At 46.8% G+C, this 72,089-nt stretch overlaps 1 protein-coding gene across 1 annotated transcript; it reads right to left on the bottom strand.

Annotated features, from left to right (window-relative positions):
- Positions 1–1,321: 1,321 nt before the first annotated feature.
- Positions 1,322–58,396, bottom strand: NSG2 (neuronal vesicle trafficking associated 2). The gene is made up of 5 exons (XM_069484178.1): positions 58,260–58,396; positions 57,230–57,380; positions 41,205–41,288; positions 5,229–5,339; positions 1,322–3,161 (listed from the first exon to the last, which is right to left on the bottom strand). Exons 2-5 carry the CDS (start codon positions 57,356–57,358, stop codon positions 2,970–2,972), a joined length of 516 nt encoding a protein of 171 aa, XP_069340279.1. The 5' UTR covers positions 57,359–57,380; positions 58,260–58,396; the 3' UTR covers positions 1,322–2,969.
- Between the last annotated feature and the right edge of the window lie 13,693 nt (positions 58,397–72,089).

The following is a 72,089-nucleotide window of genomic DNA, read 5'->3' on the forward strand; positions in this document are numbered from 1 at the left end:
TTGAAAACAATATTGGACGTTTCCGTGATGGCCATAGGATCGGCCAGCCTTCGTGAATGGGCTGCCAGCTCAGAGCCCTGTGCTCTCCAGCTCACTGTCCCCTAAGGTCAGCCTGGAAGTGCAAGGCTGTGTGGCTGTGCGTAGTGTTGTCCAGTGCCCTCTGGGAACCCTCCTCTCCCCTGCCCGCCACACATGCTTGGCCACAGCTCCCGGCACAGCCACCTGCTTGGGGCCTTTGCTTCCAACTCCCCCATAATCCTGGTCTCTTCCTCAGATGGCCTGCCAACAGGTTAGGGAAGATGTGTAAACACAAACTATAAGCTACAAAGCGAGACGCAGAGGTGTGGGCACTGCTGAACAGCAGGTGGTTAAGACACTGCTACCAAAAGGGGTAGGTTGAAATCACAGCTCTGCCACTTTTTGGGCGCATGACCTTGAGCAAGCCGCCCCCCTGCTCTCAGCCTCCATTTCTTCATCTTTAAACGGGGATGGTGATGACGACGCGGACAGCAGTGGTGGGCAAGGCGGGGGCACCCGCCTCACAGAGTGGGTGGGAGGCCGTGTGAACTAAGACACGTGAAGCACTTAGAACTTGGCATGGAGCAAGGGGCATGGACGCGTTTGCTGTTCTTAACGTTAACCATCAGTACTGAATAAGCTGGTTCGTGGTTATGATGACTTCGATTTGACCTTCTGAGGCATGAACTATAACCTTGACAGTTCTGCTGTCTGTGGGATCACAGGAGTCCCACAAACCCGGGTCTGGATCCCCGCTCCTCGGCTATGGCCCTGAGGAGTCTCTCCAACCTCCGGGCCCCGGTCTGTCCATCTGTCTGATGGGTCAGTAACCCCTCCCTGCCAAGGTCATAACAAGCCTTAAAGGGGCTGATTGCAAAGACCCCACTCGTGGCTTGTCACCCCCCTCTGTGGCGGCTGGCTAAACCCCAGCTTCCCTGTGTCAAGGGCGTCACCAGACCCTTCTTTCGCTGCTGCCTATTTCCACATCCGACTCCGTCTCCAGACTTGAGAGCGGTGACTCGGAGTCCTGCGTGGCTGTAGGTCCCGCGCCCGGCACAGCCTGGCGCTCAGAAGGTGCCCAGGAGATGCCCACAGGAAGACGGGTATCGGGCTGCAAGACAAGTAGCCAGGAGGATCTCTTGGTCCTTACTCGGGACCCCGGTGTCCTTACAGGCCCCAGCTGAGGACGCGGGTCCCTCGCAGCCCGACTCCAGCTCCGGCCCGCGGGCGCCCTGCCCGCTGTGTCCCTCCCCTTAGGCTCACGGAGCAGAAGGTTTCACAAGTTGTGAAGGACAGTCAAGACTCTCGGACACATCTACCTTTATTTGTTTCCTGTCAGAAAATTGCAAGAATTACACCAAAAAATACTTCAGCCTCTGCTACCTACTGACAAAAATACACCACGAAATTATAAAGCGCTCAGCAGTTTTGCGAGGGACAATTTGTTATTCCGCTTTGGATGACAAATGAATTTACAGGTGACTCAAGGTGAGGGGAGGGTGGAGGCGAGGGAGGAAACACCAGATGAGAGCGTTTGGCAGGAGGGTTGAGCTACGCTAGTCCTATCACCCAGCTGTTGTGCATGATGACGGCAGCAATGGAGCAAGCCACAAAAAGTCCCCTCTACACGGCCTGCCGGAGACTCGGGGGGAACGAACGGCAGCGTGTCTCAAATAACCAACTCCCACCGCTGGCTCCAGCCCTCTCGGACCTGGGGCGGCCACCCTGCGAAACCGGCCTCCCTGAAGCATTCTGGGGGAGGCAGGGGAGGGACTGCTGCGGTCCAGGGCAGGGGGAGGCCTGGTCAAGTCTGGATGCTGCCTCCTTGTCAGGAGCTTCTAGAACCCAGTTGGGGAGTTTGGACGAAAGTCCCCTGTCAACACAACGGAGTGGGCAAAAGACAGTCACATTTCTCAGCTTCCTTCAGAAATGATCTGGCATTGTTGCAGCCCCAACCTCAAAGTCTCTTCCCAGCTGTCACTTGAGGTTCCTGGTTACAATCCTATTGTTGTTGCTGTTGTGATTAGCACTTCGGGAAACAACAAACAAACAAAAATTTAAAAACTGGGAGGCTGTGCTTATCGCCTGGCCAAGTGTCACATGTCTATCCTGCACCTTCCTTCTCGTCAAAGCCTCTCCTTCCTTCTTCCCCTCTCTGCCCCTGCCGTCTGTCTCATGAACATGGGCAGGATCCAGGCAAGACTAGAAAAACAAAAAAAAAAGACAAAGAAAATCTGCCCACTCCTCCACGTTCGCTGATGCAAAACCCGTCACCGCAGGGTGAGCTTGCAGAGCCCGGCCGCGTGGGTCTGCCCGGGCCGAGCACGGAGCCTGGAAAGTCTGTGTTCATCTCGCAAAATGTACCAGAGGTCAGTGTGTGCCACTGTGCACTCTGGGCTTGGCAATGCCAAAATCAGTCCTTCTCTCCGACTTGGCTGTCCCTAACTTCCCAGGTTCCTATCCTGTAGACCAGACAGCCCCGTCTGCCACTCACGTGTCCTGTACCCTCCCACCCCCGCTGGAGCTGCAGTGTCTCGTCTCATCCAAGAAGCCCACAGACTCTGCACTCTTTCCCTTCAACATCTTCCCGACGGAGCCAGTTTGATGCTTTTTGTTCATTTTCTTTGTTTCTTTCCTGTTCTGTGTTTACATTTTCCTAACAAAGAATAAGCAGTGGCTTCGAAAATATCTTACATGGGGACAATCAACACGAAACATGCCTTTGTACATGAGCCTGACTCGGGGACAAATCAACAATACCAAGGGACAAAAAGAAATATTGATTCAGACAACTCCAGTGCACAATATTTTCCGTGAGTTCCTCCCCCACCCCACCCCGTCCCGCCCCCACCCCCAAATCCCAGGAGTACAGTGTTGTCTTGTAACTGGAGCTTGGCTTAGCCCATGGGGTCCCCCCTCCACCCCACCCCCATCCTGGCTGGGGGAGGCCTCTAATGGCCCTGGGTCTTGGGCGGCTTGGGCTCATGGATGACAGCGGCAGCCGACAGCCATGGCCCGATGGCCCGGGCGGTGCTCTGCTTGGCCACGCTGTAGTGGCTGATGACTGTGTAGAAGCGGCTTCTGGAGCTGGGGTCCTGGGATGAGTAGTAAGCATCCAGGGAGGCCGGGATACAGCGCTTGTGCTGCGGAAGAAAGAGACAGAGTCAGGGGTCGTTCAGGAAGCTGCTTCCAGCCCACCCAGAGACACAGCCGCCCCGTCTGGGAGCCACTGCTGCATCAGGCTCTCAGCCAGAGAGCAGGTGACAGCTTCCCACCTGAGCCAGGCACACAGAGGGCCTGCCCAGCACCATCACCACCATCACCAAAACTGCTTCTCAAATGAAGCTGGAAGACCTGAACTTGACCTTGTTATTGATTCAAGGTCAGCCTCCTCCACTTACAGACTGTGCAGCTATGGTGAACCCCGTAGGTACCCACCCCACCCCGGCCCCTCTACCTGGCTGATTCATCTGTCCTCTGGTCGCCTCTCTGGGCCGTTGCTCACAGCCACTGACTGTTTATTTCCTTGATGTTTTATTTGTATCTCTTTTCTCTTATATCAAAAGTCTTAGCTCCTAACAACATTAATGGAATTGTCACAAAATAACAGTCACAAAATAACACCAATGTCATTACTAAGACTTAGACCACTGAATAAACTTGGGGATTTCTCTGCAGCTCTGTGTGTCCTTAGAATGTATTCCACTAAGGGGGTAAAGTCAATATACTACACTCTATGGTCATTAGAAATATTTGTTTTCTTTGCAAGTTTCTGTCCTCAACATGATATAGAATTAGGTTCTTTGTTTACCATGTGTTCTCTTATTTATTTATTTTTTAAATATGTCACACATTTACGTATTTCAAGGGCAAATATATAGCAAGACCTATCCAGAGAAGCCTCACTTCCATCCCTGTCATTCTGTCCCTCCACTCTGCTCCCTCCCTTCCTTCTGAGAAACGATTTTTATTAATTTTTTAAATTTATTCTTCCAGAGTTTCTTTCTGAAAAAAAAAAAAGCAAATATCTTTACCTCCCCTTTTCTCACACAAAGATAGAACCTTTCTTCCTTCATTTGTCCTATTATCTCAGGGGATACTCTATGTCCATGGATAGAGGTTTCCTCAATTATTTTCGCAATGTGTGCAATTGCATTGTGTGGATATATCACAGTCTATTCCACTGTCCCCTGGTGTTGGGTGTTTCCAATCTCTCAGGACCTCAGCTGCTGACCGCTAAGACTGTGTAGTCCTAGGTAGTCACAAGCGGAAACCAAGACATGTGTTTTCAAATTGGAACTTTTCCCATTTGACCCCCGCCCCCCACTGAAACGTAATAGCTGTGATGTCTTGGAGAACCCTTTTAACTAAACACATTTAACATCAACTTCCTCATATGCAAAATGGGAGCAATAAAACCTATTTTGCAGAAAGGTTGTACAACCCAACTGTGACAGTGTTTATGAAAATGGCTAGCCAAGGGCCTGACATAGGATAGGCACTCAGTAAACGTTAACTATAAATATTAATATTGTCACCTGTTTTAGCTCTAAAACAGATTCTGTCTTTATTGCAACTGACATTTGTTGAAAGCCCATTATCTAGCAGGTCCTTTGTTAATGGATTTTACTTAAATTGTCTCCTTAAGAATCCTGTGGGCAGGCATTATCAGCCCCCGGCCTGCAGGCAGGGAAACTGAGGCTCAGAGGGGCCAGGAGACTCCCTAAAGTCCTGAGCTGGTGCAGTTCGTTAAGGAAGGAGTGCAATCAGAGGGAGAGTTGGGGAAAGGCACCAGCTGTAAACTTGGGGACAGAACCTCAGAAGCAGCAGCTTGCTGTCGTCACACTTCTGCAGGGCCACTGTGGAGGGAAGCAACCGGCCCTCAAGCCAGGGAGACCCGCACCAAGTGGAGGTTTCCGAAGATGGAGCAGTCAACACGAAGGGGTAGTGGGTCCCCACCGCTGACGTGCAGCCCAAAGCTGGACCACCTCCCGGCCCTAGAGAGCACCATCTTGGGGGAGGAATTCTACTGCCTACTGGAGACCGAGAAAACTTGAGAACTCCTTGCCAGACACAGATTACATTTTACACAGTTGGTAGGGAGGTTGCCACGTCCAGAATTTGGGCACCAATGAAGAGAAGACATTCATAAACCCTTTAACTGAACCTGACAGTGACCTGCGCCTACCCACCTGCCATGAGCCCCTTACCTTGTAGACAAATCCCTCTGGGCAGCTGTGGTCATAGGTGAAGGCTTTGTAAACCACCAGGAACACGATGCAAGCGAGGAAAGCGAGGGCCAGGCTGACGAGGATGGTGACCTGCAGGAAGACAAAATTGAGAGTCACCCAGCCACGGCTTCCCCACCTTCAGCCACGTGTGCAAACCCTAGAACTGGCAGGCAGAGTGGTATGTTAGAAGGAGTAGGGGGCCCAGGGCCCAAGGAACCCCCTCTATCCTGGCTTTGTCACTAACTTGTAGCCTTAGGCAAACTACCTGCATGCTCTGGGACTCAGTTTCCCCATTCTGTAGGGTAATCTCTTTTTTGACCTAACATGTGACTTTCCCCTCATTTTACTTGTCCTGCCGACTGTGTAGGGAGTGGGGGTTGGTCATTAAGCCGTCACTTCTGGTGTTTCCTGCCACCCCCCACCACCACCCCAGCACCACCACTGAACTCCAACCTTTCCCCTGCGCGTGGACATCTGATGCGTACCTGAAATGCACCCCCAAACAGAACTCCTGCTCTCCTCCACCCAGACCTGCTCCACCCGCACTCTTCCTCACCTCGGGAAGCGTCAGCTGCACTTGGCAGTCCCTCAGGCCAAACCTCCTGAAGTCACCCTTGACTCTCTTTTTCTCACGCTCCACATCCAGTCTGCCACCAGGAGCCATCGCTCCTGCCTTGAAACACATCCACAATCTGACCTCTTCTTTCCACCTCAGTCACGTCGACCCTGGCCCAAGCCATCATCACCTGTCACCTGAGCATCTAACAGCCTTCGGGCCAGTGCCGTTCTCGCCCTCTGGCGTGTGCAATGCGCGGCACCCAGAGAGCCTCACAAAGCCTGGGCAAGCCACGGCCCTCTTCTGCTCAAAACACGCACAGTCTCCAACTCATTCGGGGTACAAACCCACCTCTTATCCATGATCAGCAAGCACCTTTAACCAAATGACACAACACCAAACAAACTGGGACTGCCATCGGGATCTATCAGAAAGGAGTCATTGGCTAATTCCAGAGGCACCTCCAGGCCTGCACTGGCCCCTCTCACTGCCTGTGTGCAAAGGCGGGGTAGCCCCGAGACACTGGGGCTTCTAGTATTATCAGCAGACTTTTGTGGGTGTTATTTTTAAAAGCTAGTGGCCCTTTGAGTCAGTTGGCCTAGAAATATGGCAGAGTTCCTCTCATGGAGAGAAGGCTCTTTTTGATTCAGAAGAAAAACAAAATCAAGGTTGGGGGTGCCCGTCCCAACCCCTTCCCACCCAGGGCATGTTTATAAGGACGGGAGGAGATGGGAGTCCACGTGGCTCCAAACGAATGGAGCTGTCTCTTGGCAGCTTTAGTACTGGATGGGAGGAATTTGAAAAGGAAAAGAGAAAGGTGGATGTGAGGGGAAGTCTGTCTATGGGAAATTCCTCACGCGTGTGCGTGTTTGAAGTATGAGGACGGTGATGTGCAAAATTCAGTTTTAAACTGTTGTTGACACAGTGTCCACCCCTCCATCACCCCAGGCCCACAGTAGGAGCCTCCTGCCCAGGATTGGGGCGATAACGGTGTGGGGTGCAGGAAGCACCAGGCAAGGTGTGGGGCTGAGACAGAGAAGTCAGTGGGGGCTGGACCTGGAGTGAGAGATACGGGAGACATATTCACCCCCATCCCCAGGAAGCCCCAACGATAGCATTTGAATAGTAAGGGAAAGGGGGCTGCCCAAGACCACCACCTGCCCGTGCTGGGGACCTAGAAACACCCAGTCAGTAGATGTTTGGGGGACAGCTGTAAAGAAATCGTAAATGCCCAGATTACCCAATAGCCAAAAGGTAGAAACAGCTCAAATGCTCATCAACTGATGAATGGATAAACAAACGGTGTCTATCGACACATTGGAATCCATCCATAAATGGGGATGAAGGACATGCTCAAGCCCGGATGGACCTCCAAAACATTATGCTAAATGAAGGAAGCCAGACCCCAAAGGTCACGCACTATGTGATTCTATTAACACGAAGTGCCCAGAACAGGTAAAGCCACAGAGGCAGGTGCAGACAGGTGGTTGCCACGGCCAGGGCAGGGGATGCAAGTTAACTGCTCGTGGATGTGGGGTCTCCTCTGGGGATGACGGAAATGTTTTGGAACTAAACAGAGATGATGGCTGCACCACGTTGTCAAGGTGCTAAATGCCACTGAATTGTTCACTTTAAAGTGGTTAATTTTATGTTATGTGAGTTTTACCACAATTTTTTAAAATAAATGCCAAAGCCCAGGCAGCAGCCTGGCACCATAGCTCTGTCCCAGGGACAGGGAACCATTTTCCTAAGTGGGGACTACTTCTGTCAAAAGGACCTTAAAGTCCTGCTAGCATCTCCTCGCCTCACAGAAAACGGTGCCTAGGCCCAGCCAAGAGAGCTGCCTAGGACTCTGGGACACTGGGGACACAGCTGGTCCCAGGCATAGCTGGTCCATGGACAGCAATGCACAGGAGAGAGCAGAGAGCTGCAGCCCTGCGTGCCACCGCTGTCAGCCTGATACAGGGTCTGGGGGAGCCCCCAGCAAGCCTCCCATCCCAATAACCACGTGCCACGCCAGCCCGATGGGCAAAGCCCCAGGCCTCTTGGCAGACCCGGGAGCAGGACAAGGTCTCCCAATACGGGCATGAGCATTCCCAGACAGGGCTGGATGCCTCCCCTGCTCAGCAGCAGGTTAGTGAGAGGCACTGGGAGCTGGCGCAGGGCCCAGCGTGCCCGTCCCTGGGACAGGCTCCCCTTGCGGGTTGGGCTTTTCCACTCCAAACAGTCCCTGCATTAACAACCCCCACCTAGGAGAAGCAGGGTCTGAGTCACCAAAGCATCACCAGAGCTTGAAGCACAAGCAGAGTAGGCCTTCAGCAAGTGTTTCTGGAAACAGAAAAGGGAGGGAGGAGGGGAGGGGGGAGGGTAGTCCCCCCCATACGGTGGTTTCAACTCCCGCTTCACATCAGAAGCGGCTGAGGAGCTTTTAAGTGCTGGTGCCTGGGTTACCGCCACCCCCGTGGATTCTAATTCAATGAGTGCTGGACGGGGCTGTCCGCATGACTGCAACGTGCAACCAGTGCGACTGCGTGTGAGTGGCTCTCCAGCTGGCCACACGCCATTAGAGCCACCTGGGTGTGTGTGAAACACTCCTGACGCTCTGGCCCCAGCCCAGAGCCATTACATCAGAATCTCTGGGGGCAGAGTCCCCGTGTGCAAACACTGGACTGGGGGGCCCTCCGTGGCTGTGAGGGCCAAGGGTCTAAGTGGAGGCCAGGGGTGCAGCCTGTGCCACGGGAACCTGCCTAAGCAAAGGTCGCTCCTGTCAGGCTGCACCGTGGGCCATAACCCAAGAATTTGGCTGGATAGTGGTTGCTTTAGCTGAAAAAGACTTGGCCCCTATGTCCTGACCTTCGGTAAGTTCTGCAACCCAAGGCCAACCACTGCCTAAGAGTCTAGGAGGTCAGACAGTACCTGCTGGTGAATCGGGCACAGGCCCCCCAGACCTCACCGTCCACAGGGGGACGGGGAGATGGACCGATGGACACAGGCACTTGCAACACAGAGGTGACACCCTGACAGAGGCCCTTAGCACAGGGGGCTGCCGGACGTGACCAGCCTGGGGCAGGGGGTCGGGGATGAGACACGAGAAGTGACTTCAGGGAACACTAGGATGGGAGAAGAAGGCTGTAAGCAGAGGGAATGGCAGCTGCCGGGGAACAGACGCTGGAGAAAACACGCTGTTCTGGAAGCATCACAGTTAGGTATGGCAGCCCAGAGGCTGCAGGTGAGGGAGCAGCCTGAGGGGCTGGGTAGGTGGGAAGAAAACAGACTGAACTTGGACTGTACCTCGAGGGTGACAGGGAGTCCCTGAAGATCTAAGCAGGGAAGGGACAGGATCAGAATTCTGTTTTGGAAACATGACTCTAGGGCAACAGAAGGCGGTTTGCAGGGGCGAGGCTGGAGGTGGGGGGGGGGGGGGGCCGGTGCGGAGGCTGATGCATCAGGGTCCCCCCGCAAGTGCTGGGACAGACCTGGGTGGTGGGGTGGAGAGTTGGTGGCCCCGGAAGGTCTAGGAGGTGAGCTCAGTGCAGGGAGATGGGGGAGGCAGCCAGCTCAGGGGAGGAGGCCGGACTGAGTCAGCATGGGTTGCTGGGGTGGGGGAAGCGGCAGAGTTTGGACTGGGTTCCAGGGTGAGATCTCCTGCAGGTGGATTTCGATGCGGCAGCCCTAAGCCAGCCTCTCCCTTTCTGGAAGATCATGGAATTCAGAGGCCCCAGGTGCTCGATCCTTGCCAGGGAGAGAAACTCACTTCCCCACAAAGCACCTCTGAACATGAAAGCCCGACGCCACATCAATATTTATTGAGTTGGCTTATATAACCTCGTTCCTCAGAGATGTTCTAAAGCCCTTGGTTTCACCTCTTGAGTTTAACAAGCCGGGCCTAGCAATAAACAGCTCGTTAGCTCTCTGGTGGGATCCTCACCATGTGACAGTCCTCCCGTCCCCCACCTGCCCCTGTGTGTTAAAGGGCCTACTGTGAGCCAGAGCTGTCAGGAGGAGCTGACAGGAGGGAGGGAGTCTGACATCAAAAGAGCGAACAACCAAGCGAAGAATTTCAAAACATGAGCCAAGCAGGATCCAGAACAGAGCACAGGGAGGGAGCTTTGACGGTGGTCGGGGCAGGGAGAAGGGGCCAGGTCCGAGGTGGCCAGAGCACCAGCGCGTCCCAGGCGCACCCAGAGACCCCACAAAGGGGAGGAGCTCACAGCCCCAGAGGGCCTGGAAGGAGCAGTGTGGCTGTGACAGAGGGGACAAGGAGAGGACAAGGAGGAGACAGTGCTGCAGTGAGGCTGGGAGGGGGCAGGGACCAGCCCTGCAGGGCTTAGGAGGCCAACATCACCCTCGTCCTCACCAAGGGAGGCGCTTACCCCAGCGTCCCCTGTGCTGTCAGGACGACATCTCCACTCAGCCTGGCCCCTCGGCTCCAGCCTCACGTGCCTCAGCTCTGGCTCACACTTCCCCCCACAGCCCCCCAGCCCGTGGAGAGTCCTGGTTATGCTTCTCTGGGTCTCATGTTCTTCCTCATCTGGAGAACCTCTCCTCAGCCTCCGGGGCCAGCCCGGACCCCCGACCCGCTCCCGCTCCGTAGCCGGGGCCTGCTCCACTGGCCTCCGAGGAGAGCACATGGCGCCACCATCACCCCCTCGCCCTCTGAGCCTTGCTCCTGCTGGGAAGCCTTGGGCAGAGAGAAATCTCACCTTTTCTCTGTGCGGCATAGTGACTCATGCAAAGTGGGGCCCAGAAACATCTCCTGAGCTGCAATGTTGAACTGAGTGAATACCCACCCCCCCCAACATGCGTACCCAAGCAGACAGACGTGCAAACCACACCGTGTGAGCTGGGATGGAGCCATGAAATATCTGCATGTCGCCTTCTGTCCTCTTCCATCCCCTCTGCCACCAATCCTACACACGTGCTCAAACAGAAGCACCTTAACCTTGGAAGAAATCAGCATTTGGGTCAGCATCCACTAAGACACCCCCAAGATTTCCCTTTACGGTTTGAGGTCAGAGAGAGGACAGAGGAAGAACTTAAAGTATGGAGATGGCAACTCCGGCGAAGATGTGCTGACACTGGAGGCACAGTGAGCGCCTCCCCAGGTCCCACCCCACCACGGAGTAACAGTGACACTCTGAGTAGTAGCAGTAACAGCAGTAACAACAATAACAGATGCTCAGAGTTACTGGAACTTATCATATACTGTCATGACGATCACATATAATAAGTAGAATTATTACCCCCATTTTGCTGGTAGGGAAACTGAGGCTCTGAGAGATTACGTGACTGCCTAAGGTCCCCCAGTTGGTAAAGGTAAGTCCAGACAAGGCACCGAGGTATCTCATAGGCACCTTGACACCAGCATGCCCACAGCCAGCCTTGTGTCTCCCCCTGAGTCACAGTGGAGGCAACACTGCCCACCACGTCCAGGGCCTGGCTCTGCAGCCACCTCTGCCTCCGCTTCTCCCCCAGAGCTGTTCCCAGTCTGCCACGAGCCCCGGCAGCTTCCGCTTACTCAGCTCTCCCTGCTGTCTTTGTCACAAGCCCCCAGCCAGACCACCATGGCCTCACCCCTGGGTGCAAGAGCCTCCTCACTGCGCCCTGGCCTCTGGCCTCTCCGCTTCCAGGCTGCCCTAGACTTTCCAACAAGCCAGCCTGGTCATGCTGCTTCCCTGACGAAGGAGTTGCCACACCCACGGGACCAAGTCTGACCTCCTCAACCCCTTCCCTCCAGGCTCCAGGCACCCTAGTTTTCCCCAGCCCCACGCACATGTTGCTGCCGGTCCCGCTGACTAGAATGCCAGCTTCCACCCCCAGCTTGAGTCCCTGCTCATCCTAGGCGCAGCCCAACTATCTTTTCCTCCCGGAAGTCTTCCCCAAAGTTCTCAGGCAATATTTAGCCACTGCCCTGTCTGCTTACAGCTCTCTGAGACACTTCTCCCAGTAACTGCCCTCACCTGTCTGCCTGCCCTGGAGAGGCAGTGTGGGGCCATACTGCCCACGTCCATTTAGTAAGCACTGATTACCGGCCAGGCGCTGTTCTCAGCGTTGTACACAGATTCACTCTTGTAAACCTCACAGTGGCCCTATGAGGTAGGTAATACCGTGTCTTCATTTTTCAGATGAGATGGCTAAGGCACAGAGAGGTTGTATAACTTTTTCAAGGTCACACAGCTCGTTAAGTAATACAGTCAGTAATACTCCATGAGCTGTGGCCTGGGCTCTTAGCCTGTGCTATGCTCCTCGTAAAGCATGGGCTGAGATGTTTAGTTACTCACCAAGTATTAACTGAGCACCACAGTGTCAGAGATCACACACACCACGCATACAGGGCTACAGAGGACGGGGCGGCCCTGATCTCATAAAGTCGACATTTAATCCTCTTCAGCAGCGCTGCTCGCTGTCAAAGGGGAGGAATGTATCTGCCTCTCAGAGTTCTGAGGATTAAATCAGATAATGCACGTGAGGGTGGTCCCCAAATGTATGTCCCTACCCTACTGTCCCAAACCTGTGAATGTGACCACATCTGGGAAGGAGGTCTCCGCAGATGTAACAAAGCCGGGGATCTTGGGATGACATCATCCGGGCTTATGGGCTATGCAGGTGAGCATAACACATAATCTAAATCCAAGAAGCATCCTTCTCGGAGACATACAGCGGGAGACAGACCCGCAGGGAGAAGGGGAGAAGCCATCTGAAGGAGGAGGCAGAGGTCGGAGGGCGGCATCTACAAACCAAGGAACACCGGAGTCACCGGAAGCTGAAAAGACGAGGAAATCTCCTTCCCTGGGACTTCAGAGGGAGCGTGACCCTACCAGCACCTTGATTTTGGGTTTCTGTCCTTCTGAACTATGAGAGAATAAGGTTCTGTTGCGTTCAGTACATGGTTTACGGTAATTTGTTACGGCCGCTCCAGGTATACGTGCTGCCAACACGCCAGGCTCCTCTGCACGTACTGCAGAAGCTCCAGCCTCTCAGAAAGACTGCTGCATTTGCAGCATGTGTTGCTCCACATACCTTTTCAGCCCCTTTCCACTTGGTGAACTCCTATCATGCTTAAAAACCCAACTCACCGCAGGTCACCTCCTCCAGGAAGCCTTCCCTTGCCTATTTGTGCCCCCACTACATTTTGTGCATCCCTCCACCACTCGGCCCTCAGCCCCCTGTTTCACAGTTGTCCATGGTGTATGTTGTGTGGGCCGGGACCATAACTTGTTTGTCTCTGCAGTCCCAGCGTCCAGCTCACGACCTAGCACAGGGTATGGGAGAGGCGAGTGCGTACCCCACACTCCCTGGCCCACACCCCTGCCCTGCTCTTTGGCACAAAGCACTGCCTGCGGCAATGCCCAGGACCCTGCTGAAACCGTTCCGCAGCCTGGCAGGGCACCGAGGCAGAGGAAGAGCCCAGCTGGAAACCATCACTGCATGAGGTTGTCTGAAGTACAGTTTGTTTGATGCGGGAAGATTTATTAGTCCCCCCTGAAATGACCCCCTTGTCTGCCTGCCGTGCCCCTGAAAGGCGAGAAGCTCCTCTCTGATGGCTAGGACAGCTGGACCCTCCATTCTGGAGAATGTCCGTGTGGTTCTCTGCAGCTCTGGCTGCATCCCTACGGGTTCCCATCTCATTTCTGCCTCTGATGAGCTGTGGGACCTTGGGCAACAGGCTTCATCTCTCTGAGCCCCTGTTTCCTCATCTGTTAAATGGGGACAAAACAATCCCACCCTACAGGATGAGTGTGAAGAACAAATGAGAGGAAGCCTATGAACTGCATAGCGTTGTCCGTCCCTATGGGTTTAACTAATGACAGCGACCGCTTACTGACTGGGAACTGTGGCAAGTGATTTTTATGTATTATTCCTTCAAACTGCATGGTAGGCCTATAGCTCGATCATTACCTCCATTTTACAGCTGTGGAAACTGAGGCACAGAGGGGTTTAGTAGTTTTTCTGAGGTGACATAGTTATTAAAGGAATAAGGCTGGGCGTGGTGACTCATGCCTGTCATCCTAGCACTCTGGGAGGTCAAGACAGGAGGATCGCTTGAGCTCTGGAGTTCAAGACCAGCCTGAGCAAGAGCAAGACCCCGTCTCTGCTACAAATAGAAAAATTAACCAGGAATGGTGGCATGTTCCTGTAGTCCCAGCTACGCAGGAGGCTGAGGCAGGAGGATTGCTTGAGCCCAGGAGTTTGAGGTTGCAGTGAGCTGTGATGATGCCACTGCACTCTACCCAGGGCAACAGAGCGAGATTCTGTCTCAGTAAATAAATTAATTTAATTTAAAATTTAAAATAAAGGAGTAAAGCCTGATTGGGACTCTGGAACATCTAATTCTGAAGCCCTCAACCTCAACCACTGTGTTAACTAACTGGCCTTCAGGTAACTATTTCTCTGTCCCGCAGCTGCACTGGCTTGCAGTCGTGCAATGAAGCAAGGTGTTGTGCACGATGCATACTGTAAACTGATTCTAGAAGGCTAAGTCACCACAGATGTGGAAACCCCAGGAGTCAGGAAGACAGTGGAGAAAAAACAAAAACCCTCCCACTGTCAAGCCAGGATGCTGATCTAGGGCCTTGATTACACCAGGAAACATGATCTTCATTAGCATTCAGGTACTGCAGCACCTCGGCACTGCAATGTACAGTAAACTGCCCTTTTTTATGAAGAACACAAACCCTGGAACCCTCAAAGCAATAGAACCGCTCACATCAGGGAAATTAAACTTTGTTGAGAGATAAAAACAGAGCTGCCCGACAGACATTCATCTTCTGCAATGGCGGCTGGAACCTCCAGAGACAAAATTAGACCTTTGGGCGCCAAAGATCCATACAATAGGGCTTCCTGGAAAGTGCAGGGGGATGGCAGTTTCGTAAATTCCCCCCAAATGACACCTGGTGCTGGGGGACGGGAACTGCCCGTCCGCTGGCACCAAGTAGTAAATGGAGCGGAGCCTTTGAAGCCCGAGGTCCAGACTGAAAGCCCAGCTCCATGGCTTGCTCACAGCGTGACCTGGGCAAGCTGTTTACCCTGGGAGTCCTGACTCACTTCTCTGTGAGACGGAGGTGGTGCTGACTGCTGCCTCGCACTGGCTGTTGTAAGGCTGCACGTGGTAGCACACGACAGCCTTCAGGATAGGCCCAGCTCCACCTGTCCCGGGAATGACCTTAGCTCGCACCCGTGGAGTGTACACGTGCGTCACAACAGTTCGTGTCCTTGCAACTCTAGGAGGTAGCACCACCACTGTGCCACTGTGCAGACGTTGTGTCAGAGGCAGATGGAATCACGTTACAGACGTAAGGGGCAGAGTGAGGATTTGAACTTAGATCTGTCTGACTTAGAAGTCCAGCCCGCTAGCCGCATGTTAGACTGCCTATAAACTTACGACCACATTAGACTCTATGTTTATTTAAAATGTACAATTATTATAAGAACAATATTGAAAAACCAAGAGGAAAACACCCATTATAATCCCACTGCCGTCCCCCGTCCATTTTTCCATGCTTACTTCCTGCTCCTGTCCACACGCTTTCCAGCATAAGCCTTGATTCCTCCTGTCCCACCCCACGTTACACACTTGCAGCCCCTCCAACTTTCTACAGTCACATACCAAGTCTGGGCCACCCCTGAACCAAGATAGATCTCAATTTCACCATCTATAAAATGGTTCTAAGTCATTACATGAATCTACACAGAACTGTCACGAGGCACAACCCACATGAATAGTGCAAAAGGAAAGAGAGCCACGTAAATGCTAACGTGACAAACTGATGCTTCTTGTTGCCATCGTTGTCACTGTCAGAATGATGCATCATTAGGGCTGAATTTGGTTCAGTTACCTCCTTAGCATGAGGGCCCCTGGGTGTCACACTGTGCGGCCATCACCTGTGATCTGTCCTCCACAACCAATGGACAGCCCTGGAGGCGGGACCACGCCCTCTGTCTCTGGGCTTCCCAGAGCCTGAGAGTCCGGCCCTGTCAAAGGTTTGCTAGTGACCCATGTTGGTGGGGCAGAAACGCACTCTGGGGAGGACGGCTCCCCTCTGGTCCCTGCTGCCTCCCTCACCCTGTCCGTCCTCCCTCCCACCAAAAGGACTTCCTAAATTACTCTTCTGAACATTGCAGGGCGTTCAGGGAGTAAATCTCCCCTGACTTCTCGTCTCCTGGCATGCGAGTCTCCGGCTCTACCGAGCATCAGATCCGCCTAAGGAGACTGACATGATGCAGAGTCCTGAGCCTGCACCCGCAGCTCCTGATTGCCTTGTCCTTGCCATGACACTCAGAAATCGGCATTTCCCACACAAGTCCTGGAGGTTTGGATGCAGGCAACCTGGAGCCTGTCACTAGATCAAAACCCTGTGTCTGGAGTCCAAAGAGAGGAGGGCAAGGATCTCAATCCTTTAATTGTTGGCTACTCAGCACTTGACATACATCATCTCACTAGATCCTACCCAGGACTCTGAAAAGAGTGTACTGTTGGTATTCCTGGTTTTCAAACGGCGAAACTGAGGATTGGAGAGGTTGGGTGAATTGTTAGGATTATCCAGCCCAGTAGTAATGGAGAAAGACCTCAAACCCAGATCTTTCTGGATCCAAAACACACGTTCTTTCCTCAGCACTGTGCTGTTGCCATCATCTGGCCCTTGCTTACCTGTCCCATGTCACCAACTGCTACTGTCTCAGGAACCCTCACACACACAAAGATACACACACACACACACTCTACAGTCCTTGTTCCTGAAAGTTCTAGGCTGTCTGCTCCTGGAATGCCTTCACAACCTTCCCCTTATAGAGTGTCCCACACATGAGGAAGCCTTCCCAGGCCATTCCCCCGGGCTCCCATGGCCATCAGTCCTGGCCGCAGTCACATATCACTCTGTGTCGTCATGGCCCCTTGGCACGTCGGCCTGCCCCACCAGCCCAAGAGCTTCTCGAGAGCAGGGACTGTGCCTCAGTGACCTCCTGCCTGCTCTTGGCTGGGTCTGCACAAAGAGCACATGAGTGAACTTCGAAGGACTCCCATCCAGTGGCTTCAGCCAACCCAAAGAGGCAGGCCCCAGGGCAGGGCCAGGCCACCTCCTCTGCCCAGAGGGCTGTCAGTGTGAATCCCAGTCCGGCAGAGGCACACACTGCCTCACTGCCTCCCAGGGCACCCTCTAGTCTAGACATATAGCCTGCCCTGCCGTCTCCACGGAGACACGAGCCCTGCAGCCCAAATAGCTCATTCTATTAAGCTCCTTTCATTCCTCAATCCTCTTTCTTGGCAGAAGAATTGATAAGAAGGAAAAAAAAGAAATAGAAAGAATCAGGTCAGCAAAGTTGGTTTGGAAAATTAGAAACCGTCTCCAAATTCCAATGTGTGGCACTGCTAGGCACGCCAGTGAAGGTTCCGTGCCAGATAAACTACTGCACATCTCTTTATACTTCCTGCCAGGGGAAGAAACAACGCCTGCCAATATGATAATCCAGTACTCGTGGCAGCGTCTCCTCTGGATGCAAGTCAGCCATGTTGGGGGCGGTGGCATTTCTGTCCCTGTACACAGTTTGCTACCTTTGCCTGTGAAGAGGAAGGAATCTCTGTTTAATCTTCTACCTCCTCATCCCCCCTACCCTAGACAAATACACACAGACACACTCCACCTGGGACGGGTCTTGGAGGACAAACGCAGAAAAGACTTCACACAGCAGGCCTGAGATCGCTGCCCTTGGAAAGGCCAGCTTGCAAGGCTGGTCGTGGGCTGGGGTCCGGGAACGTGGATTTTCGGAGGTTTCCCGCCATTCCCAGAACTGATACCAGTGGCTCCCTGTGCCTACCCTGCACCAACAGCATGGCCTGTGCCGCAAACCTGCCTTCCCGCCGGAGTCTGGAACTCGGGTAGGCACTAAGCAGACGGGGCCCATGCGACCAGCCCCCAGTGAAAGCCCTGGGCCCTGAGTCTCTAACAGGCGCCCCTGGCGGACACTTCACAAGTGTTAAAACTCGTTGCTGGCACAACTATTGTTCACTATGGTCAACAATAAGTGAGGGTTGCTTTAAAATAACTAAAAGAGTAGAATTGGAATGTTCCTAACACGAAGAAATGATAAATGCCTTGAGGTGATGGATACCCCAATTATCCTGATTTGATTATTATATACTGTATGCCTGTATCAAAACATCATGTATACCCTATAAATATATACAGCTATTATATAAATTATACGTTCATATAATTAAAATTTTTAAATTAAAAAAAACTCATTGCTGGGGAAATTAAGCACTCCTGGGGAACTCCACTGGGAGAGGCCTCTCACAAGCTCGTGCCTGGTTTCCTCTGGACTCTGCCGCATGCACCTTTTCTTTGCTGAGTTGGCTGTGTCTACTGTGCCCTGAAAAATCACAGCCATGCCTACAGCCATGTGCTGAGGCCTGCGAGTCCTCCTGAAGGCTCACCGAACCTGGAGTAGGTCTTGGCTGTCTTTGTGTCCCCTCCTGGTCCCCTGCAGGAGAAGGCGTCCTGTCCGTACCTTATCTGTCAGAGCCCAGCATGCAATGAGCCAAGCTTCACTAGGACCCCGTGCCTTAAAGGCAGGCAGCAGTTCCAGCCCTGTGCCTTCTGCTTTCTGCCTCCCGGAACCCAGGCCCCACCAACATCTCTTCCACTCCTTCTTACCTCACCAGGCAGGACAAGCGTGACAGAGCAGCCTAGGCCATCTCTTTCTGCATCTGATCCCCTGTGGCATCCTGACCTAGGTTATCTTTCTGTGAGCCTGACACTTAGAAATTGGGAACAAACACACTCTCCTACCTTCTACCTCAAGTTTTTTCCCCTCTGGGAGTGGTGAGTTTGCTCTGTGCTGCCTTCTCACATTGCAGGATGAGATCCGCCCCCCGGGGCAACGGAGGGCACAATAGGACAGGAGGCTAGAGATTCCCTCAGGGCTCCCTTCCTGAGCCTCGTGCCCCAGCTTTGCTCACAGGAGAAGCTGTCCCTTGGGATTCTCAGATACTTACCAGGTGAACAGAGTAGTTCTTTGCCTGCCATTTGGGGTCTGTCCTTATACACAGACCTCCTTGGCAGGGAACCACGGAAGGATAGAGTGGTAGCACTCTAGCACCCACAGCCTCTTCCCAATCACTATCGGTCCACAGATGTGGGTAAGGAATTGCTGACATCCACTTGGCCCAGTCGAGGTGCTCACCAATTTCACCTTTAACTGACTCCTAGATGCTGAGTCTGCCCTCAAAGCCCAAATGCACCCAGGTTGCTGTGTATGTTTCACTGTGACTTAAGGTGGAACAACTTTCCATCAGTCTGTTTTGTCCCAATAAAGAGAAAAAATCAGGGCAGTGACCAGAGACTTGGCATTGAAACCAAAAACATCTGTGCTTGCATTTTAACTCCATCCCTTCAGGGTTCTCTTATTACATTTCCTGGGTCTCACCTGTCTCATCTGGAAACTGGAATCATAATAACTACCCTGAAGCACCAGCATAAGGGGGAAATGAGATCGCAGTGTGGAAATGCACAGCACCTGGCACAGAGCAGGTGCCTGGAGATCAAGGATCTGGGAAGAACGAACACACCTTAGGATCTAAAATCTTGTTCCCTCTTCCTGTCCCATGGTTCCTATGTTTTGAATAATTTTTCATGTCACACAGACTGCATTCAATACTACTGAATTCATTCTCCTATTTTGGATTCATCAGACTCACTCACATATCTGTGAATAGGAGACAGCCAGAGGAACCACGATGTTTCTGTTGATCTGTTTGGCCTAGTCAGAAAAAAAGAAATAGTTTCCTTTGGGTTGTATGAAATACTGGTATGAGGCTGAACTTGACCTTTGCTACTGGCCAGAACCAGTCTGAAGCCCCTGCAGACTCTGGGAACAGACTCACTGTCCACTTGCACCTTCCCTCCTCTATCATCTGTGCAACTTCATACATGCTTTGTGACATTGCTAAGCCTCAGTTTCTCCATTCATAAAATGGGAATTATAATGCTCTCTCACATCCAAAAACACTGAAAGGTAGAATAGGATCATAGAGATCACCTGTCTGGCTTTGGTATAAAACAATGTGTGTTTGGTAAATGGCATCTAAGTGAATACATCAGAGCAATTTCTGCAAAGGTCCCCTCTTGGGTAGGAATGCAAACCCTAAAGTGGCAAGACAGGTCTGGGAGGGAGCAACCGTCAATGGCCTCATCTACTGCCATTATTCCATCTAATTCCTTGGTCAGGGTCAATCCCTAAAGAGGGCGTTGGCTTTGTCTATAGGCAGTGTGGTTGTGTCCGACATGATGTCACTGGAAAGACTTAAGATGAACATTAGGGTTTATTAAACATGATGTAGCTTCTTTAACTTTATTTCTCATTAATAATTTTTCAAAACAACCCTATAAGGTAGGTCCTATCATTTTTCCTATTTTATAAATGAAGAAAGTGAAACCCAGAGACATTTAAGTCACTTGCCTAGGGAAACTCAAATGAGGAATGACACAGCCAGGATTTGGATTCAGGTGGGCCCGAAGGCTGTGTGCACCTTCTGCTCACTCCACGGCCTCTGGAGCAGCTGCTAGTGATGTGGTTGCCTGGAATACACAGGTCTCTCCACCCCCAAACCAAAAAGATTGCATTACCATAATGTTTGGCCAGCTCCCTGTGGAAGCCCCCAAAACCCATTAAAGAATCCCGTTCTCTAGGGCTCCAATGAATCCTGGTAAGTAAATTGCCTTTTGAAAGTAAAAGGAAAAATGAAACATCTGTGGCCTCAAACTTTATAGGAGCAATAATTCAAGAGTCTCTTTCAGAACCCAGAGAGGAAAATGCCCCATGGGAAGGAGGAACAGTACAGAAGTGTGATCCCTGGGTGGAGAGCCAGGAGCTCATTAATGTTAGTGGAATCCTTGAGAGAGAAAAAGCACAATTTGAATTGGAACGTTCCAAAGCAATAACTCATTTCCCAAATTAATGTGCTATTGGCATAATCATTAGAAAGAAGAGCAAGGTCCAGGGGCTCTGCTCATGTCGGAGATAAATCTCTGGGCTCCTGAAGCATTTTTCATTTTAAAAGTTCAAACTATCCTTCAATTGGGGCCAGAGGATGTTAAGACCTTTGACAGTGAGTCTCTCACAGGTTGGAGAAGCTGAGGCCTTAATTCGCACGGTTGGGCCTTTACAAGGTGACAAAGCAAAGCCAAATGCAAAGTAGATCTGAACCTGTCTCCCTAGACCTAACCAACCTATGGAGAGGGAAGGAGCCGACCTTCCCTGCTCACCTTCTCTGTGTGAGCGTGGAGCAGGCAGGCAGCACAGGTGAGCGAAGAGGGCAGGGTGAGGCAGCGGGCATGTGGGGACGGACAGGACCGGGAGGGAATATGCCCCAGCCACAGGGGACAGCAGCTGCACAGCTCCAGACAATTGTCGTCCAGGACGGGAATGAGGTTCTAAAACGTCTGAGCTTCTGATTCGTCACGAAAAGACAGAGATAATGACCTGGATGTGATATATCCCAATTTTTAAATTGGGGATGGTGGATCCCAAAAGATGCTTTCGTGACTTTCTTCCATTACTCATTTTAAGCCTTTAGACAACTCTGCTAAGTCAAGCTTTTGTCCCTACTTTGTAGGAAATAAGGTTCCAAAAAGTGGTTGGTCCAGGGTCAGATAGCCAGTGCTTACCCACAATCTGTTCAACAAGGTCCAGGGTGAGGCAGGACAGCCAGCTCCCTGGTGGCCCCGTGGGCACCTGTGGCCAGTTACTGTGCAGGGTAGGGTGGGAGTTAAAGGGGCTGGAGTGTGTGTCCACAAAACCTCTCCAAACAGGGGCAGGCCCACTGCCTTCTGCCACAGTGGAGGGACTTGGAGATGTGGAGAAGAAGGATCTAACGTTTATTAAGTGTCTACTACAAGCCAGGCTCTGGGCTTTCCACACTTTGCTCTAGTTTAAGTCCTCAGCAACGATGCTTGGGTGAAGATGTCATTAGCCTCCATCTTACTGTGGCAAGGGGAGAGGGCTTCCCGGGATCACACAGCCGGGCCGGGCAAGCCTCTGCTTGCTGACCTTTGCTCAGTACTCCTGGGCCTTCCTCTTGCCTGGACTGCTGAGCTTTCGCCGCAATCTTGTCGATCACCAGCATCTGGGGAAAATGGTCCAGGCAAGAAAGTGATCACAAGTCTGGCCGGGGTCCTTGTGCACAAAGCGAAACTCAGCGAATGAAGATACCGCACCGCCTTGCCGTGGTCACAGGTCACGATGTTTGCTGCAGATCTGCCCCAACACGCAGGCACATGGGCTTTGAGCATTGAGGTCGTGAAGTTTATTTACTGCTGCCATGGTGACGATTTTAATTCATTATTAAGAAAATGAAAGACCACCCAAGGTCCAGGGTACGGTTCAGTTTAGGATCTTCAGAGGCTGGGATGCAGCAGTTTAACAGGCAAGCAGTGTGGGTGGGAGGCGCAGCCAGGCCCCAGCATCAGACTGACCTGGGGTCCCCAGTCTCTGTTCCACCATTTATTGGCTGTGTGACTTTAAGTAAATGATGCCACCTCTCTGAGTCTCAGTCTCCTTATCTGCAAAAATGGTATCAATCATAACACCCTCCCACCAGGTACCTTGACAGGACTTCCAGAGACACTGACTGTAAAGCTCCCATAAATCCCATAAATCTCCAGTAATGTTTAAAAATTATTTAAATACACACATTAAGCAGGCACCAATAGAGCCAACTGCTTAACTTCCTGCCACTAAAATAGCCGGATGCCCGGCTGGACTGCTTAATTTCATCAAGATGGTCTGGTGAGTCACAGCCCTAATTACCTTGTTCCTGGTTTTATTAGGGCAGAAATCAGACCTTGCTTTCGCCCACTATTCCTGGCTCCCAGTGATGGAAGCACGTGTCCTTACACACCGTTCCGACTCTACAGAGACAGGAAATCATCCAGCAGACACAGGATCGCACGCACGGCCAGCCCGCAGGGCGCAGAGAGACGTCACAGCGAGCGCCTGGGATGAAATGGCCTTTCCTCAGCCGAGTTCCCTACAGCAGCTGCAGTTGGGGTCCCCAGTTTGTGGGCTTTTCAACCATGAGCCCCGCAGCCCAGGCAGGGAGAGCAGGGCATCAGAGCCTGGAGAGGAGGGTGGCATTGGCGCCTTTTCCTTCATGCACAGCTCCGCTCCCTCCTCTCCGCAGGCCCGCGGACCAACGGCAGGGTTGGAGGTGAGGTCCAGATCTGGGCCGCTTCCTGGGCACAGAGAAGAGAGCGGGACGGGCGCTGTGGGGGGAACCACAGCAAGCAGGCTGCGAAAGCCGGTTGACCCCTGCCTTTGCAGACCTGGGTCCTGGCTGGACCGTTTGCTCCGTGAGAGCCCAGGCCTCGAGGACTCGTCTCAGCGGCCCTGCTTCTGGCCAGGGCTTGGCTGTGGCAGGTGCTCCATAACCTGTGCTAAGTAAATAAATGCCACCCAACTCATGTCATTCATCTTTTATTACATCCCCATCTTCTTCCAGGAAAGATTTAAGGCAACTTACAGGCTGCGCGACCTAGTGCCCACGTCACCCACACTCACTGAGTGCTCACAGCACACCAGGTCCGCCCTGGGCACTTGGCGGCGTTTCTCCGCGGTGGCTTGGCGCAGTCCTGAGCGGTAGGTTGTATTGGCATTATCCCCATTTCACAGACGAGGAAAACAGTCATGAAGTAAACGGAGGGAACGGGATGGGCACACGTGGGAGGCAGGTGTGGTGACAGTGCCCCTACTTGCAGCAGGTGGGCAATCCATTGGCTCAAGGTTTCTGGAAACCTGAGAAGGATAGGAACCTGAGCGGTTCATAACGCTCACAGAGTCCAGAAGATAAAACGAACTGATTGCTCAGAAGATGCACAAACGGCTCCTGTCTAACCTGTGTGGCCGTGAGCAAGTCACTTCTCTCTCACCCTCTGTCTCACCCTCTGTGCAGAGGGAGTAACTGCGTGACGACCCCATCCCGGGACAGCTACGCCGGTCAAGGGAACGGCGAACGCGGGCTCCGTGCCTGGAACAGAGATGCTCCATCAGTCCCCACCCTCTGCCGCACTTCTGGCCTTCTGTTCCCCCTCCACTTACTGAAGGCGGCATCTTGGAGCGTGGGTGTTTGACTGTAAAATTGTTGGCAAGGCTGCCCAACCAGCTCATTATTACCTAAAAAGAAGACAGGACCGTGCAAGCAGGCTCCGCGCCTTGCCAGCGTGCCTGCTCCTGAATTCCGTGAGCGGAGGGCAGCTGAATGGCAAGGTCTAGCCTGGGTCCCCTTGAAATTTATGTTAGAATGAAAGATGCCTCCAGCCCCTCGGTGTAGTATGGTGCCCTGCGATGCTCGGGACAGTCACGCTGCTCCATCATCTCCTGAAGCCAAGAAATGCAATCGGTTTTCCTGGCCTCTTTTCTGTGCTTTAAAGAACAATTTCCCCAGGATGCCCAGAGAATTAAAATGGAGAAAATCTCATTCATATTTTACCATGTAACGCAAAGCCTAATCATTCACTGGAGAACAGGTACAGGCTGAACACCTAGTCCATAGCTGGCCTGGGGCCAGGCACGTGGGATGCAGGGACGACATACACGTCATCTCTGCTCTCAGGAGAGACCTTTGGAAGGCAAGGTGAGAAGCAATGTGATGAGGTGGCACTGAGGAGGGGGGCTCCTGAGCCAGCCCGGAAGGAGGGGAGGGCGGAGTGGTCCAGGCAGAGAGAACAGCCTGCGCCAAGGTGTGCAGTGGGTCACACATGGCGGCGGAAGATGAGGCTTGAACGGGGTGCAGAGGAGGCCTGGGGAGGCAGCGTCGGCACCAGCCTAAGGAGTCTGTCGGGAGTACTGGAGAGCTAACAGCCCTTTAACACCCGGTGTCCATTCATGTGCTTCCGTTTGAGATTTAAAATTACTTTGGTAGTTTGGACAGAAATTGAATTGGAAGGAGTGCATTTGGGAGGAAGAAAGAACAGTCAAGGGCTCTAAGCAATAATCTGGACCTAAGCAAGTATCCCCTCGCCCACAATACCAATAGCCCAGGACTGAGCGAGGTCTTTTGGGAGATACCAAAACTAGGAGGTGAACTTACATTTTCTGGGTACCAACTGATTTTGATGCTTTACATATGTTATCTAAGTATCACAAAATAAGATCAGCATCTCCATCTTGCAGACAAAAGGCCTACAGCTCAGGGAGGTAACCAGAAGTGAGTCACACTGGAAGCCAGTGGCAGGTCTGGTGGGTTCCACTCCACAGACCAGTGTGGCTCCACTGTGCAGGCCCGCACCAGGAGCCAAAGCCAGACGCAAACACGAAAGGAAAGGCAATTTGTTGCATCAGCATGTATAGCCTGGAGTGAGAGATTGCACCCTAGATCCCAAGATGACTGACACAAGCCTAAGGGGTGATCTGTAAATACTCAGCCCCGAGCTCTATTAATATTCAATGATAAATGATACTGCTTTACAATCAAATTCACATAAATGGAAGTTGCAGCTGTATGTCAGCATCCTGGGAACATTAAATCGTGGGTAGTGTCTTCTACTGCCATGAATCACCGCCACCACCTACCCCAAGGCTTGGGATGGCAGCTACTCTGTAAATACTTATTGACTGAATGGGGCCACTCCGAGAAAAATTGCTGAAGGGAGTTACAATTAAGAGAATGACAATGGGTGCCTTTCTAAATGTAATATTTCAAAGCTTTAGAGAAGTGGCCGGGTACAAATGGAATTTATCTGTATATTATTTCTTCACATATTTACTGAAAATACTCACATCCTCCCAATAATAAGTCAGATGATTTTATGGGTTAATTCTGTTTTTCAAAAAAACTTAAAGAAACAGATTATTTCTCTATTCTTTCAAATTTTCTAGGGCATGGAGAAATAAAAAGGCATGTACATTTTTTTTTTTTTTACAGAGGCAGCATAACACTAATACCTGACCTGACAAAGATAGCATAAAAAAAGAAAACCCAACACAACCCCAATATTGTTAAAGCAAAAATTTTAAATACAGTAATATATTAGCAAACAGAACTCCATGGTACACGATGACCAAATGAGGACACGGAAGAATAGCTTAATATTTGAAAATCTATTAGTATAATTTATCGTAATGCTGAATTAAAGAAGAAAAACCATATCATCATCTTCATGAATGCAGAAAGGGCATTTGGGGGAGGGGAATCCATCAACATTGAAATGAAACAATAGAAACAGCAGATCCAAAGGTACTGACCAAGGCAATTAGACAGGAAAATGACATTAGGAATTGGGAAGAGGAAATAACATAGGAAAACAAATGTCAGAAAAGGAGAAGCAGTATTAGCATTATGGGCAGGCGAAACAATTACATATCTAGAAAATCCAAAGAATCAAATTTTTAAACAAATTATTAGAAACAACAAGAAAAGTCAATAACTGCCTGGTGGGAAAGAAATATACAAAATTCAAAAGTATACATAATAACTAGTTAGAAAATATAATGGAAGAAAAGGTCCCTTTTATAAATGTCAACAAATAGATAAAATACTTCAGAATAAATATAACAAGAACTGTGAAGATGATTTTAAAGCTTAACTGAGAGTCATAAAAATCTTCAACAAATGCAAAGTTAAACCTTGTTTCTAGATAGAAAATCTCAATATTTTAAAGATGTAGTTTCTGCTCAAATTAATCTATAAATTCATGTAGTCCAAATTAAAAAGTAACAGTAGTCTTTTGGAACCTAAAAAATATATATACATTTACATATACATATATATTTATCCAAAGAAGCAAATGTGCAAGAATAGATAAGGAGTTTCTAAAAAGTAAAAGGAATAAGGGCAGAACAGTTTATACAGATATTAAGATGTATAATAAAACTATGTGACTGAAACAATTTGGTATGCAATTCTAAATAATGATCAGATCAATGGAAGACAAGACAGAACAGAAGTAGCCTCCAATACATATGAAAATGCAGTCTCTAAAAAAGGTTGCATGTCAAGTCAGAGAAGGAAGGATTAATTAATGATCTTAGAACAACTGACAAACTGCCATTCTAAAAGAAAGTTTGGTTCCCACCTCACTCTTTACACAGAGACAAATTCCAGATAATAAAAATTCAAACATAAAAAATAAAATCATAAAAGTACCAGAAGAAAATATGAGTTTAGGGTGGGAGAAGGCCTTAATTTTTACAGAGTCAAATGTATGAATATTTTCCTTTATGCCTTCTGGAGTTGGTGATTAACTTGAGTTAAAGCAAAAGTAAGAAATTTTGCAGGATGAAAAAAGAAGTTGAACCAAAAACAAAACCAAAAGACAAAGGACAACTGAGAAAATACCAAACAAGTCAGAAAGACTAAGTTTGTAGCTTTGGGAAGTGGCCACGCAAATCAGTAGGAAGGAAAAACAAGTGGTTCAATCAAACAGGAATTTTTCCAGAAAGGAATCAAAGATCAAATAGGCAATAAGAACATGGAAGGAGGCTCACGCTCACTGACAACAGAAGACATGCAAACGTAAACAAGGATGAGGTGCCATTTTCTGACTATCGCAACTTTTAGAGTTTGTTAAAACCTGGTGCTGGCGTGTGGGGAGGAACACAATCTTAGGGCACTGTGGAAGAAGTATAGATTGGTGGAAAATTTTGGAAGATAATTTGGCAAAATCTATATATTAAAATTGAGGATTTATATACTCTCTGGCAAGATTTTTAAAGTTGTAGATTCTCATACCCTACAAATATACTTGTAAAATATATGGAAAGTGTAAACGTGTGTCTTAGTCCATTTGGGCTGCTATAACAAAACACCATAGACTGGGAGGCTTATAAACAACAGAAATTTATTTCTGACGGTTCTGGAAGCTGAGCTGCGTAAGATCAAGGCAACGGCAGATTCAGTGTCTTGTCTGCTGAGGGTCCACTTTCTGGTTCATAGATGGCACCTTCTAGCTGTGTCCTCACATGGTAGAAGGATGGAACAAGCTCCCCTGGGCCTCTTTTATAAGGGCACTAATCCCATTAAGGAGAGCTCCATCCTTATGACCTAATCATGTCCCAAAAGGCCCCACCTCTGAATGCCATCACCTTAGGGATTAGTATTTCAACATATTAATTTGGGGAAAACACAAATATTCAAACCATAGCAGAGTGTGCGTATGTGTGTGTGTAAAGATACACATACAAGGAAATTCACTGCAGCATCATTTTAGCAACAGAAAGCTGAAAGCTAGAATAACAACAGTAAACTAATTGAGAAGATTATGAAATATCCTGTCTACAGCCATTAACAAGAACAACAAGGATCTGAATGTGCTGCTGTGGAAAAATCCCTGATATATATTATTAAGGGAAAAACAGCAAGGTATAGAAAATTGCATATAAAATGGTCCCATTTAAGAAAATGAAAGAGAATATCAAATGTATATACATATACATGTACATATATAATACATATATGTGTGCACATGCTGTATATATAAAGACATTTAGAAAATGCCCTTGTATGAGACAGAGGTAACTATTCCTGGGCTGTCTGGCAGAACTTTCTGCAATGACAGAAATGTTCTGTAAATCTGAGCTGTCCAATGAGATAGTCACTAGGCTCGTGTGGCTGCTAAGTACTTGAAATGTGTCTAATGAGACTGAGGAATTAAATTTTAAATTTTATTTCATTTTGATTAACTTAAATGTATTAATATGTAGCCACATGTGGCTAGGGGCATCCAATTTGGACATCGCAGACATAGACAATGGATATTTTGTGGGAGAAGGATTATGAAGGGAGAGAAAGGGAGACTTTTATTTTTCAGCTTACACCTTTCTGTACTGTTGAAATTTTGTACGTGTGTATGCATTACTCTGTTTAAAAGCAAAAGTTACTGACCGCCTATTGCACGCAAGGCCCCAGAGCACGTGGGTGTGGGGCTACACAACTGAATCGGGGTCAGTTTCTGTGCTCAAGAGCCCGCGTGTAAGGGAATAACTGCCCGGAGGAGGCAAAGAGGACGAATCCTGCCCAGCGAGTAGGTCTATAAGGAAATGGCCAGGCCCCTCCCTCAGGGGGAGGGAAACCATTGGGGTGGAGAGAGCAGTTCCACGGAAGAGTGGCCGTGAGATAGGGTGCCGCGTGTTGAGGGCTCCCCAGGTAATTTAGCTTGATGGAAGGAGATTGAAGAGCTGAGCGGGAGACAGGCTCCGAAGCTCCAGCCTCAGGAGTTCCAATTTTACCCTAAAGGCCAGGAAACCTCAGAATGGTTTGAAGCAGGGCAAGGAAGGGATCACAGGCGAGTTTTAGGAGAGATACTCCGACTATGGCTTGAAATGGCAAAACCAAAGACAGGAGCTGGAAATGAGGAGAGCAGTTGAAATATATGCAAGACTTATTTTTAATCTCCTCTATAGAAAAAAATAATAAAGCTATTTATGGACCTAAAATAAAGCCATTTTGCCTTGCCCATGAAACAATCACATTTGGTCTGTTCAGAGTGACACAGCAGTGCACTTCCTGCAGCCATCCCATTTTGATGAATCTCCCTACAGCTCTGAGAAGTCTTTTTGTCTTTACCTTCACTAATTTTTCTAAGGCTCCAAATCTCTGGGAGATGGTTAGGATAAGAAACTAAACTAATGGACAAATGTGACTTGTCTTGGTGGCACGAGTGTGCTGTGATTTCTGGTTTTAGACCCAACAAACACGCTGGTAAATCCCAGACCAAGGTTTCTCAGTCTCGGCACTACTGGCATTTCAGGCTGGATAACGCTTGGTTGTAAAAAGCCATGCTGCACTCTGCAGCCCCCAACCCTTGGGCCGCGGCCCAGTACTGGTCCGTGGCCTGTTAGGAAATGGGTTGCGCATCACCGCCTGAGTTCTGCACCACCCCTGGACCGTGGAATCACTGTTTTCCATGAAACTGGTCCCCGGTACCAAAGAGGTTGGGGACCACAGCATGCTTAACTGCATCCCTGGCCTCTAGCTACTAACCAAACGTTCCCTGAGAAACAAATGACCTCTGAGTGAGAACAACTTTTTTGGGGCCTTTGGGAGTCATCTCACCCAACTTCCTTATTTACAGATGGGGAAACTGAGGCCAGAAACCAGGTTTTCTGACTTAGTTTAGAGATTTTTTTAGAGATCAGAAATTTTTTTCTTACCCTCAGAGAAGTGCAATAAGAGTTGGAGAGGCTGGGTGCAATGGCTCACTCCTCTAATCCCAACATTCTGGGAGATCGAGACAGAATTGCTTGAGGCCAGGAGTTTGAGACCAGCTTGGTCGACATAGCAAGACCCTGTCTCTACTAAAATATTTAAAAATTAGCTGAGCATGGTAGCCCATGCTTGTGATCCCAGCTACTCGGGGGTCTGAGGCAGGAGGATCACTCAAGCCCAGAAGTTTGAGGTTACAGTGAGCTGTGATTGTGCCACTATACTCCAGCCTGGGCAACAGAGCAAGACCCTGTCTCAAAATAAAAAAAAAGTTGGAGGAATTTTCATTCAAGTCAGTTTTCATCTACCTGAATATTCATTTATATTTTCTTTCTCTTCTCTCTCTCCATCTCTCTTTCTTTTTTTTTCCCTGTCTCTTATACATGATTCAGCCTAAAATCTGTTTAGTAACCTGGTTTTCTAGCCACAAACACTACTCAGATATATGACAATGATTTTTTTTAAAGATCATGAAAACTTCTACCCTCTCTACTGTTAGCATCTTCATTTTTAATTTGTTCCCAGTGAAAGAGGTTAAGGGAAAGGGGAATACGTCCAATACAGATCCGGGGCTACTGTGTGCCAGGCACTGTGCTAGGCAATCACACATGTAATTAGCACAACAGTCCTCTGAAGTGGGCATTGGTATCTCCATTTCACAAACAGGGAAACTGAGGCTCATGGAAGCAAGGTGACTTGCCCAAGGTCACATAGCCAGTGAAGTTACAGAATCAACATTCAAACCCAGGTCTGCCAACTGCAGAGTAAAACTGAGTCCAGATTGTGGAGAGTGAGAATGATTTAATCATGATCACTCAAGTGAGAGTTAAATCCCCTTAGAGAACCAAATTCCCTCCCAATTGCTCAGATCGCTCAGATCACAGAGCTGCGTAGCTTGTTAGCATCTCCAGGAGGAAGCTAGGCCAATATGGCAGTTGCTATGACAACTAGTTTTCTTATAATTATAGAACATAGTGGTGACATGACAAGCTGCACACAGTTACTTTGTTACGGTCTTTCTTCCTCTGACAGTTCCAGGAGCTTAAACATCATAAAATTTATTTTAAAAATAACATTTAAGATAATCATGCATTGCAGCAGTGGAGGCATGGAGATCAAGGAAGTCAAAGATGACCCCTCCCTCCTGTGACGGGGGCTGTGAAGCAAGCCACACGACAGCCCTTGAGGAAAATGGCATCTCTCCCCGGGCAGTGGTTGCATCTCTCTTTTCCTTTGAGAGCAGTGCATTTCCTGACTCGGCAAACAGTGTATTCAAAGAGAAAAAAGAAGAAAAGAGAGCCAAAGCAAAATTAACATAATCTTGGCAAATAACAGGGATCTGCGGCAATATTTTAGTATTCCAGTGACCACTTTTCAGTTTAGTTTAATTTAGACAATTCCCCAAAGGTGCAGGGTTTCGCAATTGCTAAGATGGTATAGACAAAAGGGTACACGTGTATGCATGCACACATGTGTACACACACACACACACACACAAAATCACACACACCCCTCTGGGTCAGACTCTGCCCAGACTCTGCCCCTTACTGTCTGTGTGACCCTGAGTACTTTAATTAACCATTCTGATCTGTCTGTATATCAAAAATATGCCCACATCATGAGTTTTAATAAAAATAAAATGGAGAATGACTCATGAACTACCTGGCATATAATAGGAGCTTAATAAAATGAAAGTTGTTATAATATTTATTAATTACAAATAATAATTTTTAAGATGTTGTTTTACGTTCAGTGAGCAGCTAGCTCCCTTTTATTACCCCAACCTAGGATTTGGGGAAACTTTATGAAGCTCCTCCCTCGGTGCCATCGTCAGCCACCCAGCCGGGCCGCAGGAGAACCCTAGGGAAGCCAATGTGCCATCTCCACAGTGAGCCGTGCAGGACCCGGGGGAAATGCTGGGACCCGTGCGCTTCCCAGTGAGAAACTGACCCGGGGAATCAAGGACAGGCTCCAGGAGAAGGTGAGATCTGCACTGGGTCTCGGGGCAGAAAACACGGATGGCAGGAGAGGCGGAGGACACTGCATGGGAAAGACCTGGACGTGTGAAAAGGCACAGCAGTTCTGCAGGACTCTGAGAGCCTGGAATACTGGGAGTGCAGGAAGCCAGTGGCAGAGGACCGGAACTGGCGACAAGGACCACCTTTGGAAGAGCCTGCAATGCCATGCTTGACTTCACAGTGCTGCCCAGAGGAAACAGGGAGCCACCAGGGATTTCTCAAGCAAGAGAGCAATCTGATGCCCTATCTGATTTGGCTCATAATGGGTGACAGGGATGGGATGGAGGTGAAGAGTCAGAAGCTGGCACAGTGGAAAGGGAGGAACAACCAAGCCAGGGCAGTGCCACTTGGGTGGACGTCCCACAGGTACCAGGCGTGCCTTCCCACTGATGATTCAAACATGGTGGCAGCATTCCATCCAGTGAGATGACCCACTCCCCAGAAATGAACCTGTCGTGCAGTGGCAAGAGAAAGCTCACATTTATTGAGCCGCTCTGGAACAATAGCGTTAACTTATATTATCTCACTGAGGCCTCACCCCAGGCCTGGGATGTAGACACCATTAGCCCATTTTACAGATTGGGAAACACAGGTTCAGGGAAGTAAAATGATGTGTTTTAGTCACACAAAGCCATGGAATCAAATCCCCAACCCTCATATGCCCCCCTCTTCTGTGTTACCTTTCAAACAATGGTTTGCTGATAAACCTGCTCTTAGCAGGCAGAGAAAGAGATTTGCAGTGCTTGCTGGTTTTCATGATGCAAATACTCCCACCACGACTGGTTTCAAGCTTCCAGCAGTTTAACCACTGGCTTGCAAACTCTGGACAGCCAGCTCTCAGGAGTGGGTGTGAGCCACCTTCAGCCCACCCCTGCAGGAGGCCCATAGGAAACAAGAATATTCACTAGAATATAGAAATCTTCTTCTAGACTAAGTTTACTTAATCAGTGACTTGTATTACTGCAGCATTTATTTATCAATATTTGTTTGAATCAATGAAAATGAGAAGCCAATAATCAAAGAAGCCCAGACATTTGGTGGTGGGGTGGTCATTGAATCTCCTAGCCCCTCATCCAAACCCTAAGCACGTTCCTCCTAAGACAGTACCGTGTGTGTTTTCCCTCCCAGGGGAAGGCTTTGTTTAAAAAAAAAAAATTAAGCTACAATTGCTTTTCAACTATCAATTAACAACAATATATATTTTTGAAGGTCACTCTAACAATACACCCAGAGAAGAGAGCACCCAGCCAAAAACACAGGCCAACATCTTTATTCTGATTTTCAGTAAAACCCTGGCCAGGAGAGGAATAATAAACATTAAATACTCTGGCAGCCTTGCTCCACCGAGTCCTCGTGTGCAAATTCTTTCCGTGCCAGATAATGACTCTGCTCCTAACCCAGCAGGCAATGTTTTTAATAACTTGCCTAAAAATGTTCCTCAAAATTAAAAAAAAAAAAAAGAAGAGCAATAAAAACCAAGACAACAGATAATAAAGCAAAATCTCTTTCTCCATTTGCTGCTGTCAGCAAACATTAGAATCCCACCAGTGGAAGGCAGTCCCTGGAGTTTCGATGAAAAATTGGTAGAAGCAAATGGCTTCTAGAAACGGGGTCTCACCTCCCTAGGAATGTGACACCATGAAGAGGACAGTTATGAGAATGTGTCATCAGCAAGAAGCTTAGGAGGAAAGACAGAGCCCCGATTTTAAATAACGATATTGGCAATGAGGCAGCCAGAGCTGGTGTTGTTATCAGCGTGGAGTTTCTCAGTCCACCGCAGGGATTTTGTGTATGTTCATTCACCTCCTTATCCATTTATTAAGACATCTTTTGGTGCCTAGCCTGGCGAGGTACTGGTGAGGCACCTGGGGTGCAGAGATGAGGCAGACAGCATTTCTGCCACAAGGAGCTCACGGCCCAGCCAGCGGGAGACACGGCAGTGCTCGCTGATGCCACCTCCGTGTGATTGCTGCTAGCGTGGAGGGGCCTTAGGAGGTGCAGGAATCCAGCGGAGGTTGGATAGGCTTTCGTGGGGTTTAAGCAAGAATGCAGGAGCCACGTGAGTTGGGTGCAGAGGGGTGAACTGGGAGACGGTCCCATAGCGAAGACAGGGACTGCATCCCTGCTGGAAGGGACGGCACGGACAAAAGCAGGGAGGCATAAACCGGGCAGTATCCTGAGGAAAGGGCCAGTGCTTTGGGGAGGTCGGGGCACCTATGGGAGGGGCCAGGTGAGCAGTGGAGGCCACGGAAGGGTTTGAAGCACGGGGATGCCACAGTGGGGCTTGTGCCTTAGAAAGGGCCTCCCCCCGGGGCAGTGAGGAGAAGGGCGGGAGGGGGCCGAGAGGGGAGGGCACGCGGGCTGCACCAGAGTGGCAAAGTGAGAACGGAGAAGAAAGCACTGGCACCGAATAGGCCAGTTCTGGTTTTTCTCCATGCCTCTCCCCTGTTGGTATTGGAGGGAACGTGAGCAGGGCTGAGGCCGGAGACAGGCGCCAAGGCCTCCACGTCTCTGCCTGATATTATAAAAGAAAAAGAGAAGGAACAGCTGGTGGGGAAGGTGGCTCAGCAGCGCCCCTGGGGAGCCGTTCACATGCAGCCAGGGAGCCCTTTCCCCTCAGTTCCGGCCTCAGATGAGCAGCTTTGCCCTACACCTGCCCTTGCACCCGGGCTAGTGCCCCAAGCTTAGGGCCTGGGAGTACAGCCCAGCTCCACAGCCGCCTGGGTGTGGACCTCGGGGAAATCAGCCCGCTCCTCTGCCTGCTTTCTCCTCTACCTGCTTTCTCCTCTGCAGGTGAGGTAGTAATCTCACCAGCCTGGCTTGCCGGGATCACTCAGCAGAACAGCAAACATGAGGTGCCAATCACAAGTTGGGAGCAGGGGAGGAGCCCAAAGAGTTGAATGAATCAGTGATTGGATGAAACAGTCAAAAATGAACACCCTCTGATGTCAGGCCTGAAACTTCAACTGGGGTTCTGTTTTATTTTCGTTTTGTTTGTTTTTCATAATTGTCCACTGATACCGGTTCTTTACAAAGGGCTAGCGCTCTCACTTTCAGCTCACACTCCACCCTCCTATTTTTTAACGTGTCCAGTTGCCTGGGAGAATGGTGAGCTCAGGTCCCTTTGGACTAACGAGTCCCTCCCATTGTGGCTTCTCCCCACTGGCCTGTGCTCTGCGGCCAGTCTGCAGGTGTCCCCAGCATCTTTCCCCAGGTGCCTGAACACCCTCTAGTCTGAGCTCACCCAGGCTGTAGCCTAAGAAGCCAGATTTTCTGAACACTGAATCAGGACCTGTGGTCAGGGATGAATACTGGGACCATCCCGAAAGACCAAGGCTCACCTTGTAACACACCCCACACCCATTCTACACCAGGCCCTGTGCTGGGAGCTGGGAATGCAGAGATGCCCCGGACATCTCCCTGCCCCCAGGAGCAGAGGCTAGTGGGAGATGCTGCTGCGGAATCAGCCAGTACAGTTGTGATGGGGCCCCTATGACCCTGCAGAGCTCAGAGGAGGCCCAAAGCCAGGCTAAGAGGACCAGAGAGTGGTCCCAGAGGAGGTGACTCCAAGAAAAGTACAGCTGAGAAGCCGGCCAGAATGTTTCTTGGCTAATCCACACATTTGCAAGCTCCTTGAGAGCAGGGATTTTGTCTCGTCCATCTTTGTGTCATCCAGCAACAAGCACTGAGCCCAGCCCAGAGCAAATATTAATAACAACAGAGAAGAAATGGGAGGGAGACCAAGAAAAAAAGAAAGGAGGCAGGAAGGCCACAGCTGGGCAAGGACAATAGCAAGGTGACATCAGGTGTGGCAGACAGCGTGGGAAGGGAGCTGTAGAACTGGTTCTTATTTTGTTCTGATACCTCCTGGCCAAGCCACCTTGGGAAAGCCACCTCACTTCTCTAAGCATCAGTTCCACGTCCGTAAAATGGAGATAACAAGAGTCCTATCTCACAAGTATGTTGCTAAGCTGAAGAGTGGATGGAAAAGCATATTTAAGACATTATGATTATTTATCTTATAACTGACATATTGAAAAGCACCCACCAAAAAATGGCCTGCATTTACCAGTTGGCAAAGACATGGCTCCAGGGCTCACTGAGGGAACCAGAGACCACCCAGGGATCCTGACATTGGACTGGCGGCCCCTCGAACAGTTTCTCCAGGTTTTCCCAGTCACGTTCCCAATGGGGAAAAGCCAGGAAAGACAGGCCCAGAGCCCAACCAATAGACAAAATCCAGCTAATTAGGCAGGAAGCTAAGAACACAAGAGGAAGAAAAAAGATCTGAATAGGAAGTAAATAAAATGATCATTTATTAAGTCCATCAAATGCAACAAGGACTTATACAACTTGTTGTGATTATGTCCAGTTTTATTGATGAAGAAGCAGGAGCTTGGGGTGAAGAGACTTTGCCAAGGTCATGAAGCCACAATGTGGCAAGGCCAAGATCTGAGATGCCCAGGTGTTCCCCCAGAATGTCCTTCCACCACTTAGCACCCATGACCTCCAGATACTAACTCAGTTCTATGTACAGACTAGCCCAGGGTTAACCAGGTGTGGCAGTGTGGCTAGATGCACCAGCACCTTCCATACCAGCAGCACCCTCCATAGCCCAGTGTCCTCCATGGCAACAGCACCTTCCATAGCACCAGCACCCTCCATAGCCCAGCGCCCTCCATGGCAACAGCACCCTCCATGGCACCAGCACCCTCCATGGCAACAGCACCCTCCATGACAGCAGCACCCTCCATGACAACAGCACCTTCCATAGCACCAGCACCCTCCATAGCTCAGCGCCCTCCATGGCACCAGCACCCTCCATGGCAACAGCACCCTCCATGACAACAGCACCCTCCATGACAACAGCACCTTCCATAGCACCAGCACCCTCCATAGCCCAGCACCCTCCATGGCACCAGCACCCTCCATGGCAACAGCACCCTCCATGACAACAGCACCCTCCATGACAACAGCACCTTCCATAGCACCAGCACCCTCCATAGCCCAGCACCCTCCATGGCACCAGCACCCTCCATGGCAACAGCACCCTCCATGACAACAGCACCCTCCATGACAACAGCACCTTCCATAGCACCAGCACCCTCCATAGCCCAGCGCCCTCCATGACTCCAGCACCCTCCATGGCAACAGCACCCTCCATGGCAACAGCACCCTCCATGGCAACAGCACACTCCACGGCTCCAGTACCCTCCACAGCTCCAGCACCTTCCACAGCTCCAGTACCCTCCATGGCACCAGCACCTTCCATACCAGCAGCACCCTCCATGGCACCAGCACCTTCCATACCAGCAGCACCCTCCATGGCACCAGCACCTTCCATACCAGCAGCACCCTCCATGGCACCAGCATCCTCCATGACAATAGCACCTTCCAAAGCACCCTCCATAGCCCAGTGCCCTCCATGGCACCAGCACCCTCCATAGCACCAGCACCCTCCATGGCAACAGCACCCTCCATAGCACCAGCACCCTCCGTGGCACCAGCACCTTCCATAGAATGAGCACTCCCCATGGCACCAGCACCTTCCATAGAATGAGCACCCTCCATAGAACCAGCACCCTCCATGGCACCAGCACCCTCCATAGAACCAGGACCCTCCATGGCACCAGCACCCTCCACAGAACTAGCACCCTCTTTTGGCCCAGCACCCTGCATAGCAAAATCAGCTTTAGAAGACCCTAGGCTCTGAGGATTAAGAAAGAAGGAGGGGTTTCTTCTCTGCATGCTCCCACCTTCTCACATGATCCTGATGAAAATCTTTCAATTCTGTGGCCCTTTACGATGGCTGCAAGAGCCTCCTTGGTTTCAGAAATGACAGCAATTCCAGGCAATTATTTCAGCCAATCTTTCCCTATTCATCTCTCCCCACCTTGCTCTCTTCTCCCTTTCTCTCTCACAGTATATGCTATGAACTGCTCTCTCCAGGTTAATTTTGAAATTTAAAGTCACAGGCCGTCCCACCTCTGTGAAGGGATTGGAAGGAGAAGGTTGCACCTCTGCAGTTCCTAAGGTTACCTCGGCCCTGGGCAGCGTGTGTGACGGGGCATCCCGGCCCCTGTTTACCAGCACCAGGCTCGCTCAGACTAACTGTAAAGTCCCTGACTTCCAGCCCTGGTGCTCCAGTGCAAATCTCCATCCTGAGCTCCAGACCTGTTCCATGTAAGGGTGGCCAGACAACCTCCCCCAGCCCACTTATGGCCCCCAGGAACCTCACACCCAGCACATCTCCCACAACCGCTGCCTGGTGTAGACCAGCCAAACACCACGGAGTGCCGCAAACCCCCTTTCTCCAACCAAGCACAAGTCCTGTAAACTCCACCTCCATGACAGCCCCTGAGGCCCCCTGAGCTGACCCGGCTCAGACCTTCAGCCTCTGCTTCATCACCACCACCGCGTCCTCCCGCTCCATCCACCCTCGCCCGGCTCTTGCATCCTCCACGGGGCCTGGAGGGAGCTCTCTTTAAGAAAGCGAAAAACCAGGCTCATTAATGCTCCAAGCTTAAGCACGAGAGAATTTGTTTCATTCCTTCCATTTTGTTCCCAGTGGCAGGGCCCCACTCTGCCCACGCCTGACAGGGCCCACAAAGGGCTGCCCCTGCACCACAAAGCCTTTCCTTCCCTGCCCCCAGGACTAACTGAGTGAAACTACGTGGGGGCTTCTGCGGGCCCTGGGCCCTGACCCAGCGGCTCCTTTTCTCTGCACTGACTTGTTTCTGTTCTGCCCAGCAGGTGCTGCCGCAGGCAGGTGCCCACGGCTGAACAGGAAGGCCGCCAGGCCCCGGCTTTGCACACTGGCTCTGCCACTTGGTGTCTGGGTGAGCAGGTGACGTCATTTCTCTGAGCCACATGCCCCCTTTCAGAAATAAGGGATTGTACCTGTCTCCCATATTTGAGTATGATAAAACAGACACATCACCAAAAGTTATCAAAGCAGAGAAAAAAAATGGCCCAACACCATCCCCACACAGCCACGGATAGCATCTTACTACATTTCTTTCTATGTCATATTCCCTCTGTATTTGTGGGGTTTTCATAGTTCTAATCCTAGAAAGCATACAATTTTAATCTTTGCTTTTTTCACTCAACATTCTCTCTTCAGTATTTGCCCAAATTATTGCGTGTCTTCATAGCCATCATTTTAAATGACTACTGGATAAGGAATAATTTCATTCAAAACTCTTAACTCTCTATTTGGAAACAAGACCAAATTTTTAAAAATAATTCTTATTTTTGTCTGATTATTGAAACAATGCGTGTTCATTGTATAAAATTTGGAAAGCATGGAAAAGCAAAAAGAAGAGATAAATATCTCCTAAACTCATAATTCAGAAGAAACCACTCTTTAGAAAAAGGCAATCTTAAGAAACTGTAAAATAGTTCATCATATGGATGTGGTCTCATTTATGGAATCACAAGAAAGTTGTCAAAAGTCTAGCATTGTTTCCAATACTTCGATTTTATAAATAGCACAGCAATAGACATGCTCGTGTGTGAATCTGGGCATATTTCTCATGATGCACGAGGACAGGTCAACTTGACACCCTGGCCTGGTGCTCCAAGACAGCCCAGGCCTCCCCCCAAAGCTATGTGCTCATTCCTGCAGGTATGTGCTGTTCTTGCAGGTCCCTGTGTGTAGCCGGGGCCACGCTCATGTCCGCCGGGCCCATGCTGTGGGCGAGACACTGAAATACAGTAATAAATAAGAGCAGCCTGTACCCTCAAAGAAGGGATTGGCATCCGGGGGAGGCACACAGAGGTGCCACACTCCCCCTCAGGGGCCACACCCAGCTGCCGACATAGATTGAACAGGGAGAAAGGGACAGAGACAGACCAATATCCACACACACACTCCAATTCCCAGACAACCAACCAAGGGTTGAGTTCACTTTCAAAGCCCTCAGTTACAGTTGACACAAAATAGCTACCAGTAATTGTGTACTTATCCTGTACACACCCAAGTGCTTTGCATGAATTCTGCACTTCATCTTCACAGTAGCCCTCCTACTCCCTGCATTTGATAAATGAGGTTTAGCAACTTGCTTGTGTCCACACGGCCAGCAGAAACAAGGCTCAAGCCCAGCCAGACTACTGCAATGTCCATGCACAGAACCACCTGTTCTACTGCCTCCATGGCTGATTCTGCCCCCTAAATATCTTTTAGGTCTGTCTGCATCTCTCCATCTGCCAACCATCCTTGTCTGAGCCACTATTGTTTTTATACTTGGACAACTGCAGTAGCCTAATAGTCTCCCTTTTGCCCACTACACTCCATTAACCACACAAAAGCCAGCATGGTTTTTCTAAAACCCAAGTTCAGTCACGTCCCTCCTCTTCTTGAAGTCCTGCAGAGACTTCCTGTTGCTTTTGGTATTAAAACCTAAAACCCTCTATACAGCCTGCAAGGCCGGAACTGTCTGCCCTCTGCCCACTTCTCCTGCCTCATCCCTGTCTGCCCCCTGCCCTGCTGGCAGAGCCCAGCCTCGCTGTTCTCATTCCTATTCAGTGCTGGGGCAAGCCTCCCTCCAGGCGCGTGGCCTTTGCTGTGCTCCCCTCAGCCACCAGCACCCTTGTGCCCACTCCCCACTTCTATCTCAGCTCCTAAGTGACTTCCCCAGGGCACTTCCTTTCACCCTCAGCATGCTCTGGCTCCTTCATGCAACTCATCACGACTAGTGATACACATTGATCAGTGCTCCCAGTCACACTCCCCACCCAGAAATAGAAAGTCAACCATCAGGCTTTTACCACCAGGAAGCCAGTTTTACTTTCCTTTGTCTTTTTCTTATTTGTTGCAACCATATCCAAGGACAAAAACTTGAGTTTCTTCCTGCGTTTTCAATCACACTTCCTGGATATTGTGACGGAAAAGCAGGAAGAATAGACCAGGAGAAAGGGGAAGGAATAAGAGGGGCATTTATCAGGGATCAAGTTTATCAGAGCATCCCGGAGCACAAGAGGCTTCACAGACCTCAGAGGCAGAGCTCTTGTTACTTGATTAAACTCAGTGACCCAGACCATGCAGCTTCGCGAAACCCTCTAGAAACAGCCTGCGTCATCTTCCCAGTCCCCAGCAAGCAGCACCTGCTCCACGAGCATGAGATGTGCTGAGTTGGCTGCAGCCAACCTCACCTTTACGCTTTCTGTTACACCATCAAGAAACTGACCGTAAATTCAGCGATTTTCGGCACTCGGAACTTCCCTTTGTTCTTCTGCTCCGGCTGATACTCCGTTCTTGTCTTCACGATCACCTGAAAGGTTGGATCAGTGTCAGCACACATGGAGGCCTGAAGCATTATTCTTTCCCTTTCTTTATTTTTAGTAACCAGAATTTATTATACATGGCATAAAGATCAGAAAATAAAGAATCCCCCTTCCCAAACACATACAGGAAAAAAATTCAAATTATTCCTAGCACCTCCCCATTCCAACAGAGACAACCACAGGTGACGATTTTGGTTATGCCTTCCCAGATGTTTTTATAGACTTATATGTGTGCATATTATATATATATTTAATATTTATGAAAACATATTTTTCTTTTTATGAAATGAACTCATACTTTATGAAGTAGTTTATAACCTGCTTTTATTACCCAACACCATACCTCCTTTCCAATTTTCCAATGTAGACAAATATATGATTTCATTTTGCCTTTTGATGTAATGTAACATCTCACTTTATGTGTATACTACAATTGATCTAATCCATCTTTAATCGTTGAATGTTTAAATTGTTTCCACAGTTTTTGTTATATAAACAAGTTACAATGAAGATCCTATATCTAAGCCTTTGTGCACATACTTAATTCCAATTTGATTTGGGGACTTGTGCAAAAGAAAATATAAAGGTCTGTTGGATCTATTGTATCATCCTGTTTTTCTAAAGTCTGAATTTTTTGCAGAGGTGGTTAATATCTTACCAAGATTTGCTGTCAACCTGACAAGACATTATGGCACTCCATCCCACTGCACAGGCAAAGTGAAAGAAAAAGACACCTGACAGATAACCAATAACTATTGCCTAGTTACCATCCGCATGGTACTGCTGCAGTGCCAGGAGGCACACAGAAGCAGTCTGAGCCTCATGGTCTCACCTGTAAAATATAGACAATCATCGTAATCATATACCTACTCAATAAGGCTGCTTTGAGAGTTAAATAAAATAATAATGAGCAATTTTTTCCAACCATTTATCATGTGCCAGAAGCATATCAAACATTTCACATACCTTACCTAGTACCACTACTGTTTCCATTTCTCTGACAAGAAAACTGAAGCTCAGAGATGCTAAGCCACTTGTCCAAGGTCACACAGCAACAAGGAAGCAATCTCCTAACCATGATCAGTCTTACTTACCATTATAGCTTAAATTAATAGAATTTTCATTGACACCTCAAACCAACTTTCCCTGGAGACAAGTCAAGTGTATTGACTAGAGCAAGAATTCTTCTCTGAAGAATGTTCTTTAAAGTCTACCATGCATGCCATCGACTCAGTGCAGCTCAGAAAGAAAGGGCTGGGCAAAGCACTACCATATATTAACATCTACCACGTGGCACTTAAACATGTTGGTTAAGGAGGCCTTGGGCCCCAGCCCATCAACACCCCTCCCTCCCTCACCTCGAGAGCCCATTTCCAGATGGAAATTCTGCTGTTGTGACCCTCCTTTGCAGTCTGTTCTTCCAAACAACAAAAAGAGAGCCCCTTTAAATAGGGGAGTAGTGAAGCCAAACACAGAGGAGGACTTGAGGGAGAGGGCAGGGCAGAAGGATGTTCTGATATTTTTATTTTCTTCCTACCTCTTATCTCAAAGAATAGGAAAACAGAAGCCTCTGTACCATAGGTAAGAAAAATAATTCTCATACGTTGTACATTTACTATATAGCAGGCACTGACATGCATTAGCTCACTTAATTCTATGCTATGAGGCAGACAGCAATATTGTCAATATCGTAGGGTGTGGGCACAAGTGTGCGCTGGATTCAAATCCTGGCTCCACCACTTACTAGGTGGTGGCCTTGGGTGAGTCATTTAAACCTGCATCCTGGTTTTTTCATCTATAAAATGGAGAAGTAAGCAAAAACATCTCGCTGGATGGTTGTGAGAGATAAATGAGTTAATGCACATTAGACACTCAGACCATTCAATAACAAACGTTTATTTGAACGCTGCCTCAGGGTGCTGTCACATTGGCTTCTGTGGATGTCTGAGGCAGATGTGGAGCTGAGCCTGGCTTGTACCTGTCAGCTTACAGATACACCCTACTCTGACCATCAAGAACAACACAAGGACTTCTAAAGAACAGTGCTGTTCAAGCATGCCCCTGACTGCCCTGTCTGAAACAAAAAGGGTTTTGAAGGATGAATAGAAGTTTCCTGGGTGGACAAGGCAAGGGAAGACATTTTCTGCAAAATGAACCACATGGCCAAAAAAATAAAGATCTGAAACAGCATGTGATCTACAAGTACCTGTTTTGCTGGCATAGGAACTGCAATGGGAATGTGAGAGTCAAGTCAAGAGCTAATGGAAACAAAAGAGCAAATGCTAAAGCACAGCTCACAGAACGGACTAAATGAAATAACATTTCATTTCAGGTGCTTTGTGAACTGAAAGAATATTCTACAAATTCTAGTTATTAGAAATATTTTGGATAGCACTAGATCAACTGTCAGATTATGAACTGGTGTAGAAAAATTAGATGTCTGATCATTTCTCTGAATCCACATTTTTATAAATATTAACAAACTTGGATTTATAATTTCATCTCCCCATGCATGAATGTATACATATTACATATAATATACATATAATACGTCTATTATTATATGCATAATAATACATCTATTTCCTGGTCAGTGGGAGCCTTAGGGTAATAATTGCCTTTTGTGATAGGCAGCATTCTAAGACAGCTCTGAAGATTCCTGCCCCCTGGTGTACATGTGCTGTGTGATTTCCTCCCTCAAGAGTGTGGGCAGGACCTGTGACTATGATAGCATGGTCCCTCCCATGCTTACACTGCGCTATATAAAACTCTGAGGTAGCCGACTGGAAGAGATTCTACACTGACCTTGAAGAAGTAAACTGACAGGTCAAGAGAGGGCCACACAGCTAGTATCTGAGGACAGCCCTCTGCCGACGGTCAATAAGAAAAGGGGACCTCAGTCCTAAAACCGCAAGCAGCTGAATTCTGCCAACAACCTGAATGAGCCTGGAAGAGGACCCCAAGTGCCGAATGAGAAAGCAGCCTAGCAAACACCTTGATTTCAGCCTGTGAGACCCGGAGCAGAGAACTCAGCTAACCTATGCCTGGACTTCTGACCTAAAAAAAAAAAAAACTTGAGATAATAAATTTGTGTTGTTTTTTTTTTTAAGCCACTAAATGTTCGGTAATTTGTTACACAGCAATAGGAAACTAGCTCAACAATCTCTCGGCCAGATGCCTTCCTTCCCAGTCCGCAGCCATCGGACTAGCCGTGAGCATCTCCACTCACAGGCAAATGTGAAGAAGCATTTGCTTCCTAGTCTTTCCCTCTGCCTCTCTATTTTTATACACACCCTTCCCAGAGCTTCTGAAAGAGCTCAAAACCATTTCCACTCTGTGTAAACTTAAAAGACCCTGTGTTCTAGCCAACATGTTGAGGCAAGAGACAGAATTAAAAAATATTCCTGCCGGAACGAGATCATGAATAATCATTACAGGCAATATCATTCTTATTCTCATAATAATATACATTTTGAGATTGCTTCTCTAGCAACCATTTTCTTCTCCACTCAAAAGTTCCCTGATATTCCTTTCAGGAACCCACCCCTGCCCCAGTGTGTGGCAGCCATGAGGTTTGGTGGGATGGAGTCCTCCCTTAATGACTGGGCTGGTCCCTCATGGAGTTGAGCCAATCAGGGCATAGTATCCTATTGATTGCACAATTTCATTGGCTCAGACATGAGCATATCACTCAAGTTGGACCAATGAGCTATGAGGCAGTATTTTTTTTTTTTTTTTTTTTTTTGAGACAGAATCTCACTTTGTTGCCCAGGCTAGAGTGAGTGCCATGGCGTCAGCTTAGCTCACAGCAACCTCAGACTCCTCGGCTTAAGCGATCCTACTGCCTCAGCCTCCCGAGTAGCTGGGACTACAGGCATGCGCCACTATGCCTGGCTAATTTTTTCTATATAGATTTTTAGTTGTCCATATAATGTCTTCCTATTTTTAGTAGAGACGGAGTCTCGCTCTTGCTCAGGCTGGTATGAGGCAGTATTGACTAGGGTCTTGAGGAAAGAAGCTTCCTTGGTCTTCACGGGTATTCTCAGAGCACGCTGTTCCTCTGGATGGTTTGGTGAGAACTTGAATTCTAGAACTGGAGTAGCAATTGTTGCCACTCTGAGGGGGAGCCAGGAAGACAAAGGCAGCACCCAAGGATGGTAGAGCCAAGAGGAACCCAGAGAAATGGAGATGGGCCCTGATGACATCCTATCCCCTAAATCACACCTTTCCTGAAGCTAGACCACGCTGGGCTCTGCAATCAGTTATGGGGGAAAATACACACTCTTTGGGCCTTAATCCAATCTGGGTTGAGTTTTCTGTTACTTGAAACTAAAAGCTTTCTATCTGATACAAATGTGTTCCAAGAAAACCCAAGAAAATGAACTGAAAAAGCTATTAGAATTTAATAAGATAGTCAAATACTATATAAGCATAACAAAAATCAATAGCTTTCCTAGGTGTCAGCAAAAAGTCAGCTCAAAAATATAATGGGTCCACCAGAAGATACACACAAGAACATTCATAGCAGCTTTGTTCATAATAGCTCAAATCCAAGAACATCTCAAATGTCCACTAAGAGGAGAATGGAAAATTGTGGTTTATGCATAAATGAAATGCCTCACAGCAATTACTACGTATACATGGATGAATCTCATGGACGTTACACTGAACAAAAGAGATCAGACACCAAAAAGTTTTTCTATATACTGTGTGATTTCATTTACATCAGCTTCAAATATATGTATAATAATTTATATATAATTTGTATGTAATATATTTATTTCAAACATACACCATTCACCATTTGCAGTAATGGGGTTAGGGGGTTCTGAATTTAGACAGAGCTAGGACGACAGGCCTCTCTTCAAATCCATGCCCTGCTTTGTTCTAAACTCCCCTGAAATGCTGCTTAGGCTGAGTGACTTTCTAATGAAAATAGTTCTTTTGGCTTCGATGCCTTACATCTCAAACCCCAGAGCTCAAACACAGGCCACGGGACAGGCGGGTGCCTGACACCGTGTGAGTCCTCAGTCTTCTGCTCCTGTCTCTAGCTCAGCTGCATTTTCTCCGAAAGCAGCCCTGGCTGCTACTTGCTATTTTACCTTCACCGCTGAGGACATGTTAGCTCGTTAGACTCCCAGCCCCATTTCAAAAGGCCTTGGCCCGTTTGCCGGGAACAGAAGGATGGTGATCTGACCTCCCGGTCAGCTCTCACAGGCTCCTTCTCTCGCTCCTCCGGGAAATGCTCCCCTCCCTGGGGTCAGTGGCAGCCTCCCCCTTGGCTCCCTTCCTGTGGCACTGGCCGGCCGTCCTCAGCTCCTCCTGCCTGAGCTCTCAGCGTTGGGAGTTCTCAAGGCCAGGTCACCACCACTCTTCTTTCCTTCTGTTCCATGAGCCCCCTCTGGGTAATCCCACTTACTCCCATCACTTCTAAGTCCATCTTTTGTTCTCATGACTCTCAAATTTGCACCTCCATGCAGACCTCAACTAACACCCAGACTCCTCTACTGGACGTTTGCTCTCGGGCCGGCACAGCTACATTTATGATACCCACAGCAAAGCTCCTGGGTCCTCTCCCTCCTGCCCTGACCATGGCACCCTCGGCATTTGCATCCCATGCAATCCCCAGCTCAGAAAATAGCAGCACTATCCACACCATTGTTTATGACAAGTCACATAAAGGAATCTCTGATGAGTCCTCCTCTTCAGTCCCCAAATTCATTCCATCATTCCATCTATTCCACCTCCAGCTTCCTCAAAAATGTCTCCCAAATTGGCCCATTTGTCCAATCACACGGCCTCCACCCTAGTCCAGGATATCATCATCTCTCTGGGGACTTCTGCTCTGGCCAGCTTCCTTGTTTCTGTTCTTGCCTCCCCAACCCCAGAGAAAAGATCTTTCTAGACAGAGGAAGAGGCAGATACCAGCAGACACCTGGGCGGCTACAAAGAGGTGGTTCTGAGTAGCCAGAGGATGGGGCTGGGGAGGTGAGGAGGTGACAGAGGTGGAGCTGGAGGGGCGCACAGAGGCTCTGAATGCCGAGCTGAGCGCCATGAAGGTCAATGTGAGGGCAGTGAGGAGCTGCGGAAGGGTAATAAGCACGAGAATGGCTTTCCAGATGTGCATGGCAGGCAGTGGAGAAGCCTCTGGCCATCGTGGAGATACACAGTGTGGACAGGCGCAGGGAGCGGGAAACAGCTACACGATCACTGGCACCACCCAGCTATGGGAGTGTGACGGGGCCTGGTGTCTTGTTCCTATGGAGCACAACCAGGACCATTTCCCTTCTATAAAAGATACAGTAACAGTTACTTTTTTTTTTGGTACTATGAAGGGAAAAACATAAGAAATGTTAGCCAATCATTACTAATTTTACCTTGGAGGAACAGCTTGCATAAGCAAAGAGAAGAGAGAGAAATAAATTTGCAAAGAAAAGCTCTATTCTGGACACTCTTCTTTTTCCCGACAGTTAAAAAAAATGTAACAAAACAGAGCCTGAGTGCCTCGATTAATAGTAGAAACGGGAGAAGTGGAGAGGGAAAAGGAAACATTCTTCCTACTTTTTTATTATTAAAAGTGGGATTTATAGATATGGGGACAAATGAAACTCCAGGTTTTTTAAATATCGTTGTGGATGTGGGCAAAGTAATAACTTTGTTTTCTTTTCATATTTACACATTGGTCCCGCATTGTGCTGTCAGCTGCTAATAGAAAGAACATAATTTAACATAATTGGCATTGTGAAAATGGGATAAATTATTCATCCCTAAAGGACCCCTTGTCGGGATATAATTCCCATTCTGCTGGCAAGGCCAGATAATACATGGTGGTTCAGATGGTGCAAAGTACAGATCATAAAAATTTAAAATACTACTTCCCGGGATTATCAATAATACAGGGGTTCCCCCATGGAGAGGCCCCAGGATTGGCAGGAACAATAAATCAAAGCGTGGAAATGCTGACAAGGAGCAAGACTGTATTTTTATGAGCTGGACTTGCACAGGCCAAAAATAGATGCAAGTGCACCCCCCAGGTCATCCCTGCAGTGGAGAGAGAGGGTCGGAGCCAGGACGATGAAATGGCTGGCCCCTGCGCGCCTACTGTGTGCCGGACACGTGCTGGTGCCCTACTGAGGGGCATTCACTCATTTCTCACAGTTCCTGACTACATTCTCTCCAACCCCCAGTACTCTCCTTTGAAATCATGATTATTATTCCCATTTTTCAGATGAGGAAATCTAGCCTCAGAGAGTTCAATTACTTGCCCATGATCAAATGACTGTAAGTGCTTGAGCTACTATTCACACTCAAGATTATCAAGCTCTTTCCTATCCATCATGGTTTGTTTTTTTTTTTTTTTTAAAGGTACCCACTATGTGCCTGGCATCATGCCAACCACTTTGCATCCTATATTTCAGCAAATCCTTCCAATCATTCTATGAGGTAAGGGATTACACCCATTTTACAGAGGAGAAACCTGAGTCTCAGACAACAGAAATGACATCACAACCTCACACAGCCACTGGGAGGCAGAGCCAAGACTTAAACTTAACACTCGATCTCTGAGCCTATGGAACCCAGGACGTAGTGGGGACTCCATAAATAACGTTAAATGAGGGAACAAATAAATTCTGTTTCTAAAGAGAAAAGGTGAAGGTGCCCAGACGGAGCCCGAGTCCTTAGTTGGGAACTCTTCTCCATTTGCGCCCCGCACACCTCACGCCACACTCGCTCTTTGGGTTTGAGTCTTTCCCTGGGCCCTTAAGCTTGGTATTGGGCCCAGAACACAGGGTAAAAGGTCAGAGCTCAAAGGACTTCAGCAGCAGTGTTGTCCGACCCCATCAGTTCACAGATGGGGAACTGGGGCCCATAGAGGGACGGGGTTTGCTACAGGACACACAGAAACACAGAGTCAGAAGCAGGTCTCTAGTACGAAGTCGACAACTACTAGTCCAGAGCTCCTGCCGTGGAATGAAGTTTCTTTTCCTTGTCAAGCCTTTGTTTTCTCAGAGGCAGAATGAAAGTTTGGCCAATATGGCCTCAAATGAACCATCTAGCACAACAAGTCCATGATTCCTCAGTTCAATGACAAAGGCGTAGTAGGGGCAAGATGAGGTGCTCTCCGCGGGGTACTCTACAGGGGCTTCCAGCTCTTTCTGCTCTGAGCAGAGGTCAGCTGCTTTGGCTGAACCATCACAGTGGAGGCCCACAGCTCTGCCACCTGGGCCCTCCGTGGTCCAGAGACCCAGGCCACCCCAAGGCACTGCTCAACTCTCTTTGCTGTCTATAGCCCGTGTGTGCTCTGAACAGAGGACCTCATTCTGGGACTGAATGAATGATGATAATAATGTTAATAACAGCAACAATAATAGTAACAGCTTTCTAATTAGCATTTACTATGTGCTGAGCACTGTGATAAACATTTGAAATGTATTTTTCCCATTTCATCCTTACAACAATTCTTAGAGGAAGATGTTATTGCCATGAGGAAACAGACGATCAGAGTAGTTAATAAACTTGCCCAGGTTCACACAGCAAGCAGGTGGTGGAGTTAGGATTTGAATTCAAACTGGGCCACGGTAACACCACACTGTCCCTGCAGGGACACTGGCTCACACCACCTTGCTCTCTCCACGTGTGAAAGTGAGCACGTTGTATCAGCTCCCTGAGACTGTTTCACCATCTGTGAAATGGGGGTGACTTTTTAAGTAGAAAATTTGATACATGCTTATGGTAAAAAAAAAAAAAAAAAGATGAAAATTACAGAATAAAATTCTTCCAACAGGCCTGGCCTATCCCATCCCTACTGCCCAAACACTTAACGGTTTCTGTGTGTCTTTCCAAAACTGTTTTATGAATTACAAAGATAAAACATACACACACTCTGTGTGTTTCCACAAATGGGATCATTCCATACCACTCTCTTTAAAATTGTTTTTACTGAGCACCGGGTCTGCTGCTTCTCTCCACGTTAGCACATGCAGATCCGCCTGGTTCTCGTAACAATTGCTCAGCGGTCCGCAGCCGCCCACCAGAGCTTGCTCAACCAGGGCCTTCTCATGAACAGTCCAAGCTGTTCCCAGTTTTCTTAAATACAGACAGGGCTTTGCCTGCTTAAAAAAATATGCCCACTGGGTAACTTCCCACCAGTAGGAAGCAGACCGGTCAAATGGTGTCTACAGTTTACATTTTATAGACAATATCAAAATAGCCTCTGGAAAACACTGCACATTGCATCACATTATGTAACCAACGAGAGTGAACTGAGGACGGGTTTGTTTGTCCCCAGCGTTATCAGCACTGGGCATTACCAAATTTATTGTTTTGCTGATCTGATAGCTAAAAAATTGTATTGTGTTTAAAATTATGTTTTTAAATTATAGAGAATTATTTTTAACGTTTATTGGTCGTTTTCTGTCTAGTTGCTGAAACTGCCTAGTCAGAGCCCTTGCCCCAATTTGGGGCGATTTCTAATCTGTCTCTTGGGAGTCTCTGAGGCACGGGGGCTGGAGGGCCTGCGGCCTGCAGAGATGCGCGTTTCCCTGCTCCCTGGGGCGAGGCTGACGCCCTCTGATCCCGTGTCTTGGGGAGAAAAGGAAACCTTGCAGGAAGCCAAGGGAGAGGCCAGGAAGGTGACAGGCCTCGGTGACAGCAGTGGCATTGCCTCTGCCCAGCATCCTCCCAGGTCTCCCCCGTCAGGCCCACACCTCCCCACGCCCCCCCGAAGCCCCTCCCTTCTTGGCATGGGCCCCTTGCCCAGTCTTCTTCCAGAGCTATCATCTTCAAGAGACATATTCTGCATGTGCAGTGACAGAACGGAAACTGTCAGTGAGAGCCCTCCGTGTGCCATGCACTGAGCTAGGCCCCTTAGACAATTGTCACATTGTTTCCCTCACAGTGACCTTGTTAGGTAAATATTATGGCTATATTAGAGTTGAAAACAAACAAGCAAACAAACAAAAAAACATGAAGCCCACAGATGCTAAGCAATTTGCCTGAAGTCACACAGTAAGTGAATAGCTTAGCTGAGATTTGAACCCAGGTCTCCTGGACTGCAAGGTGCATGTGGTCTACCACGCAAAATCTGAGGCCTGCCAAACATCAGTCATGGGTCTCTAAACGTCTGCTGTCCTTTCCTCCCACAAGCAGGTGAGCCCGCCTCCTTCAGGATGCACAAAGACTTCATCGTCAACAGAAAAGGAAGGTGCGCTCACCTAGAGCCTGGCAGGAGAGGACAATGCTCCCCTGGGGCTTTGCCCAGGTGGAGGTGTGTCTGCCTGAGGTTTGCTTGCTGCAGACCTGCCACCTGGCAGCTGGCATATCTCGGCACCCCTGTGTGCAGATCTTGCCGCACTGCTTCCCCGTGGTGGGTCCTAGGACGGCATTCTGCCTGTCTGAGACTGTCTCTGCCTCTGTAAAATGGGAAGAACAGCAGCCACCTCACAAAGGGGCTGAGGGGACATGTGGGTTACTGTAGTCACTTCAATAAACCAAAGGCGGCAAGGCCCCAAAGGCATGTCTTGGAATTTGATGTCTGCAGATTAATGTTCCAGCTTCTCAAGATTTCACTCCTATGGCCTGGAGGAAGCCACCCAACTGCTCAGATTGGAGCGATTTCCTCACCTGTCGAGCAGAGAAATTGAGCCCGGTGTCAAGCTAAGCAAGAGAGAGGGGGCCTTGTTCAGCCAGTGCTCCTCACCGCCCACTGCGTGCCAGGCCTAATGCTACCCAGGTGACGCAGAGCCGGAGCCCTGGGCCTAGTACACAAACAGAGCAGAAAGCGAATTCTCCTCCCAGCCCACCTGGCTCCGCGTCCACATACCACCCACCTTCCCATTCCTGCTGCCACCGCCCCCATCCCAGCCCCCACCCTCCTTCCTGGACATGGCAGTGGCCTTCTCGCTGGCCTCGTGCCTTCCACATTTTTCTTCCACCACTCACAGTGGGGGTGCTGCAGGACACCCAGGCCCCCCTACTTGGGGAGAAACTACTCCGGCGCTGCATGGAGGACTGGTAGGAAGGAAAGAGGCAGAGGAGCCCCAAAGACCAGGCCTGAGGCCGAGCCTGTCTTTTGTCCCTACAGTGGCCCACAGCAGCCAGAGCAATCTCTCAAAATCCAACTCTGATCCTGTTTCTCTCCAGCTTCAAACACCTTCCCAAAGAAGACATCAGGCCCCACATGAACTGATACCCACCCCACCTCCTCCCCTAAGTCTCCCCTTCGCCAGGCATGTGGCCACCCACCCGGGTCCCTGACTGCTCCTCCGCCCTCCTCAGTGCCTGCCCGCAGGCCGCCCCTCTGCTCCCTGCTGCCCTCGCCAGCCCAGCCCCAGCTCTCAGCCAGCGCTGCTTCCTGGCCATCCTCCCACCATAATTAGGTCCCCTAAATTTGATCTTTCCTAACATTACAGCACCTTATTCTTTCGTTTACAGACCCTCTCTCAATGTGCATCTGCGTGCTTTCGTTTGTTTGCTGGCTTGCTTGAAGTCCCTCTTCCCCACTGGACTGGAAGCTCCACAAAGGCAGTGACCGTGCTGTCTCTTCATGGCTGTGTACCCTAGCCCAGCACAGTGCCTGCTGCATACCTGGTACCCGAGGAGACTGGCTGGAGGGCGGCAGGGACCTGCCAGTGTGATAAGCACAACCACTGCCGTACTTCTGCGTGGCCAGGGAAGGGGTCCAGGAGAGCCCCTGTCAGAACTGGGTCTGGGAAGACGAGTATTGGCTTATCAGACGAGCAAAGGGGTGAGAAGGACATTTTGGACAGAAGGAACAGCATGTTCAGGAGGCGGAGGCACAGAACATCTGCAGAGTGTGGGAAACTCTGGAGCAGGGCTTCTCAGCCTCGGCACTGTTGACATTTGGGGCAGGATAATTCTTTGAGGGGACAGGGGTGGGGCCGTCCTGTGTGCTGTATGATATTTAGCAGCATTCCTGGCCTCTACTCATAAGATGGCAGTAGGATCCTCCCTCTAGTTGTGACAAAAATGTCTCCGGACATTGCTAAATGTCCCCTGGGGCAGGCAAAACAGCCCCCACTGAGAACAGTGCTCCTACAGGTACTGCAGGCCACTGTGCCCGGCCCGCGGGGGGAGGGGATGCATGTAGGCCAGATAAGGAAGTGCTGGAAAGCAGAGGGAAGGTTTGGGGGAGGGTACCCCGTGGGATGCGGGCCGGAAAGGGTTCCATGGGAGAGAGACCTGGTCACAGCCCCAAGGAAGCTCAGGAGCAGCATGGAGAGTGGAGCAGAGTGACAGGGAGAAGAGGCAGGAGGCCAGCGGAGCCTCCCTCTCCGAGGCAGGCACCAGTCTCTCCAGCTTGGGCAGGGTAGGGGGCACTGGGGGCTGTGGTGTTCTCGCTGGAGAAGCACCAGGCCCCTGCAGGTCCAGAGGTCTGCCTGGGGGAGAGCCAAGTAGCAGCTACGGCCACACACGAGGGACTGTAGAGTTTGGGAGACCTTCCCAAAGCAGGGGCTTCTCACCACTTAAGGCAGCACAGTGCAGGGGGAAAAGTTGGGGCATTGGGTACAGTGGGGTTCTAACCAGAGCCCTTCCACCCTTCATCTGTGAGGCTTGGGCAGGCCACTTCCATTCATCTGAGCCTCAGTTTCCTCAGCAGTGAAATGGGTATGCTAAAACCTGCCTCACAGGGCTGTTGAGAAGATTAACTGAAGTAACAGACATGAATGCCCAGCACAGCCCCCTCTCCAGCCCAGAGCAAGTACTCCAGACATGGCCACCCTCTCCAGTTAGCCTCCAAACGCTTTCTCCCGATTTTCAGACTCCATGCTGCTAACGGGCGTTTAGTACGAATGACTCTAAAGATGGTTTCCAGCACTACACACCAAGCACATTCCGTAGGTTACATCTTCAAAAGGGAAAGCCATGACTTCACACTGGGGTCGAATATACTTCTTTCTGATAACCCCCTTAGTGTCCAGCACTCACTGACTGACCCTCATCAGAGGGCTGGGACTGTGTCAGGTTCCCTTCGCCTCCTCTGCAATAGCCCTGGGAGGGGAGTCCCAAAATCATCGTGCCCATTTTGCACAAGAGGAGGCGGAGGCTGAGCAGCTTCAGAACTTGCACCAAGCTCTCAACCAAGCAGGCTGGTAGAAGCGGAAGCAGGGATGTGCGCCTGCCTGACGAGGCGGCTTGCGTCCGTGCCCGTAGCTGCCACACTCTTCCAAGCATTTAGAGGAGCTTTGCCTTCTTGAGTAGAATTTACTTTTAACACATCTGTTCTAACATCAGGGAGAAAAACACGTTTACTCTTGGAATGATTACAAAGCTAAATATTAGCACAGAAAACTGCTAATACAATTCCCCACTCAGAGAAGGCAGAGACCCAAGGGAGGAGAATCAAGTCACACTGTGAATCAGAAACTGAGCTCGAGCTACAGACCAAGTTTGGGGCAAGCTTGCTCCTTGTTCCTGTGAGGTGGAAGGTTCTGGAACAACACCACCTGGGTCCTGCATCCAGGATACTCTACTAGCTATTTGCTTTTGGACGTTACTTTACCACTCTCTGTCTGAGTGTCTTTTAAATATGGACGAAAGTAACAAAGCCCTCACTGGGTCCTATTAACTATTGAAAGGATGAAAGAAAATTGTGTGTGTGTGTGTGTGTGTGTGTGTGTGGCATACATATAGCTTAGGACAGCATCTAGCATTTAGGAAGCACTTGAAAATGGTAACTGTTATTCTCTTATAGTTTTGTGCCAGGCACTTTATGTATGAGGCCACATCTAACTTTGTTGTGATCATTGTGAGGTAGGTGTGATTCTCCCCACTTCACAGGGGAAGAAACTGAGGTCCACCTGGTAAAAGACTTTGTCATGAGCATCAGAGGGAGTCTTTGATGTGCCCACGTAAGGGATTTGTGGTCAAACTGGGACTCACTGCATCTTTCAGGATACATTGGTTTCCCCTTCCATGAGTGCAGGTCTACCATGACAGACAATGGATTCATCCTTCAGGTCTCGGGACAGTTTTCTGGGACATCTGAACTGGATGCTCAGGGGTTATTGGGCCTGTCTCCCCTCTCAAGAAAAAAATAAAGTCCTGGGAGGATGGGGAGAGGAAAGGGGAGACAGAGGCCATAGTAATCTCTGGCTGATCTGCAGGAGTATGGAAGGTTAGGGGGAGAGGGGACCTTACCACAATGCCTTTTCTTTGCATACCTCTCAGGGACAGACATGCAGACCTGCAAAGCTGTAGCTGTTGGCTTCACCACAACTCAAGAGATTATCTTGCACTCTCTTCTTTAACTTCCACTTATATCTGGGTTCAAATTCCAGCATTTCCACTTATTCCTTCTGTGAGCTTGGATAACTCACCAGATTTCCATCTCTAAATGTGAATGCATAGTCCCTGACTTCCAGGGGCAATGCACTCCTAAACAGTGGTTCTCAACTTCGGCTGCACACAGGAGCCACCTGAGGAGATTTTATTAATACTGATGCCTGGGTCTCACCCCCAGAGACACTGATAGAATTGTTCTAGGGTGTAGCCTAGAAAGCAGCAGAAAAAACTCCCCAGCTGATTCTAATATGCAGTCAAAACCCAAGAATCTCTGATATACATGTAGTGGGCACTCTATTAATACTATCCCCTCTCATTTCTTTAGTGTTAATTGCCTGTTCAAAATTTATTTTTAAAGACTTCATCAGTTTCTTAGAATGGCTCAAGAATTCTCTATTTCTGCCACCCCACCCCTGCGCATTCTCACGTTGACAACCTCTGCACTTTCAAAACAAATTACTCAACCCCCAGCCAACCGGCAGGCCCTTTATCTAGCTTTGGCTTCTCTCCTGTTGATTGGATGGAGCCAATTGGTTAAGACACACAATGCCCTCCTGCAGGTGCCAATGAGAGAGTTAAACAGATGGAATGATCCATTGTTCATTCTTCAGCCAGGGAACTTCATCACTGGCTTCCAAATTTCTCCCTTATGGCATGCAAAAGCTCACATAATAAAACCCCAAGTTGCCCCAAGGTGGATCTTAAATGATACGGTTTCTCCCACCTGTGTCCATGTGTCCATAAACCCCCTGCACTCCACCTTTGTATGAATGCCCACCTCCATTCTTCGTGGACTACTCCCATGTCAGGAGATGTGCCATCAGCCAGTCACTCATTTCCAGCCACGCCTCCCCCAAAGACTCTCCTGCAGTTATGCTGTTCCCTAAAAGCGCTCTATGCTTTGCGCAAGTGTGCCCTGTGCCTTAAAGATGTCTTTTCCCGCTATGTTCTATCTGGATCTAAGTGTTACTCACCTTTAGCAGCCCAATTCAAATGTTCTCCTCTGCAGTTTACCTAACCTGTCCTCCCTGTCCCAGCCCCAAACCCTCCCCACCCTCTCCCCACCCCGACAGAATTTAGTTGTTTCCACCCCTGCACTCTCATAATCTTTGTCATGCTCGGTTATAGCATTTACCAGAAAGCATTAGATTAATTTGTCATAGTGGAAACAGATTTTGTAATTTTGTCTTTTTGTAACTAACTCCTAGTATAGGAACAGGGCCTTAGCAGGTGCAAATTGAATGCTTGTTGGAGTGAATCCAATTCTCTGTCCTCACATCTACACCAGTCAATTTTTGAAACACCTCCCCAAAATAATCGAGATGGATTTTCTCTGTCACCATCTAGAAGCTTATTAGTATTCATCTGCTGTGATAAAACTTTAACACGGAAAGATTAATTTGTTTGCCTGTGTATGTAGATATGAACCAAAAAAATGAATAAACACTTACCATAAATCTGAAATAGCACAAGAGATGTCTTGTCTCTGGAAGGAATAACTACGTTTTATAAGAAAGGGAGCGTATTTGGCAGATGAGGGAATGAAAGGGCTTGGGGATGGGATTTTTTGCTGCTTTATTTCCTGAGATGGGGGAGCTGATGGGAGAAAGAGCACCTGCTTTACCTTTTCTGGAGCAGGCAGCTGCAAGTGATTAACCTCCAAGGGCGTGATGAGAGGGACGGTCTGGAAGCCATCCTCAACTGAAGGCGGCTTGGTTCCCTTCTCGCTGGGGGTACTGTTCAGCTTCACCATCCTTACGCCTTTCTTCCCAGACCTAAGGCAAGCAGTGGGGTTCTGGTTACAGCAGGAGGTGAGGCAGGGAAAGAGAGGACTGACGGCAGAGAAAATAGCACTGTCCTCAACAGCTCCACTCGGGTGGCTTTCAATCTAGTGATCAGTGATTGATCTTCCACTAGATTTTCTGACATGATTCCCATTGTCCATTAAAACTTCCTTAATCATCGAAATATGCCACCTGCCCTCGGGGTTCAACAGCCCTCAAATTTGGGGGACTCAAGGAAAATCCCAGATCTATACACAAAAAAATACAAGCTTAAAACAAACACCCGAGACACTAGAGCTAAAGTGTTCATACAATCCCAGTGAAAAGCTCATTCGTAGTGCAAAATGAATCCATTATTCAGGGTCCCCCTGCAGTATGATGAATTTTACCTCCCCACTCTGGCTGCTATTTTATTATATTGGCTTTTCTTCAGTAGTACCCCTAAAACACAATGAATAAATTTGATGTCTCTACGGTAGATGTAGATTGTGCATGAGCTGCAATTTCCTAAACAAAACAGGCTGGCTTGGCCCGATCCTGTTATTCAGCCATGGAATGCCTCCATTTCCTCAATAGCGAAGGGCCATTTTTTTTTTTTTTTTTTTTTTTGGTTCCATGGAAAGTTAGCAGCCCCCACATTGCAAGATTGCCAACTAAATAAACAAATCACATTTATTCATCTCCAGATCCCTTGGAAGTCAAATGGTGCTCCCTTCCCACCCCTGAAAGCTTAACACAACTGAATTTCTCTCATCAATCCTGCTGATGGAACGTTATTAGACAAAACAGGGCTGTCACGGGGGTGAAAGGGCTAGTAAGGGGTTGGAGGATATTGGGGAGTGGTTATAACAAAAACGAATGCCTACTTACTGTGCTGCACTCTTGGGGGTCAGAGCGGATTCAAGCCAATTTGAAGAGGAGGAGGACGGCCGGGAGTCCTCCCTCCTCAGCCTGAGCTTGCGGTGCTGAAAGGACAGCGCCTCGCGTGCGTCTGGATCCGAGCTTCTGAGAGCGAGGCGGGAGCGAGCGGGGAAGGGCTCCTGGCAGCTGCCTGCCTGCTCGCTCGCGCCCCCTCCCACTGGGGAGCGGGCTCCCACACCATCTGTCATCTTGCACCACCTGCTGTTTCTTATGCATGGCCACAACCACTGCATGGGACAAAATGCTTTCAAGAAAGTGGAAAGGATTCTGGCCACACCAAGTAAAAGAAAAAGAAAAAAGCATCATATAACCAGTCATCCTTGAGCCTTTAGAAAAAGTAGACAAGCAGACACATTCAGTAGGAGAAGGGATCACTTCCTAAGACCTTCCAGAACAGGATTATGAAACACAGAATGGTTCAAGACCTACAATGTGCTACGACCTGTGGCCAGGAGAGAAGGGAAGCTAGTGTTTACTGTGTATCTCCCATGCAGTGAGCACTTTTCCAGCCTCTTTCAGACTATTTCCCTCATTTGCAAAATGTGCTTTCTAATAGTATCTCCAAGATGGGGTTAGTGTGAGGCATGAATGAGGCATATGGAAAGTATTCAGTACAGAGCAGGGGACATGGCAAGCACTGCATAAACATAAGCTCTCACCATTGCACGCTGATCATACAGGTCACCCAAGGTAACAGAGCTGGCATAGCACCAGAGCTGGGATTTGAACCATGATCCATTGCAACCAAAGTCTATATCTAGCCCAGAACGTGACATGGCTTCCAGACTGGTGTTTGGAATCAGAGAGAGCAAAGTCCTAGTGTTAGCTTTACCAAATTCTGGCCATATGGATTTTGGACATTTTGTATTCACTCTCTAAGCTTCTATTTCCTTATCTCTGATGTGAGAATAATAACACATCTGTTGCAAAGTGATTGTGAATATGAGAAGAGATTGTGCTCAAGGAAACCCCTTTTAACTCAGAGACAAGGTTCCGAATGGTTGAATTATTTCATCCCTGGAGTTTACGCTTACACTCTCTTCAAACCCACTGAGGTCAGGACTGTTGCCACAAGTTTCTCCTAGCTGTGGTTCAAATCACTGTTAAGTGTTTGTGATGCTGTAGTGCTGTAGTGCTGTTTGTGATGCACTTCATGGGGCCAGTTGTCTTGGCATTTGTATTAATAATAGCATTCCCTTTCACTTTCAAAAGTATCTGGTTTGCGTGATAAATTGTTTCTTCCCCTTAGTGCTCATGTCCTGGGCATACACTCTATTAGCTAAAAGGCCAGGAGAAAACTTACATAGTATCTGTATTATTCAGCAAGGAAATTGTGTGTGCGTGTTTGTGTGTGTGTGTGTGTGTGAGAGAGAGAGAGAGAGAGAATGTGCAAAAGAGAGAGAGATTTCTGAGATAATAAAGGTGTAACACACCAGAGTTGCACAGGGCAATATTAATAGAAGTATGCATATATATGAGAAGGAGGTGTTCCAATAAATGCTAGTCCCCTGCTCCTTCCTTTCCAAAGACCTGGATGATTTTCAGATGTAGGCATTGTCTAAAGACAGCACAACGTAGACAACCACATTGTGAGGAAATTGTGAACATTTGTGTTCCATCCTGTTATTGCTGCCTCCAAAAGAAAATTTCCTTTGATGTGTCTCGTGATTGATTCACACCCAGAAATCACACCTTTAGTAATTCTAAGCTGAGCTTCTGCACAGGAAACCGGAAGCAATCAAGAGAATGAAGAGACAACCTACAGAATGGGATAAAATACTTGCAAACTATGCATTTGACAAGAGGTTAATACCAGAATATGTAAGGAATGTAAACAACTCAATAGCTAAAAAAAAAAAAGAAAGAAAGAAAACCCCCAAATAATACAATTTAAAAATGGACAAAATACCTGAACAGACATTTCTCTAAAGAAGACACACAAATGGCTAACATTTATATAAAAAAGTGCTCAACATCATTAATCATCAGAGAAATTCAAATCAAAATCACAATGAAATATCACCTCACCCTTATTAGAATGGCTACTATAAAAAAAGACCAAACAATAACAAATGCTGGCATGGATGTGGAGAAAGGGTAACTCTTATTATAAACTATTGGTAGAAACGTACATAAAGATAGCCACTATGGAAAACAGTGTGGAGATTTCTCAAAAAATCAAAAGTGGAATTACCATATGATATAGCAATCCCACTACCAAGAGAAGGGCTGTCTCATGGCAATAGGAAATCCAGGTTTCCTGATACGTGAAGCCAGGAGAGAACGTGCAGGAGAAAACAGGGCTACAGTGATGTGGGAGATTTCTTCCTTGATAAAGAGGTTCTTTTTTTTTTCTTTTCTAGTGTATAGCTATTTTGAAACATATAACAGATTATTGTAAACTATAGTTCTGATAGTTAAAAAAAATTATGACATCTTCTGATGAGGTTTTTGATGCAGGTGTATGTAAATATAAGACAACTGCAACACAGAGTGGAGGCCAAAGGAACCAGTATGGTGGCAATGTTTCCACATTCCACTTGAAGTAGTAAAAGTATTGATTACAACTAAACTGTAAGGGTAAGTATGGCTATTGTAATCTCTAGGGCACCAAAAATATACAAAGTATAGTCAAAGGCAATAGTCAAAATGCAATAGATAATTTAAAATAGGATACAGAAAACGTTCGAATCACCAAAAGAAGGCAGAAAAAAGAAAACAGAGGAAAAAAACAATTGAAGGCACAGAAGAAAACAAATTGTGAAATAGTAAACTCAAATGTAAACATATCAATAATCACATTAAATATAAATGGTCTAAATAAACCAATTAAAAACAGAGTTTGTCAAAATGGAGGGAAAATATGAACCAAATATATGCTGTCAACAAAAAACTCACTTCAAATATAAAAATATATATAGGTTCAGGGTAAGGAGATGAGCTCTCAGGTTTCAGCTCAGAGGAAGCCAAGGGCAACTGTCTTCTGTCATCCTACATCGGGTTGTATCCAACACCAGCCATCTCGTCCATGCTGTCCAAATTCAACCACAACACGATCAAAGTTGTGCCCCTGAGGTGCACTGGTGGGGAAGTCAGTGTCATGTCTGTCCCGGCTTCTAAGATCAGCTGCCAGGATCTGTCTCCAAAAACTGCTGGTGATGATATTGCCAAGAAAAACGGTGACTGGAAGGCCCTAAGGATTACAGTGAAATGGACCATTCCTTTCAATAAAGGATCATCTGACAACTAAAAAAAAAGAAAAAGAAAATAAAAACAGCAAAGGGATAAAAAAAGATACACCATGATATCACTGACCAAAAGAAATCTGGAGTAGCTATATTTATACCAGACAAAGTAGACTCCAGAGCAAAGAGAATTACCAACAATAAAGAGGAACATTACATATGATACAAGAGACAATCCACTAAGAAGACGCAAAAATCCTAAATGCATATGTACCTAATAACAAAGCTTTAAAATATATGAAGCAAAAACTGACATAACCAGAAGAGAAATAGGCAAAACCACAATTAGAGTTGGAGATTTCAATATATCTTTCTCATTAATTGATTGATGGAAAAACCAGAAAATCAGCAAGGATATAGAACAGGGTTTTTCAGTTTCAGAACTATTAACATTTGGACTGGATAAGTAGCTGGGAAGCTGGCCTGTGCATTGTAAAATGTTTAGTAGTATCTCTGGCCTCTACCTACCAGATGCCAGCAACATCCTCCCCCAACTTCTGACAATCAAAAATGTCTCCAGACATTGACAAATGTCCCCTGAGGGAAGGGGACAAAACTACCACCAGTTAAGAACCACTCCTATAGAAGAACAGAACAACATCATCAACTAACTGGATCTAATTTACATTTATAGAGTACTTCACCCAAAACAGGAGAATAAACATTCATTTTAAGTGCACATGGAACACTTTCCAAGATAGACAATATCCTGTGTTACAAACCAAACCTGAACAAATTTTTAAAAATTGAAATGATACAAAGAATGTCCTATAACCATAATGGAATGAGATCAAAAAGCAATGACAGAATAATAATAAGGAAGTCTCCAAACAGGTGGAAATTAAACAACACACGGCTAAATAAACCATATGTCAAAGAGAACGTCTCAAGGGAAATTAGAGAATATTTTGAAATGAACAAAATACAAAATATCAAAATTTGGAGAGTGCAGCTAAATTACTTCTTTAAAGGAACATTCACAGCATTAAATGTGCATATTACAAAAGAAGAAAGTTTTCCAATAAATAATATAACCTATCACCTAGAAAAAAGAGGAATAAAATAAACCAAAAGCAAGCAGAAAGAAAGAGATAATAAAGAGCAGAAATCAATAAAATTAAAAACAGAAAAACAATAGAGCAAATCGATGAAGCCAAAAACATGGTTCTTTGAAAAGATCAGTAGGTTTGATAAACCTCTAGAAAGACTGACAAAGAGGAAAGAGAGAATATACAAATTACCAATGTCATGAAATAAAGAGAGGATAACACTATAGAGTATGCAGACATTAAAAGGATAATAAGGAACTACTGCAAACTACGCTATGTACACAAATTTGATGAAGTAAATTAAATGGACCAATTCCTCAAAAACCATAAAACTATCAAAACTCATCAAAGATTAAATGATAATCTAATAGTCTTAGCTATTAAGAAAATTGAATTTTTGGTTAAAATATTTCCCCAAAACTAATCTTCAAGTCCAGGTAGTTTCACTAGTGAATTCAATCAAATATTTTTTTTTAAGTAGCACCAATTCTACACAATCGAGTCCAGAAAATAGAAGAGGAGATAAACAGTTCCCAATTCATTCTATGAGGCCAGCATTACTGTGATACAAATCCAGACAAAGATAGTACAAGACAAAAAAAAAACAAAAACTACAGACCAATATACCTCATGAACATGGGTGCAAAAATCTTCAACAAAGTATTAGAAAATAAGTCCAGCAACAGACATAAAGAATAATACACCATAAACAAGTAGGCTTTATTCTAGGGGTGCAATTGATGGAATTGCAGAATATATAATTCTGAAAATGAGTCTGTTGTCAGGTACAGGATTTGAAAATATTTTCTTCCAATCTGTAGCTTGTCTTTTCATTTTTTTTCAAACAGTTTCTTTGGCAAAGCAAAAGTTTTAAAATTTAATGAACTCTAATTTATCAATCTTATCTTTTATAGATTGTGATTTTGGTGTCAAGTATATGAACTGTTTGCCTAACCCGAGGACATAAAGATTTTCTCCTATATTTTATTTTTATTTATTTATTTTTATTTACTATTTTTAGAGCCCATCATATGCAGGTGTATCTCCTATGTTTTAATCTAAACATTTTATAGTTTCATATTTTATATATAGAACTATAGTCTCTATTTGTATAAGTTTGAGGTTTAGGTCAGGGTTCATATTCCAACACCATTTTTTGAAAAGACTATTTTTTCTTCACTGAATTGCATTTTCACTTTTATCAAAAACTAATTGGCCATATTTGTGTGAGTCTATTTCTGTTTCTGAAAAGAATGCATATTCTTTTATTGTTGGGTTCAGAGTTTCGTAAAGGGCAGCATGGTCAGATTTATTTATTATATTGTTCAAATGCTGTGTTCACTGATTTTTTTTCTCTGCTATCAGTAACTAGAGTAAGTATGCTATAATATCTCCTACTGTAACTGTGGACTTACTATGTCTCCCTTTATTTCTGTTAGCTTTTGCTTTGTATATTTGAGGCTATATAATTAGGTAGATACAAATTTAGAATTATTTCTGGTGAGTTAGCTCTTTATATCAAGATGAAATATCCCTCCCTCTCTCTACAACAGTTTTTTGTCTTAAAGTTGACTTTATCTAGCTATGCCAGCTTTCTTCTGATTAATGTTTGCATGGTAAATAGTTTTTCATCCTCTAACTTCAAATCTCTCTGTATTCTTACGTTTGAGGTCTTCTTCTTAGAAGCAGCTTATAATTGGGTTTTGAACTTTATCCAGCCTGAAAATATTTATCTTTTGATTGAATTATTCAGTCCATTTATATTAAATATAATTATTGAGATATTTGGGTTTACTCTATCATCTATTTGTTTTCTGCATGTTTCATCTGTTCTTTATTCCGTTCTTTCCCCTTTCTTGCCTTCTTTTGGATTATTTAAATATATTTGTTACATTTTTTTCTATGCTTTTTTACTTAATCCTTTTTTATTATTTCAGTCATTACTCTAGAGATGACAATGTCCATCTATGACTTATTATAGTCTAACATAAATTAATATTTCTATTCCTCAGACAATGCAAAGACCTCATAAAAATTTAGCTTCATTCACACCCTCCTACCTTTGTGCTGTTGTTGTCATGAATTTTAATTATATGTATATTTAAGATCCACCATATGCTATCATTATAATGAAGCTTTAGTAAGTCCATGTCCATTTAGATTTACCCAAATGTTTATCCTTATGTTACTCTTTATTGCTCTCTGCAAAACTGGGCTTCCATATAGGATTATTCTATTCTGCCTAAAGAATATCTTTTAGCATTTATTTTAGTGTGGCTATTTTGACAATAAATTTTCTCATTTCTTTGTTTGTGTGATATAGTGCTCCATTTTTTTGTTGGGCATAAAATTCTAGGTTGACAGTTGATTTTATTTTTCAGCACTTTAAAGATGTCATCTCACTGCTTTTATTTCTCTTGAAAAATCAATGACTATCCATCAGATTGTTACTCCTTTGAAGATAATATTTGTTTTTGTTTCTTAACTCTGGGTCCCTGCAATATATTTTCTTGGTTTTCTTATTTAGAAGTATTGTTATGTACCAAGATGTGGTTTTATTTGAATTTATCTTAATTAGGTTTCATGGTACTTCTTAAATGAAGTGGTTTGATGTAGTTTGTCAGATTTGACAAATTCTCTTACTTTATTTCTTCAGGTATTTATTGACCCCATTTTTCTCTCTCCTCTTTTCATGGGATGCTAATTACATGTATGTCAGACCTTGTCCCGACATGTCTTATGGCCTTTTCTGTATTGTCCATCTTTTCCTTTCCTTCTCCAAGCTTTAAAATATCTCCAAGTAGATATTTTCTACTCAACCTATTTTCTACTTCACTGATCTGCTCATCTGTTCAATCTTTATAATAAGTTTTTTTCTGTTTGATTTGCCCAATTTGCTGTTAAATCATCTATTGACTTCTTGAGTTTGTTTTTTAATATCTAGATATTCCTTATGGTTTTTTAAATAGATTTTAGGTCTTTGATGAAATTTTACATCTTGTTGTCTATTTTATCGATGATATTATTCAAAACTATTTCAAAGTCCATGCTTGCTACTTCTCGTATCTGGATCACATGTGGATCTGGGTCTATTGCTTTTTTTTTCTCTCTGTTAGTTTTTAGGAATTTGACTCTGGCATACCTGTTAATTTCTTTTAAATATTTTACACTGTGTATGAAAAATAATTATAGAGGCTTTAGATACTGTTGTCTTCCTACAAAGAAATTTTGCTTTTATTCTGGCAGGCAGCTAAACAGGAACATATTCACCTTGATCCAATCAGGGATTGAGCTAATTGGAGGTAAGGTTTCAGTTTGTGTAAGGCCTGGCCTATTTTTGGTTTGAACATTCCCTCCAGGGTCTCAAAGGAAAGCCTAGGTATTGACCAGGACCCCTCCCCCACGGCAGACCCTGAACTCCAGTTGTCTCTCTGCAGTGCTGTGGAACTTCAAAAATTCTGCTTAAGTCTCTTAGCTCTTCACATCCACTTTCTATTTGGGTTGTCAGTCTCAAGTATGGTTTAGGAATCAGAAAATATCTTCAGGGGAAAATGTTGAGAAGGCTGAGCTCAGCAGTTCCATTTTCTCTGGGATCTCCTCCCTTCCAGTCCTCAATATCTTGGTAGCTCTGAACTCCAGTGTCGACCTACCCAGTCGCAGCAAACTGCTGAAAGCTCTGGGCCACCACTTTCTGCTCAGCCTCTAGGCCCACCGTTACAAATCGGCAGCGTGAAGGGGAAAAGCAGTGGAGAATTTGGGGCTTACCCCAAACCATTATTAGCGTCTCTCCAGAACCTTAGCTCCTCAAATCTAGCCTTCATTGGACCCTCTCCTTCAAATGGCTGCTTTGGTTTTTGTTTTTAATTAGCATAATTTATTCTTTACAGCAGTTTTAGGTTTAAAGAAAAACTGAGCGGCAAGTACAGAGTTCCCATATACCCTTTCTCCTCCCACCCTGCACCCCCAACACACACACAGTTTTCCCTATTGTTAATATCTGGCATTAGAGTGGGATAATTGTGACCTGATGACCCAATATTGATATATTATCATTAACCAACATCCATAGTTCACATTAGGTTTCACTTTGTATTATGCATTATATGAGTTTTGGCAAATGAATAATGACATGTATCTATGTTTACATTAACATATAGGGTAGTTTCACTGCCCTAAAAATCCCCTGTGGTCCACTTATTTCTCCCTCTCTCCTTCCAAACTCTTGGCAACCACTGACTATAAATTTGCTTTTTTCAAAATGTCATATAATCGCAATCATACAGAATGCTGCCACTTCAGACTGGCTTCTTTCACTTAGTAGTATGCATTTGAGGTTTCTCCATATCTTTTCATACCTCGATAGCTTATGTGTTTTCACCCCTGAATAAATGTTCCGCTATCTGGATGTAGCACATTTTGTTTATCCATTCACCTATTGAAAAACATCTTGCCTCCAAGTGTTGGCAATTATAAATAAAGCTGCTTTATACATTTGTGTGCAGCTTTTTAAGTGAACATAATTTTTCAACTCGTTTGGGTAAGGATCAAGAAGGGCAATTGCTGGATCGCATAGAGTATATTTAGTTTTGTAAGAAACTGCCAAAGTGTTTGCACCATTTTGCATTCCTACCAGCAATGAGAGTTCCTGCTGCTCCACAGGTGTCAGTGTTTTAGATTTTAGCCATTCTAATAGGAATGTAGTGGTAGTTCATTGTTTTAAACAGTTCCTTTTTGTTTTAACCAAAATTTTAGTTGTTTTTTACAGAAGTATTGCTATGACAATCTTCTCTACCATAGCAAAGAAGAATTTGAGAATTGATCTCTTAGGTCCTAAGTTCAAAACTCCCATGCAAGGGCTCAGATGGGTCTAGGTAGAGTCCAGTGCCCACTAGGGAGACGACACAAATGCAAACCACATGGTTGAACTGAACAAATGTGTTTCTTGGAAGAAAGGAAGGAGACATTTCCAAAATGTGGGAAGAAGTGTTGAGCATTCCAAACAACAGATATCTACCACAATGCCATGCTAAAAGCACAAATTTCATCAGTTTCACTCTTAGCCTAATAATACATGATTAAGGTAGTGTACTGGCATTGGCCTGAATGAAGCACAGAAATAATTATTCATTTGAACATTATCTGATATTGCCAGGTGGCTTTCACAATAAATAATGTATAAAGAATAATTTTAAGTCATCCATGTTTTAGCGTGGTATCATATACATCTTTTCACTGAATGATTTTTAAATCGATATTGTTTCTATGAGTTTGTAACTATTTTCCTTAATAATTGTGAGTACAATATGGGAATGAAGGATACAGTCTCTGGAGAAAGACTGTCTGGGATCAAATTCCAGCTCCAGTACTTGCTAGATTTATGATCTAGGAGAAAGTATTTAACCTCTCTGTGCCTCAATTTCCTCATCGTAAACTGAGGATACTACTAACACTTACTATATTGGGTTGTTATAAGAATTAAATGAGTTAATATAGGTAAAGTGCTTAGACAACACCTGTAAGTGTAAAATAAATGTTTACTCTTATTCTATTATTAAGCATTTTTAAGAATGAGCTCTTATATTAATCATCGGTATTGTTTTTAGTTTTCTAATATGTTCATTATACTTTAAAAAATTTTTCTTCTTCCTGATCTCCTTAAGTTTATTTTTGTCTTTTGAACTTCTTGGAACAAACAGTTTATCGAATTGCCTTCTTCCTGTTTGATAATGAAAGAAATTCATGGTATTACTTTAATTTACTTCTGATTACTGTTGTTTTGTCATTATCATTTTTTCAAGCATTTTATAACTGAAGACTTGCTTCTGTCTTTGACTCAGCAGTTGTTCAGTAAAATGATTTTGGCTGTTTTAATTCTTTTTTTTTTTTTTTTTTTTTTTGAGACAGAGTCTCACTCTGTTGCCCGGGCTAGAGTGAGTGCCGTGGCGTCAGTCTAGCTCACAGCAACCTCAAACTCCTGGGCTTAAGCGATCCTACTGCCTCAGCCTCCCAAGTAGCTGGGACTACAGGCATGCGCCACCATGCCCGGCTAATTTTTTGTATATATATATTTTAGTTGTCCATATAATTTCTTTCTATTTTTAGTAGAGACGGGGTCTAACTCTTGCTCAGGCTGGTCTTGAACTCCTGACCTTGAGCGATCCACCCGCCTCGGCCTCCCAGAGTGCTAGGATTACAGGCGTGAGCCACCGCGCCAGCCTGTTTTAATTTCTAAATGCTTGGTTTTCCTTGTTGCTGTAATGTTTATCTTTTGAAAAGCGTTTCTAGTTTTATTGCATGTAATCTAAGAGTGTGGTCTCTTCTGCTTTGGGGAATGTATTAAATTTTCTTGGGCCTAACATATGAACTATTTCTGTTAAAATTCTCTGGACATAAGGCAAGAAGTCATATTCTTTATAAATACAGATTTTTATACGTAACTATTAAATCATGTCTGTTAGTTATGCTATGTAACTCTTCCATGCCCTCATTTATTTTTCACTTGCTTGATCTGTAAAGAATGGGGTGTTTCTATTTTCCATTATTGTGCAATAACACAATTTCTCCTTGCATTAAAACTATGATATTTGGCACATAATTTTGTGATATCACATCTTATTGTGAATTTTGCTTTTATGGGTGTAAAATGACCTATTTGTACTAATTAGTATTTTGTGGTTTGAATTCCTCTTTACCTAAAGCACAATTTCAAACCCTTCTTTCTATGGTTTGAATTTGCTCATCCCAGCATTTTATAGTTGGACTTTGTTTCTTCAGTAGGTCACTGTAGGTAATCTTTTCAATATGGGAAGTTAACCCCTATGATGACGTGTATTGTCTCATACTTGTCATACTTTTTCTGATCCCTTGCTATTTCCTTCATTACCTTTATTTTTTTCCACATAAACTTTTTTCCTCCAGTAATTTGGAAGGTGCACATAATTTTTTTAAATTATGTCTTCAGTTTTTTTAATATGTCAAAAACATATTGGAAACAACATTCATCTCCTAGCCTCAAGAATAGTACAAAATTTTTTGACCTCTCCCCATGTAAAATGAGATAATCAGCACACATTTATTCCTCCTTCTCCTTTTCCTGCCTCTCTTCTCTCCCATATTTATAACCCGAGATATTAAAAAACCCAAGTCTTTGTTTTCACCGACGCATATTTTCCCATTTTATTTCCATTTACTTAGACAATTTTGTCACACTTGGAAGAGGGAGAAAAGTGAATACAATGTAAGTCTTTTTCCAGAAGGCCTCAAATGATACTTTATCTGGAAATAATTATTATACGTATATAAGTTTCAAAGGATCTGTGATGCTGTAAGATTGGTTTTCATCACATCTTAGCATTTGGTGTTTTGTTTTGTTTCCCATGTAGAAGTATACCTCCAATGAAAAATGATAAAAGCACTTTAAATGTCTCATTATGTATCCTGTTGTCAATTTAAGAATGTTATTCAAAATTTAATTGGTGTGGTAGGAATATAAGGATTTTAGAAATCTGTTCTAAGAATCTTGTAGTCACAAGCACAAAAGAAAGCTATCCTCATACTATTGCTAGGAGCTCTATATTTAAATTTCAAATAACAGCAGTCAGACAGCTATGAAAAGCATGAGATTCTCTTTTTTCTTAAAAAGGGAAGGGGACATCACCTACTTTTGATTTAAAGGGAAAAGGACAATAGAGAGGCAGAAAGGCAAGTGGCAGAAAGGCCAGGCAAAATTTCTCCTCGGAGGCTGGAAATAGATGAAGAAGGGGGCTCTCTAAATAAAGGAGGCCAGGCCTAGGGGTGAAACTTGACATCGACTTAAAACAACCAGGATGACTTACAAAGAACCCTTCCAATTAGGGTCTAGGAATCTATTTAATATAGAAAGAAACAAGGTGATAAGAATAAAGGCTTTTTGAGAGAGTTTTTGAATTTTGCCTAGAAACTTATGTCTTTGAAGGGCATTCCAAGGGACTATTTTCCTGTTAAATGATCCATTCGTCTCTTCTAACAAAAGACTTCCTAGTCTGTGTTGTAAAATAAAACACAAATGAGTGGAAAGGTTTTAGTTGCAGGACAGGTTCCCCAAAAAGCCAACTCTGAGGTGCTCTGAATGCAGGAGGCTTATTAGGGCGTGCTCTCGGAGGAAGAAGGGAAGGGAAGGAGGCAGGGTGGGCCAGAGGGAGGCATGAGCTGTGATACAGTCTCAACAGAGTCCTCAGCAATCCCACAAGTGACAATGGCGCCGGGATGGCCCTTCTTAGCTCCCAAGCTGAGCTGCAGGTGGCCCCCTCTGCTGAGAAGGCATAACCCTGGGGAAGGGAGCTCTCTTCAGCCCGGGCCAATTCCCAGAGAGGGCCAACACCTAGGGCTGCCAGTCCGCAGCTGAGTGACAAAAGACTCTCAGTCCTGAAGGGGGATCTATCTGGACAGCACAGCATCCGCCACGGGCTCTGTGCTGGGCCATCCTCACGACATACTCTCTCGCTCAGCAGTCACACCCCTACTGCAGACACCAGTCTTACAGCAATAACTCCTAAATTTATACCTCCAGCAGAGAGATTTCTTCTGGACTGCAGACCACATACACAACTGTTTCCTTGGTATCTCCACTCGAGGGTTCGCAGACACCTAAGTCTCTACATGCCCCAAACCGCACTCACAGTCTCTGTTGTGGACTAAATGTTTGTGACGCCCCGAAATTTGTATGTTGAAATCTAATCCCCAGTGTTACAGCATTAGGAGGTGGGGTGTTTGGGAGGTGATTAGGTCATAACGCTGGAGCCCTCAGGAATGGGATTAGTGTTGCTGTAAAAGAGACCCCGGAGATCCCTCAGCTCTTTTTTCCGCTGTGTGACAAGGAGAAGTCAGCCACTGCAACCCAGAAGAGGGAGCACACCAGAACTCAACCACGCTGGCTCCTTGGGCTCAGACTTGTGCCCCCCAGAGCTGTGAGAAACACATTTCCGTGGATTATCCACCACTCAGTCTGTGAGAGAACCGTGAGAAAACCGCCCATCGGACCAAAACAGCCTGGACCCTGGACCCTGCCTTCTCCAACCTTTAGTGTATACCCATTGCTAATTCCAGCCTATTTCCTTCCTTACATTTAATGTTTGGCACATTCAATATTTGTTGACATTTACAACTTTGTTTGGGCCCTATCACCATCGTGCTGTTGAAACTGCTCTTTCCACAGTTTGTGTTTTCTTCTTTTTGTTCATATCTCTACTTAGTTCTCTTTTCATTGAACGTGCTATCAACTTTAATACCGTCTTTAATACTTGCTCCTTCACGGTGTTTCTGTGTCCTGCAGGCTGTGTTGTGGCTCTCGTCCGGCCTCACTGACCACATTTCTGTGTTTTTTTAATTTATTTCCTTTGCTACCACCTAAAAATGAATACTGTCCGATAAAAAACAGAGATTGGCAAAGTGGATTAAAAAACATGACCCAGCTCTATGGTGTCTATAAAAATCTCACTTCAAATATA

This window comes from Eulemur rufifrons, chromosome 10 (assembly GCF_041146395.1).
Source record: "Eulemur rufifrons isolate Redbay chromosome 10, OSU_ERuf_1, whole genome shotgun sequence".
NCBI classification, from domain to species: domain Eukaryota; kingdom Metazoa; phylum Chordata; class Mammalia; order Primates; family Lemuridae; genus Eulemur; species Eulemur rufifrons.

Coding starts and splice junctions, on each gene's coding strand:
- NSG2 (XM_069484178.1), bottom strand. CDS start 57,358: ATGGTGAAGCTGAACAGTACCCCCAGCGAGAAGGGAACCAAGCCGCCT. Junction 5,340..41,204: donor CGAAAATCGCTGAATTTACG/GTCAGTTTCTTG, acceptor GTCTTCCTGCAG/GTCACCATCCTCGTCAGCCT. Junction 3,162..5,228: donor CAGAGGGATTTGTCTACAAG/GTAAGGGGCTCA, acceptor TTTCTTCCGCAG/CACAAGCGCTGTATCCCGGC.